Source organism: Mauremys mutica, chromosome 2 (genome assembly GCF_020497125.1).
Source record: "Mauremys mutica isolate MM-2020 ecotype Southern chromosome 2, ASM2049712v1, whole genome shotgun sequence".
Lineage (NCBI taxonomy): Eukaryota > Metazoa > Chordata > Testudines > Geoemydidae > Mauremys > Mauremys mutica.
This window is the reverse complement of record NC_059073.1, coordinates 6790102-6843908: the sequence shown is the minus strand read 5'-3', so window position 1 is coordinate 6843908 and position 53807 is coordinate 6790102. Positions and strand designations below refer to the sequence as shown.

The window sequence follows — 53807 nt, the reverse complement described above, 5'->3', positions numbered from 1 at the left end:
GCAGAAGCCGCCCCCCACCCCCATCCCTTTGCTGGGCCATTCAAAAAGGTGAGCAGCAGGACGAGCTTCCAGAGCTCAGCTGAGCTGCCCAGGCTGGTGCTGTGCAGCTGGCCATGCTGCAGCTGGGGGGGGAAGCGTGTGAAGGTGCTGGAGGAGCCTCAGCTTCCCCAGCTGGGAAATCCTGGGAGCAGCATGATGGTCCCGGCGGGCCCACCAGACCATGAGTTCTTTTTGCCCACCGGCCCTATCCCCCTGTGCCCTTTAAAACAACCGGGTTTCTTGCCATGGAGGTCCCTAATTTTAACAACCCGGATTTTCTTGAGAACCTGTGGGAACCTTGCTCCAGCTCACCACTGCCTAGGATGGGGGCTAGTCAGTTTAGTTTTCACAAGTACTAGTCGTAGAGGAAGGAACTCATAACTCTCCATGCTAATGTTTGCAATCATGATCTTTATTGACCAGAGAGTTGTTTAGCTTTCAAATGGTACCTCCAGGGATTTCCCTACACCCACCCTGAAATTCCTCAACACTCCCTCGCCCAGTTTTGTGAACTAGTTTACATGTCACACCTGGCGGCTGAACTTTTACGACTTTGTCCTCACCCACAACTATCTCACATTTGTGGACAATATATACCTTCAAGTCAGTGGCCCTGCTGTGGGGAGCCGCAATGGCACCATAGTATGCAAAACATATTAATGGCTGATTTTGAACAACGCTTCCTTAGCTCATCATCCCCTAGCACCCCTACTCTCCTTGCGCTACATTGATGACATCTTCATCATCTGGACCTATGGAAAAGAAGCCCTTGAGGAATTCCCACCATGATTTCAACCATTTCCATCCCACCATCAACCTCAGCCTAGAATCAATCCACACAAGCGGTCCATTTCCTTGGCACTACTATGCTAATAAACTATGGTCACATAAACACCAGCCTATAACGGAAACCTACTGACCGCTATACTTACCTACATGCCTCCAGCTTCCATCCAGGACGCACCACACGATCCATTGAGCTATCTTGATTATCACTACAAAAGTTTGTTTTTTTTCTCCTGCTGATAATAGCTCATCTTAATTAATTAACCTCTTTGAGTTGCTTGGGCATCTCCCACCTTTTCATGTTCTCTGTATGTATATATCTCTCCACACTATAAGTTCCATTCTATGCATCCGATGAAGTGGGCCCACGAAAGCTTATGCTCAAATATATTTGTTAGTCTCTATGGTGTCACAAATACTCCTGTTCTTTTTTGCGGATACAGACTAACATGGCTCCTAATCTGAAACATGCCAATTTAGTGACTGTTTGGAAATTTGAATTGAAATTGAAACATTAATACATGCTTTAAAAGCATATACAGTGTATGATAAAATTCGTGTTTCTGAAAGTATAATAGATGTGAAAAGCATGAACCTAGACTAGCTTCCTTATACAGCTGTTGTTTTTTATGATAATGCCAGGGCATTCATTTCCATGATGTTGGCCAACCTAATAATTTCAAATCATGATTTGTAAGCAAAGTCTCAATGAGCTCTCCCTGACAACTAATGATGAGCTGGAGGCTGCAGGGAAAGGCTTCAGGACCAGAATGTTCCCCCACCGAGAGTTCAGCTGAAATCACTGAGAGCGGCAGGGCCACCCAGAGAATTCAGGGGGCCTGGGGCAAAGAAATTTTGGGGGCCCCTTCTATAAAAAAATTGCAATGCTATACTCTCCTGGGGGCCCTTGCGGGGCCCACGGCAATTTGCCCAACTCGCTCCCCCCCCTAGGGGCGCCCCTGGGAAAAATAAACCTTCCGCATTTCGGCACAAACCCAGTTTTGAGAAAACTTCTTTACAAGTATCACTGGTTCTCAGCATCAGCTAGTGCTAAAGGCACTAAAGCTCATTAAAAGGGTTGGACAAATATTTTCCATCAAAACTTTTTCTGGATCGAAAACTAAGGGTTTTTAAAAAGCAGAAAAAAATCACGGACAATGTCTGCTTTCCTTCAAAAAATTTTAATTGAAAAGCTGAAATTAGTCTGCCAAAACCTGAACATGGTTTGCGGTTTCAGAAGTGTGTGGCCAAATATTTGCTGCTTGCTGTGTTTGATTGTTTAAAGAAACAATAAAAAAATTCTGCTTAAAAAAAAATCCAAAACTTTTGAACCACCTCAGCTTGTAACCAAACACCTGAGCAGAGATTTTTCCAGGTTTCTGATACTCTGCTGGCTTCCTTGACTCATATCTGTCTCCATAACTTTGGGTTCATTTAGGTTAGGACATAAGAACAGCCATACTGGGTCAAACCAAAAGCCATCCTGCCCAGTATCTGTCTACTGACAATGGCCAATGCCAAGTGCCCCAGAGGGAGTGAACCTATCAGGTAATGATCAAGTGATCTCGCTCCTGCCATCCATCTCCACTCTCTGAGAAACAGAGGCTAGGGACACCATTCCTTACCCATCCTGGCTAATAGCCATTGATGGACTAAATCTCCATGCATTTATCTGTTTCCTAGAGACTGACTCCATGTGGTCCCTCACAAACTGGAGACGGTTACTGTGGGTTTGTCTTTAGTATAGCTTATGTACATATGCCACGAACTGAGCATTTGAGCTTGTTCCAGAATCTGGGATGAGCCTATGTTATCAAAATTGAAATGCTCAAAATAGCACATGCATGTGAATGGACACCGGCTGCTAAAATTAAATTAATCCAGGGGTTCTCAAAATGGAGGTCAGGACCCCTCAGGGGATCACGAGGTTATTACTGGGGTCGTGAGCTGTCAGCCTCCACCTCAAACCCCGCTTTGCCTCCAGCACTTATAATAGTGTTAAATATATAAAAAAGTGTTTTCAATTTATAAAGGGGGGAGGGTCACACTCAGAGGTTTGCTATGTGAAAGGGTCACCAGGACAAAAGTTTGAGAACCACTGAATTAACCCCTCTGAAGCCTCAGGGAATGCAGGGGAGGGGGGTCTCCCTTGGTACGGTCGGGAAGGATATTGCTTTTCTCATGTGATCCCTCTCCCAGCGGCTAATTTTAAATGAAGCTACCCTCCCCTGACATGAATCTCCCTATGGCACTGAAATTACATATAGACTATAACTTGGCATTTGAGAAGTGAAAGGGATGGTAGCCCTAAAGGAAAAGCTAACAGCTTGGCTCTTCTGCAAGCCTCAAACTGCTGAATGAGCTTTAGGGTAGGGAAGGCTCTGCCTCCCAAACAGCCTGGCTCTGCCCCCTATCCGACCTTTACCCACTTCCTGCCCCCGACTGCCCCCCTCAGAATCCCTGACACATCCTGCTCCTTGTCCCCTCACCGTCCCCCAGAGACCCCACCACCACCACCACCCTGGGACCCCACCCCTGCTCCCTGTCTGCCCCAACCCCTATCCACCCCCCCCCAGAACGCCCAACAGTCCAACCCCCCCATTCCCTGCCCCCTGACCGGCCCCCCAACCTCCGCCCCCTCCCTGTGCCCTGACTGTCCCCAGGACTCCCTGCCCCTTAGCAACCCCCCCCGGCCCCAGCCTCTTACCCCCGGCTCCCTCCTCACCCGAAGCCTCAGCGCCTCACTGAACAGCCGCAGCGTGTCTCCGACGGGGCCTGAGCTCCGCCCCGCTCAGAGCCGCGTGGGGAGGGGGGGGGGCTGTGAGCTCACGCCGCGCGGAGGCAGCTGAGGTCCTCCTGGAGCTCGCAGGCCCCGCCCCCCCCCCACGCGGCTTGGAGTGGGGCGGGGCTCAGGGGCCCCGCCGGAGACACGCTGCGGCGCTGTCTGAGGACGCCGCTCGATGCGCTAAGGCTCCAGGAGAGGGGAGGAGGCGGGAGCCTCAGCTGTTCTCTTGGGGCCCCTGCAGAGCCCGGGGCCCGGGGCAAATTGCCCCACTTGCCGCCCCCTCTGGGTGGCCCTGGAGAGCGGGTGGAACCTCAAGAGACCAACTCGCAGAGGTCACAGTGGCAGGTGGCAGCAGAAGGTGACTGCGCAGGGCCATTGGCAACAGAGTGGTGGAGTGAATGAAGAGCCGTGGCCAGAGCGAACAGTGAGCAGCTGGAGGAACGAGCAAGGTGCCTTCTTGCCCCCCACCTGGGAGGTGGACTCACGTGAAAGCACCTCCGACGGCTTAAATAAGGGGCACCTTAAATAAACATTTGTTTGTTGGACTATATTTTAGTGACTTTGCTCCAGAATGCTAGATTTGTGACTGGGAATGGAAACGTATATAAATATGTTTCCTAGTAGGTCAAGATTTTTAAAATGCAGTATTTGCCAAGGTTGTTATCTCACATTGTTGCTATCTTGAGAGGTCATTATGTTGGGGAGTTTCTGTACTAAACATTTGTATTATTATAAAATTATTATAATTAATTTTTACATAAGAATGGTCATACTGGGTCAGACCAATGGTCCATATAGCCCAGTCTCCTGTCTTCCGACAGCGGTCAAGGCCAGGTGCCTCAGAGGGAATGAACAGAACAGGGAATCATCAAGTGATCCATCCCCTGTTGCCCATTCCCAGCTTCTGGCAAACAGGCTAGGGACACTCAGAGCATGGTGTTGCATCCCTCCCCATCCTGGCTAATAGCCACTGATGGACCTATTCTCCAGGAATGGATCTAGTTCTTTTTTTAATCCTGTTATAGTTTTGGTCTTCACAGCATCCCTTGGCAAAGAGTTCCACGCGTTAAACTTTATGTTGTGTGAAGAAGTACTTCCTTTTGTTTTTTTAAAACCTGCTGCCTATTAATTTCATTGGGTGACGGCTAGTTCTTGTTGAATGTGAAGGATTAAATAACATTTCCTTATTCACTTCCTTCACACCAGCCAAGATTTTATAGACCGCTATCATATCCACCCTTAGTCCTCTCTTTTCTAAGATGACAATTTCCAGTCATTTTAATTTCTCCACCTGTTTCATATCCCTAATCATTTTAGTTGCCCATCTCTGTACCTTTTCCATTTCCAATATATCTTTTTTGGGATGGGGTGACCAGATCTCCTCACTGTATTCAAGGTGTACAAGTACCATGAATTTTATATTTTCTGTCTTATTATCTATCCCTTTCTTAAAAAAGCAATGGTTTCAGAGCAGCAGCCGTGTTAGTCTGTATCCGCAAAAAGACCAGGAGTACTTGTAGCACCTTAGAGACTAACAAATTGATTTGAGCATAAGCTTTTGTGGGCTACATCCGATGAAGTGGGCTTGAGCCCACAAAATCTTATGCTCAAATCAATGTGTTAGTCTCAAAGGTGCCACGAGTACTCCTGCTCTTTTTAAAAAGGCAAACACAATGTTGGGAATCATTGACTGCCGCTGCCCATTGAGTGCATGTTTTCAGAGAACTATCCTCAATGACTCCAAGATCTAATTTAGACACCACCATTTTGTATGTATAGTTGAGATTGTTTTCCAATGTGCATCACTTTGCATTGATCAACATTGAATTTCATCTGCCACTTTTGTTGCCCAGTCACCCAGTTTTCTGAGATCCCTTTGTGACGCTTCCCAGTCTGCCTGGGACTTAACTACCTTGAATAGTTTTGTATCATCTACAAATTTTACCACCTTACTGTTTACGCATTTTTCCAGATCATTTATGAGTATGTTGAGCAGTAATGGTCCCAGTACCGACCCCTCAGGGATACCACTATTTATCTCTCTACATTCTGAAAACCAATAATTTATTCCTACCCTTTGTTTTCCATCTTTTAACCAGTTCCTGATCCTTGAGAGGACTTCCCTCTTATCCCATGATGGCTTATTTTTCAAAAGTCTATTTAAATTAAATACATTTAAAAAAATGTATATGTTTTTAGAAATCTAGACGTGTTATATGTTTTGGTGTAACTTGCATTATCCTTATGTTAAATTTGCATCATCGTAACAAAACATTTACTTTATTCGTATCTCTTTTATATATCTCATCGGTCCTGACACCCCCGCCCCCCTGTAAATTCGAACACCTCCCCTAATTTCAATTCCTGGGGAAAATATTGGGTACCTCACAAGGCATATTTTGTACAAAGATTATTACCATCGCATGTAGGGTGTGACTAGAGGGCTGCTTTGGGTCACACATGCTCAGTAGGGCATCTCCAAGAGTGGAGGGCCAATTCCACTCCCAAATTTAAAAAAAAGGGGGTGCCAACCTGTTCTGCCAGTTCAGCCAGCCCCAGAGAGAGACAGCCATATCGGAAGGGCGCTGAAGATCTCTGCCCTGAGGGCTGATGTTCGCAGGCCTGCTTTGGCTACCTGCAGCAAGCAGATAACTGCCAGGAGAAAGATCCCAGCCTATTCAAAGAACAGGGTGCTTGCTGCTTGGTCAGCTCAGGAGGACGTGAGAACATAAATGCCAAATGAGCAGCGCATGCTTTCAATGCGTAGGATTAGTGGCCCATGTACCTTTCAGTACTGAAGAAATCTGTATGTTAGATTCTGTTATTTTTCTTTGACCGGTATGTGCTGTATTTCTGTAATGATAAGAGCATGTTTCGATTTATGAGGCGACTTAGTTAATGCACAGATTGTCGTCTTATCAACAGAAGAATGTTTTTGTTTAGTCTGAGCAGCTTTACTACACTGTGGTGTCTTTTCTCCAAATCAGAGCTACTCAGGGTACTGGCATCCGCACCTGTCCCAATTTGCATATTTGTGGTGTTCTCCACAGGTGGGAGTTCCGCTGTCAGAACAGACTGAACCTGCTCACTGTCCCTGCAATACAATGGAATTATTACGGGTACGGGTGTAATCAAAGTTTGGTGGGTTACACTCAGGCCGGGCCCTTGTCTCTGGCTCTTTAACGGAGCCCTGACTCTGCTCTCCCAGGAGCCCCTCTCTGCCTCAACACCGGTTGCTCTTACAGGCCCTGCTCACTAGGTGACATCTACCCTGTCTTTCCATCCATACTCCAAAGAATACTGGAGAACTGAGCGGGATTATGACATCACAGGTATCAAGGAGACTGAACAGTTGTAACATAAACACGGCCACACTGGGTCAGACCAAAGGTCCATCTAGCCCAGTATCCGGTCTTCCGACAATGGCCAATGACAGGTGTTTCAGAGGGAATGAACAGACCTCTTTTTAAAGTGCTTTGAGAGCTACTGATTGAAGATGTTAATAAGAGGTAGGGCTCTTTATTAACTTATGATATAGGGTGCTTTTCTTAAAGCACCCACTGCTGGAGTCAAGTGATTTATTTGAGAATCTCTGCTCTTTATTGTATTTTATTTGTTAACCAATTTTATTCCTTCATGGTTGCAAAGAGAACCTGAAGAACGTGAATTGAGTGCACCCTAGCAGCTCAGACACCAGAAGGCAAATGAAGTGTTCCCCAGATGAATGTTTTTTGAAGATTTCATTATTTGGAAGCCAATCTCATGATTTAGTTGGGGCCCAGATCAAGGGTTTGGAATGCTTGGGCTGGTGATACCGTGAACGTTTTTGTGCCCTCGTAGCACTGAATAATCACTTCAGGGCTGCTTCTCACTTCAGGCTGGGAGATTCTGCCTCAGGGGTTTTAGGAGTTCCCACAAGTAGGGAAAAATGTCCTATGCCTAGGGGCTTGAGAGTCATAGAGGTCGGAAAAGACCCAGGGTTTTCCTGGGAAACCTGATGCCCTCTCTCCTGCCTTATTCTGAGCTCAGCAGCTCAGCCCCCTTGGGCGATTGCCACATCCTATCTCCTGATCTAAGTACAGCATTGACACCTCACAGGCTAGAGGGAGATTGCAGGAGAGCAGCCTCATTGTGACCTAGGGATGACATCAGCGCCTGCCTGATGCCAGAGCAGCAACCTGCCCTCAGGTGTAGCCTGGGTACTTGGTGCTGCTTTGAGTGTATCTCTGATTCTTAGTGCCTGAGCCCGGCGAAATGAGATCACTCCTCCTCTTTCTCAATTCTGCCTCCTGCCTAAGGATCCTGCTGCTCTTTCTTCTGTATTATGCTGTGATCAGGCTTGCCAGATCTGAGGTAAGTGAGGCTCCTTGAGAGATGGAAAGGCTGGATTGATGCCAGCTGAATGCAGGAACCAAACAGAAGTAGTTTTCAATCAGCAGGATCGGATCATCTCTACCCAAAAGTCCTCAAAGAGCTGGCTCAGGAGGTTATTGGCCCACGGACATTAATTTTTTAACCAATGTAGGATTCCTGAGGGAATTCCAGAAGGCTGGAAGTGTGCTAATGTTTTGTCAATATTCAAAAAGTTACGGGGGGTTGGCCTGGCTTCTTATAGGCCATTTAGCCTGAAATAATGGACAAACTGATATAGGATTCAATCAATAAAGAATTAAAGGACGGGAATATATTCAAAGCAGGTTAACAATGTTTTATGGAAAATGGGCCATGTCAAACATAGATGTGACAAACTTAGACTTTTGGAAGGTGCTGTGCTTCACACATTCCAAGGCAAGATGGGCCCATTGTGATCTTCTAGTCTGACCCTCCTGTCTAGCACAGGCCAAAGAACTTCCCCACAATCATGCCTAGTGCATACCTTGAATTAAAATGTCCAATCTTGATTTAAAAAATTGCCAGTGATGGAGAATCAGTCCACCGTGAACTTGGTAAATTGTTCCACTGGTTAATTCCTCTCACTGTTAAAAATGGACGCTTTCTGTCTAGTCTGAATGTGTCTAGTTTCAACTTCCAGCCATTGGACCATGTGAGACCTTTCTCTGCTAGATTGAAAAGCCCATTTGTAATGATTTCTTCCCCATGTAGGTATTTATAGACTTTTCCTCAAACCACCCTTAACCTCTTTAAGCGACATTGACTGAGCTCCTAAACTCTATCACTATAAGGCAGGTTTTCTCATCCTTTAAAGATTCTTATGGCTCTTCTCTGAACCCTCTGCAATTTATCAACATCCTTCCTGAATGTTAGACACCAGAACTGGACACAGGATTGCAGCAGTGGTTGCACCAGTGCCAAATACAGAGGTAAAATAACCTCTCTCCTCCAACTTGAGATTCCCCTGTTTAGGTATCCAAGAACCGCAGGACATTTGGATTAAAAATTAGCACTATACAATATCAATGGAGCACAGGTTAAAGGGATTGAGAACAGGCTAATGGCTAACTGACAGATCTCAAAAAGTAATTGTCAAAGGGCTCATCAAATGTGGGTGTTTCTAATGGGGCTCTGCAGGGATCAGTACTAGGTCTGATGCTATTCAATATTTTTCAATGACTTGGAAGTAAATACAAAATTGCTGCTGATAAAAATGTGCTGATGACACGAAGATTGGCAGAATGGCAAATAATGATCAGGACAGGGCAGTCATGCAGAGAGTTCTGGAGAGTTTGTTTGGCAAATGGGGCCCATTCAAACAACATGCATTTTCACACAGCCCAACACAGAGTTATACATCTGGGAACAAGGAGGGCCTACTCAGCTTTGGATCTAACGATCTTTAGCTTTGTATCATCTGCAAATCTGGCCACTTCACTGTTTCCCCCCTTTTCTAGATCATTTATGAAGATGTTAAACAACTCTGGTCCCAGTACAGATCCTTGGGGGACCTTGCTATTTATCTCTCTTCATAAACTAACCATTTATTCCTACCTTTGGTTTCCTATCTTTAAACCAGTTAGTGATCCAATTGAAGACCTTCCCTCTTATCCCATGACAACTTACTTTGCTTAAGAACCTTTGATGAGGGATCTTGTTAAAGGCTTTCTGAAAGTTCAGGTACACTCTATCCACCGGATCGCCCTTGTCCACATGCTTCTTCACCCCTGTGACATTATGCCCCATATTCTTCATAGAGATATTGTTCTAGGGATATGGCATAACTAAGGTATGTTTTATGCAAGATGGGTCATGTGAGATATCCTTGGAAAGGTTCTGATTTACTGAATGGGATTATCCTATTTGGATGGATGTATCATTTCTGTATCTGAAGTTAGGAATATGGGCTCTGTATCAATTACAAAAGTGCTTGCACCAGGGGAATGCCCCCAAATAGTAGGCAATCAGCCTGGATGGGCCATTAGGAAGGACAATAGGACATGGAAGATGCTAATCTTCCTCCTTCCTGAGAAGTTTCCTGGGATGCTGCTTTGACACTGCAGGGTGATGTGATCATGTCACCTCATAGAATTATAGAATCCATAGAATCTCAGGGTTGGAAGGGACCTCAGGAGGTATCTAGTCCGAGCCCCTGCTCAAAGCAGGACCAAACCCAACTAAATGATCCCAGCCAGGGCTTTGTCAAGCCTGCCCTTAAAAACCTCTAAGGAAGGAGATTCCACCACCTCCCTAGGGAACCCATTCCAGTGCCTCACCACCCTCCTAGTGAAAAAGTTGCTCCTAATATCCAACCTAAACCTTCCCCACTGCAACTTGAGACCATTGCTCCTTCTTCTGTCCTCTGCTACCACTCAGAACAGTCTAGATCCATCCTCTTGGGAACCCCCTTTCAGGGACTTGAAAGCAGCTATCAAATCCCCCCTCATTCTTCTCTTCTGCAGACTAAACAATCCCAGTTCCCTCAGATGGACATCATTTTGGACTGGTGGTATTTTTCCACTAGGATGGAGGGGCGGGGGCGGGTGTCAAACTGGGAGACAAAGGATTCCTGTCATAGCCAAATCCTATTGAAGGCTTGGAAGTGAGTTAATCTAGGTTCTTCTCCACCACCTCCTTGCCCCAAAAGGAAGCCTGCTGAAAACATCTGGAGAACTAAAGGAACTAAACTGTGGGGGAGGAGGGAAGGGGCCGAGCCCAGGCGAGAAAGATCTAGCCTGGGAAGGGAATACCTGGCTAGTTAAGCTGCAAGCAGTGCAGTTTACCTTCAAGAAACTTTGCATCTCTCAGGCAAGTGGACTGAGCTCATGCCAAACTGTTGTTGTTGTTTTTTGGTGTAAAACAGCTGCCGTTTAAGGATGATCTAGGGGTTATATCAGCACTTGTTTGGGAGGACTTGCATAAGCCATTCATGGCTTCATCACTCAGGAGTAGCATGGCCATCCCAAATAGCTGCAGAGAAAACCCCGATATCATGCATTCCCTAAATATGTATCTAGGAAACACTGTTGTGCAGATGTCAGATTTCTCCCCCATGGTCTGAATTCCATGCATGGTATCTGGGGTTAGTTGCATACTCTGCAATCCTAAAACCTGCTGAGTTTGATCATCTCTGCGGTAGAGAGAACTTTGCAGGCTCTCTCCTTCAATGCTTATAAAATCTGCAGGCTCCTGGTACCAACAATCCCTGTTTCTCCAACCCCTGGAGTGTTCCAGTGACCCCTGTTATGGTTTGTGCTTTGTGCCCTATATTGGCTGCATCATAGGAAAGCACAACGCCTACCCATGATGCCTCAGAGTGCAATATTCTCCCAGAAGGAAAAAATTCCCTCTGGCCCCACATGGCAATCACCTCTGGCTCATTGTTCTCCCAGGTTTATTGAGGAGTTCTCTTCTAACCTTGCTGCTTTCTCTGTGTGTGGCAGGCTTCTCCGAGGAAGAGGAGGCCCAGAAAGACAAAAAAGAAAGCGAAAGGTAAGCAGCCCCTCACCCCACAGCTGCAGTGGCAGACTCAGGCCCCATGCAAAGCAGAGAAATAGGGTCTATTTCCCCACCTGCCTCCCCTCTTCCTACGAAGGCACAGTCGTGCCCAGAGCCGTGCAGAGGCACTGGCTGGGGCTCCGTTCACAGGCTGCCTCTGAAATCTGGGGCAATAGGCTGCTAAGAAGCAGAGGGTGCCCAAGCAGCTCAATGTCTCCTTTATGTCTCTCTTCTGGCAGCTTTTGGACGCTGTGAGGAAGAGGTGGAGGAGGCTGGTGCATCCCCAGAGACGTGGTAAGCAATGCCCCCCTCCATAAATCTGCAGTGGGTCAGTCCCCTCCTTTAGCGCCATGCAATTCATCCCCACCCAGGGGCAGTAGCCCGAGTAATCCCTCCCCTGCCCCGACCTATGTACCACGCAGGCAACTCTTCTCCTTTAGACTCCTGCAATTCATTCCCACCCTGCAGAAGTTGCCATCTCTAACCCACCCCCACGCCTCGTACAGTGGGTCATTCCCTTCTTCAAGCGTCATACGGCTCCTTTAACCTGGGGCAGTGGGGGGGAGGGGTAGATTGTGTCAACTGGACTGGACCATCCTCCCCTCCCAAGAGGGGGAGAAAATGTTTTCTGGGACCAGCCCCGTGCACCCCGGGGAGGTGAGGTGGAGAGGTCAGGAGGAAGGCTGGCCTTTCTGGTACGGTGAGTAGGGGATCCAGCAGCACTTCGGTAATGGCCCCTCCTCCAGTCCCCCAGCATAGGTTCCAAGTAGGATTTGAACTCTGGACCTTCAGCTCTGCAGCATAAAGCACCCCTTAGAGCTAAAGAAGTAGCTGCATAGTTGGTAGCTAGAGTAGGCTGTTATCCTATATGTTGATTAGCTTCTGTGGAAGGGACATGACACATGCAGCCAGCAGGATAGACACTCACCTCCTCAGCACTAGACAGGATCACCTAACAATCCAGCTAACCCCAACCCAGAACATCCAAGGCCCGGGTATTGCAGGGGAGGAGGCTGCCTCAGTGGAGAATGGGACAGGGAGCCTTTCGGTGCCGCCCCTCTAGGTAAAAGAGGGCCTGAGGGCAGGGCCTGCACTCAGCTATCTGCTCTCTCTCTTCCACAGCTGCCCTGTGCACCTGGAGAAGCTCCCCTTGGCTCACAGCCTCTGGCTTCTTGAGAGGAGGCAACAGGACATGGCCAGATACCTGGATGCAGTTCTGATACCGTAAGGCAACTGAGCAGGCGGCACCAGACTGGGGGCTGGGTGGGAGGGGATAATGAATGTAGAGAGGAGGGAGCAGGGAAAAGCAGACACGCCAGCATCCTAAAATAACAGGTGAGATACCAGTGAAAGTGAGGTGAGGGATTATCAGAAATTAAATGCAGAGACTACAAGTTGGGGTTGTGAGTAGGATCAAATCCTTCTGTACGGCAATATCTGCCAGCAGGCGACTGTCTCGAACCTGCCCGTGCTGTGTCTGAAAGAAAAAGCAATCCAATGACACGCTGTGAGGGGGTGTCCTCCCCACCTAGGACTGGAAGGGGCTCAGGTGGCCAGGCAGGCCCATGAACTCCACAGGGTGCACCTGGAGGAAGAGCCAGGGAGCAGGGAATTGATTCCAAGCAGGCTCAGCTGGGCAGGGCCTATAAAGCCAGGAAGCTGGCAAGAGACAGGGGCTGCGGCTGGGAAAGGGCAGCCCCTCCCTGGGAGGAGGGGGGAGTGTTTGGAGCTGGTGCACCCAGAGCAAGGAGGGGAACCAGGAGTAGTAGGAAGCAGTCCAGGCTGGGAGAGGAAAGCCCAGAACTGCTGGGTTGAGGGTCCCTGGCCTGGAGCCCGGTGTGAAGTGTGGGCCCAGGTTTCCCTACCAGCCACCGAGGGCACGGCCCAGACCGGCGGGGCAGTGAACAGGAGGTCTGTCTGGGTCACTGTGGGAGTGACAGGCAATTAAAGGACTGTACCCTGGAAGAGGGGGAAACGCTGAGTGGCCTAGCCAAGAAGGGGACACTGCAGTTCCCGGAATGACAGAGAGATGATGTGACCACATGCGACAATTGGAAGGGGCATTGGCCTCCAGAGCTAATCCCCAGAGTAGGCTCCAGACAAGCAGTGAGTGGGACACCACGTGATACACCCCAATCATGAGTCATCAGCTGGGTTCAAACCCAGGACTTTTCGGGCCATAGCACAGTCCCCCACCACCGGAGAAACTCCATTAACTGGGAGCAATAGTAGGTTGTTAGCCTCTAGTGTATCAGCCATTAGAAGAGGACAGTTTTCCAGTGGGTTAGAATGTAAGAACATAAGAACAGCCAGACTGGGTCAGACCAAAGGTTCATCTAGCCCAGTATCCTGTCTTCCAAAACTGGCCAATGCCAGTGCAGCAGAGGGAATGACCAGAAGAGGGAATCATCAAATGATCCGTCCCCTGTCGCCCATTCCCAGCTTCAGACAAACAGAGACTAGGGACACCATCCCTGCCCATCCTAGCTAATAGCCATTGATGAATTTATCTAGTTCCTTTTATAGTTTATAATCTTGGCCTTCACAACCTCCCTGGTGAGGGTTACACACACATGCTCACATCTTCCTCACCCAAAGCAATTGTTGTTAGCTAATCTTTCTGTTAAAATAGCACTGGGTCCCCAATCATGCTCAATGCCCCATTGTGCTAGGTGCTGCACATGTGCGTGTGACGAAGGGGTTATCGTTCTAGATAAAATGAGTGCCGGCTCCCCCTCTCAGTCCTTCGTTACCCAGTTGATGTCCTTGTGTCAGACTGTGGTGTGCAATGCATGCCTAGGCACTGCCCCATTGCACTACTGTTGGAAGGCTGTGCCCAAGCCCTGCCTTTGCTCAGCAGGGCCTTGTCCCATCTGTCCCTGTCTGCTCTCTCCCACAGGCCGAGTGTGTCGACATCTGCCACGAGCCAGTTCTCCTACTCCTCTAGGGAATCCACCACCTCTGCCCTCTGGAGTCAAAGCTCCTTTTCCCTGAGAGAAGCCTCCATCATTAAGTCGGAGCCCCTCTGCCACACAGGGGAGATCATGCCCTTCGCGAGCTGGGAAGGATCCACTCATCCCATCCAAGACCAGCCTCTCCCCAGGCCTCCTGCCCACGGCAGACGAGACCGGGGAGAGCAGACCACGGGTCTGGACCAGACTTCAGTCCATAGCTCAGACTTCAACATCCGGCAGAAGCATCTGCAGAGGCGACTGGGGGCTCCACAAACCCCCATCCCGGGGGAGTCATTGCTGGGTAAGCGGGACGCCAATCATCAATTGGAAGTAGACACAGATCCGCCCAAATGTGGATTTCCAGCAAAGGTCCCGGAGCCCCTCAGATTCAACACCAGCCCTCAGCGTGCACAGGAGATCCAGGAGCCATGTGTCTGCCCCTGGGGACCCCTTCCCCAAAAGGCCCATAGGATCATGGCATCCCCTGATGCCAACCTGGCCAGGCTTGTGCCCACGGCGGGGGTCAAGCTGCAGGATCACGTGGCTCAGAAATGCTGGCAGATCCAAACGAAGGCCTTTCCTAAGATGGTGCGCGAGTCGCACAGGGATGCTCCCCTCCGGAGAGAGACTGCCCTGCCTGGGCCACTCCACCCCCCTAAGGAGCCAGACAAGCACAGAACAGCGGTATTCCCAACGATGGGACAACATCCTCCCCACCCCGTCGAACTCCACATAAGGCATCAGCATCCGGTCATGCAGAGGGGGCTGCTCACCCTGGACCCAGAGCCCCCGGCAAAGCTGCCTCACGCCGTCCCAGCCAGGGGAGCCCGTGTGGAGTTTAGTGAGATGGAGACCGATTTCCTGCAGATGGGGAGGCGAAGCAAAAGCTCCTCTTCTTCCACACGTCCTCCAACGCCAGTGGAAGATATCACCATGGAGACGGGCAGGAATGATGGCGCGGCAGGAAACCAGACTAACCCACAGCGCTGCACTCTGCCAGCAGGGGTGGGTCTGACATCGCCACCTCCAGGAACCGCAGTAGCAGAGAAGACACTCGCAGAGACAGTCCAAATTTATAGGAGCGAGTTGAGAAAGCACCTTAGCAATGTGAGCGGCACCAAAGGGACTGAAGAGAAGCTGGAGCTGCACATGGAGAGGAAGGTTCTCTTGGGAGAAGGCTCCTGCCTGCGGCCAGGGGCACAAGCAGGTGAGGGCAGGGCAGATCTTCCCAGGACCCAATGGCACCAGGTTGCCCCAGAGGCACCAGGCTCTGAGCAGCTTACAAGATCCACCCTTGACTCTCTCATTGCTGGGCAGGCTGCACACGACCTGCAGATCAAGCAGCTGACGGAAATGTTGAGCAGCTCCCGCCCCTTGGTGGGCCAGGTCTCAGTTTGCCAGCAGTGCCGCAAGGCATATCTAGGAAAGAGGAAGGGTGAGAAAACTCCAAAGGAGACATCTGCTGAGCTGCATGGTGTTCGAGACATCATGCATTCACGTGGGTTCAATGGAACTGTGAATTCAAAGTTCTCCAGGGACCAGCCACCAATCAGAGTTTGCGAGAAGTGTCGTAAGCATCGACGGAAGAGACCAGCTGGCTCGGCAGGTGCTGACTTGCCGGGAAGATCCCATGGAATTCCACAGCGATGGACTCCAGGAGACGCCTCAGCATCATCCAACCACAATAAGATGCCAGTGCTGTGGCTCCTTCCAGTAGACAAGAGCAAGAGGCGGGATGGAAAGGGGAAAAGGGCTCCCCGCAAGCAACCAAAGATGGTGTCCGTTGCAACGAGTACAACAGGGCTTTCGCAAGCTGGGGAGAAAGCAAGTGAGAGTCCTGACGGTTCTCCCTCAAAGTCACCAAAGGCCTCCAGAGCTAGGACAACATCCCCTTCAAGGAGCAAAGTTCTCCAAAAGATGTTAATGTGCCTGAAGCAAACCTTCAGCAAGCTGCAACACAAAGTGAAGTCCCCAATGTCCAAGGACCCTCGTTCCAGAACACCTGACACTAAATTTACAAAGCCACCCTTTTGGAAGGCAAGGGCCTCCAAGGGTGTCCGGTTTCCATACTACTGAATCCCACCCTGCCAGCATGCCCACTAACAGCAGGGGCCCACAAATTCCAACCTCTCCCTATCATCCAGTGGGCCCGGTAAGCATGGGCTAAAGTGGCTGAGAAGAATGGCTTGTTGTCCGGGGACACAGAGACTGATGTATAAGTGACTCTCCTTGGGGTATGACATTTAAACCAAGATTCCAAGATGAAGGGGGGCCTGGGAGCTTTGATGAGACTGAGGGTGTGGCTAGCTCACTGGATTTATTACTTTCCTTCATGCGGTTCAAGAATCAATCCTTCCTTCAAGAAGAGCTGATACTAAATTTACAAAGCCACCCTTTTGGAAGGCAAGGGCCTCTAAGTGTGTCCAGTAGTACTATTAGGGCCGTACCGTCAATCAAACCCAAACCGGCCCTTTGACCCCTAAAACCTCGCCCCTTGACCACTTAAGCCCCGCCCACCTATCACCAGAAGTCCCACCCACAGGGTATTACTTCCAGGGTCAAGGAGGACACATGACCGGAAGCAAAGTATGTCATGTGACCCCTCTAAGAACTCCTCCCACTGCCCTCTACCAATCAGGAGAGGTTTCGCCCTCATAGGCCGACCCGGAGAGGGGATTTGACCAATCAGGGGTGTTCCAGGGTGGGGTGATCCATCCAGATGTGGTTCGTGTGACCCCTCTAAGAACTCCTCCCACTGCACTCTACCAATCGCGATGGGTTTCGGCTACATAGGACCACCCTGAGAGCAGATTTGACCAATCGGTGGTGTTCCGGGACGGGGTGACCTGTCCAGATGAGGGTCGTGTGACCCTTCTAAGAACTCCTCCCAGCGCCCTCTGCCAATCAGAGCGCAACACTATCACCCCATAAGTCCCAGCACCAGGGCAGAAGAGGCCATCTTTTACCAAGGACGCGTGCTTTAGAAATCGTGGAAGCATGGACTCCTTCACCACCCCTGGTGAGAACTTCAGACTTTGTGTTAGCACCGAGGGCCTTTGGACTTGTGTGGAGAAAGCGCTACATGAGCGACAGTTCCCGCGAGGGCCCTTTGACTCAGCCCTTGATGGATACGCTGGAACCCAAAACCCAAACTCTCGTGAGGCACACCGATGAGTGTGATGGCCTCTCATTGTCAGCCCCCCTAGAGGTGGAAGGTGAACGCAGCTCAGGGGAGTCATCGGAGGACAAGGTGAACGGAAAAGACATTGCTCAGGTAAATGAATGATTAAGAAGTGACTGTTGATGATGGGGTGTAATGGGGTTAGGAACCGGGGGGTGGGGTGGGTTGTGTATATTTAAAAACAAGGAGTGGGAGCTTACACTGTTTCTTTTCTGAAAATCTCTCCACAGCTTGACGATGCCTTTCTAGAGGACCCAGAGGCCCTGGACAGCATTGCATCAAGCAGCGAAGATGAACCGGGCTCTCCTTGTTTTTGCTCAATGCCGGTACAAATTGTTGAAGAGGACTCCAAGGATGACGGCTATGAGGAGTTTAGGCGGCTTGGCATGGAACTAACTGAGCCAATGCCACGTCGTGAGCGTAAAAAAGTCATGCTGACTATTGTACGTGTTGCTGTTTATGCTGTCCTTCATCAGTGCCTTAGGGAAAAGCTTTTTGAAGATTGTGAGGGCTGTGTCATAGATGCGCCAGCACAACAGCACCATGACTGTGTGACTTGGACTTCAGTAGATCTAAACTTCAAGCTCCGGCGCCTGTGTGCTGAGTTCTGTTTGGAAAGCTTATTAAACACTGTTCTTGCCATAGGTTATGCTACGCAATGTCTGTGCCTACCCAAGAACATTTAGCGTAAGGGGTGACCTTGATAAATGCTGTGCAATTTAGTGCAGACCCTGGCCGTGTTTTAAAGAAAATGACCAAACCGGAAGATGCCTGTGTCACATTCTTGACTTGAACTGGGACCGTATAGAATATGATTGCAACCAAGGTCCTGTAGTGGCACCAAATCTTTTGTAAAGGGGGTCATATAAGGGGTCTAAGACCAGGTTATGGGTTGCTGGTTATGATTATGCTGTCTGTATGAATGTGTCATTTTGTAGTTGAAGTTATGAATATTGGCTTTATCATGTCTGTATCTCAAACTTATGCTATGCTTCTGGGTGACATCCCAGACGAGTTGGTGTTAGCTCTGCCTAGCCTGCTTGATGGCCCATTAAGGACCATCAGCTACACAATTGACCCATTGAGAGAAGGCAGATGCACCTTGTAAGTCAGCAAAGTATGCAGGAACTTGCCCATGTGACTCCAGACTCCATTTTGCTTGTAATTTTCCACAGTAAGGACAAAGAGGTGTTCTTACACCTGGAAAAGACTATAAAAGGCTGATGCCTCATCTCCAGCTTGTCTTCAATCCTGCTTCTTACCTCTGAAGGGACTTTACTAGAATCTGAAGCTCTGAACAAAGAACTGATGACCCGTCCCAGCTGGGGATGTACTCCAGAGACTTAATTTAAACCTGCAGTTTATTCTATCACTGCTACAAGCCTGAACCAAAAACTTTGCCATTATTGTATGTAATTGATTCCGTTTAACCAATTCTAGCTCTCATCTGTATCTTTTTCCTTTTATGATTTTATAGATGTATAGATTCATAGATTCTAGGATTGGAAGGGACCTCGAGAGGTCATCGAGTCCAGTCCCCTGCCCTCATGGCAGGACCAAATACTGTCTAGACCAGCCCTGATAGACATTTATCTAACCTGCTCTTAAATATCTCCAGAGATGGAGATTCCACAACCTCCCTCGGCAATCTATTCCAGTGTTTAACCACCCTGACAGTTAGGAACTTTTTCCTAATGTCCAGTCTAAACCTCCCTTGCTGCCGTTTATGCTCATTGCTTCTTGTTCTATCCTTAGAGGTGAAGATGAACAAGTTTTCTCCCTCCTCCTTATGACACCCTTTTAGATACCTGAAAACTGCTATCATGTCCCCTCTCGGTCTTCTCTTTTCCAAACTAAACAAACCCAATTCTTTCAGCCTTCCTTCATAGGTCATGTTCTCAAGACCTTTAATCATTCTTGTTGCTCTTCTTTGGACCCTCTCCAATTTCTCCACTCTTTCAGTACCTGTTTTCCCCCAATTACAAGGTTTCATCCTGTGAGTTTATTGACGCTGAAACCGTGTGTGTGTCTTGGAAGCACGCAAAAGACCGGTACTCTGTCTCTGGCAATACCAACGTCTTCATAGCCTGTTTCACCACCGCTTCTGCCCGCTTAGAACTATACAACCTCCTTGAGAGGTTGCAAGAGTGGTTCCTGTACCACGACACTGACTTGGTGATATTTGTGAAAAGGGAGGGTGAGTGGAATCCCCCTCGGGGGGATTATTTAGGGGACCTCACGAGCGATTATTTCAATTAAAAAATAATAATCTGTGTACTTTTTTCTGAATTGGTCTTTTTTAAAAAAAAACAAACAAACACCAAACATCAATTGTCTTTAAACCCCTTACCTGGGGTGCTTTATTGGGTAACATGGCTGTGAAAATTATCACAAAATCCATGTCTGTGCTTGTTGAAACCTGTTTTGAGCAAGGCTAGGCATGCCCAAGGAATATCTCATCGGTAAATGTCTTTTCATAACCTTTTTCAAAAGCTCCTTTGGTTTTAGATAGTCTCACGTGGTCGCATTTCTCAAAGGAAGAGGCACGTGACCTTTGCTGAAAATAGCTTGAAAGGCCTTGGATACCTCACCAGTCGTCTTGTGTTTTTGACCTAAGGCCCAGGCATATTTGGATAGAATGTCTATCACTGTTAAGATGTACTTAAAACCGCTGTTGCATTTGGAGAACTGGTGCATATCCACCAAATTTGCCTGCCATTGCACATCCACATATGAACCAATGGTCTTGTTTCTTTTAAAATGCATTTGAGCCGGTTTGTGTAAAGTGAAAAAAGAACAGGAGTACTTGTGGCACCTTAGAGACTAACAAATTTATTTGAGCATAAGCTTTCATGGGCTACAGCCCACTTCATCGGATGCATGCAGTGGAAAATACAGTAGGAAGATATAGATATACACAGAGAACAAGAAACAATGGGTGTTACCATACAACCTCTAAGGAGAGTGATCAGTTAAGGTGAGCTATTATCAGCAGGGGAGAAAAAGAACTGTTTGTAGTGGTAATGAAAATGGCCCATTTCCAGGGCCATTGACAAGAAGATGTGAGGAACTGTAGTGGGGGAAAAAATAAGCCCAGGGAAAGAGTTTTACTTTGTGTAATGGCCCATCCACTCCCAGTGTTTATTCAAGCCTAATTTAATGGTGTCCAATTTGCAAATTAATTCCAATTCAGCAGTCTCTTGTTGGAATCTGTTTTTGAAGTTTTGTTGTTGTAATATTGTGACTTTTAGGTCTGTAATCAAGTGGCCAGGGAGATTGAATTGTTCTCCGACTGGTTTTTGAATGTTATAATTCTTGATGTCTGATTAGTGTCCATTTATTCTTTTACATAGAGACTGTCCGCTTTGGCCAAAGTACATGGCAGAGGGGCATTGCTGGCACATGATGGCATCTATCACATTGGTAGATGTGCCTGGTGGCGTGGCTGATGTGATTAGGTCCTATGATGGTATCCCCTAAATAGATACGTGAACAGAGTTTGCAACAGGCTTTGTTGCAAGGATAGGTTCCTGGGTTAGTGTTTTGTTGTGTGGTGTGTGGTTGCTGTAGGATTGGGGGCTGTCTGTAAGCAAGGACAGACCTGTCTCCCAAGATCTGTGAAAGTGATGAATCGTCCTTCAGGATAGGTTGTAGATCCTTGATGATGCACTGGAGAGGTTTTAGTTGGAGGCAGTGGCAGATTAACAAATTTGCCACCCCTAGGCCCTCAAAAAATTGCCGTGCCCCCTCCCCACCCCGTGCACCAGCTCACCTCTGCTCCCCCGCGGCAAGACTGGGAGGGGGTGGGGAGAAGGGGACTTGTGGCACGCTCGGGGGATGGTTGCGGTGGAGCGGAGATGAGCTGGGACGGGGAGCGGTTTCCGGGCCCCCCCAGGTTACTCCCCGCACCCGTGGGTCCAGCTCACCTCTGCTCCGCCTCCTCTGAGTGTGCCGCTACTCACTTCTCCCTCTCTCCCATCACTTTAGCGTGGCAAGCCTGGGAGGGAGGTGGAAGGAGGGAAGCGTGGTGCGCCTGGGAGAGGAGGCAGGCCAGGGATTTGAGGAAGGGGCAGAGTTGGGGAGGGGGCATGAGCAAATTTGCCGCCCTAGGCCTAAGCCTTGTTGGCCTAGGCGATAATATGCCACTGGTTGGGGGCTGAAGGTGATGGCTAGTGGCGTTCTGTTACTTTCTTTGTTGGGCCTGTCCTGTATTAGGTGACTCCTGTGTACTCTTCTGGCTCTGTCAGTCTGTTTCTTCACTTCAGCAGGTGGGTACTGTAGTTGTAAGAATGGTTGATGGAGATCTTTTAGGTGTTTGTCTCTATCTGAGGGCTTGGAGCAAATGGGATTGTTTCATAGACCTGGGCTGTAGACAATGGATCGAGTGGTGTGGTCTGGATGAAAGCTGGAGGCATGTAGGTAAGTATAGCGATCAGTAGGGTGGTGTTTATGTGGCCAACGTTTATGAGTGCGGTGGTGTCTAGGAAGTGGATCTCTTGTGTGGAATGGTCCAGGCTGAGATTGATGGTGGGGTGGAAATGTGTAAAGTGTAAGTGTCCCTGTCTGAAAGCCTGTCTTCTATGTAAAGTTTTGCTATGCTTTCTGGCCACTTGAGAAAGAGGGTTCACCCCGCCGAAGCTCCCAACTTCCCCGGGGGTGTAATATATTTTCTTTAACAGAGCTGCCTGTGTAGAAATGACTGTTACTGGTACCGTCTTATGAAGGGGGACACATTCATATTGACACATTTAAATAAATAAATGTTATTAATCGCCTGGTTTCACATGCCGTTTTACAAACGCCTGTAAAAATGGACACCACGACCCCTACCATAAGGGAGTCTGAGCTGGTCCATTCTTCCATTTTGTCCTTTTCCGGATTTTCCTCTTCAGATCTGTGTCTCAGACATGAGCAAAAACAGCTGATGCTACCGCTGTCAGCTCTCAAAGGCCTCTAGTGGGCCGGACAATGAGAGGCCTTCATGCTCATGGGGGTGCCTCACGAGGGTTTGGGTTTCGGGTTCTGGCGTATCCATCAACGGCTGAGTCAAAGGGCCCTCGTCGGAACTGTCGCTCATGTAGCGCTTTCTCCACACAAGTCCAAAGGCCCTCGGGGCTAACACAAAGTCTGAAGTTCTCACCAGGGTGGTGAAGGAGTCCATGTTTCCACGATTTCTAAAGCACGCGTCCTTGGTAAAAGATGGCCTCTTCTGCTCCGATTGCTGGGTCTTATGGGGTGATGGTGATGCGCTCTGGTTGGCAGAGAGCGCTGGGAGGAGTTCTTAGAGGGGTCACACGACTCTCTTCTGGGCAAGTCACCCCGCTCTGGAACACCACTGATTGGTCAAATCTGCTCTCAGGGCGGTGCTGTGTGGCTGAAACCCATCGTGATTCGCAGAGTGCAGTGGAGGAGTTCTTAGAGGGGTCACACGAACCACTTCCGGATGGGTCACCATGCCCCGGAACACCCCTGATTGGTCAAATCCCCTCTCCAGGTAGGCCTATGGGGGCGAAACCCCTCCTGATTGGTAGAGGGCAGTGGGAGGAGTTCTTAGAGGGGTCACATGACACCCTTTGCTTCCAGTTATGTGTCCTCCTTGACCCCAGAAGTAATATTCCCCATGGGTGGGACTTCCAGTGACAGGTGGTCGTGGCTTAAGGGGTCAAGGGGCAGGGTTTAAGTGGCCAAGGAGAAGGGTTAGGGTTTGATTGATGGTAGGTCCCTTATACCATTTCCGATTTCCATACTACTGAATCCCACCCTGCCAGCATGCCCATTAACAGAAGGGGCCCACTAATTCCACCATCTCCCTAGCAACCAGTGGGCCTTGTAAGCATGGGCCAAAGTGGCTGAGAACAAGTGCTTGTTGTCCTGGGACACAGAGACTGATGATAAGAGACTCTCCTTGGGATATGACTGATGTTCTCAAGTGCTTGTTGTCCTGGGACACAGAGACTGATGATAAGAGACTCTCCTTGGGGTATGACTGAGGGCTGATGTTCGCAGGCCTGCTTTGGCTACCTGCAGCAAGCAGATAACTGCCAGGAGAAGGATCCCAGCCTATGCAAAGAACAGGGTGCTTGCTGCTTGGACAGCTCAAGAAGGCGTGAGGACATAAATGCCAAATGAGCAGCGCATGCTTTCAATGCATAGGATTAGTGGCCCGTGTACCTTTCAGTACTGAAGACATCTGTATGTTAGATTCTGTTAGTTTTGTCATTATTCTGTTTAACCCCAGATTCCAAGATGAAAGCGGGGCCTGGGGCTTCAATGAGACTGATGGTGTGACTAGCCGGGAGTGTGAGGAACAGTCTATGATCTGCCCTCACATCCCAGAGATGCTGGTTGTGGTGCCCCCAAGCCCACAGGGCGGGACCCTTGTTCCCCTTAACCCTCTTCCATTTTTCCTTGTTTTCCTTACAGTTGCTGTTCAATAAATTGTATTTGATTTGAACTTAATGTGCTGATCAGGGGTAGGGAAGCGGCCGGTGCAGAGAGAGTACCCCGGAGTGGGGCCATCCCCGAGCACGCAAGAATCTCCACTTTCATTTAAAAAATAGTACATGTCTAGCCCGTCATGCTTCAAAATGGGACCCCCCTAATGGTTCAAAAAGTATAAGGCAAATCAAAAGAATCCCCCAGATAATTTTAAAATCTCAGGATTCGGGACGCCTGCCTTGTTTGAATGTATTGGGTCGGCAGTACTTGCCGATATGTGCGGGGTATGGAAGCACTTATCTTTACAGCCAAGCAACTAATTCATGGGGAATAATTTAAGCTGTGAACCCATCCCATTGCATCTTCACAAATTCTCCCTAAAAAGCTTCCAGGGCACTCAAATTTATCCCTATTTCAAAAATAATCGCGGGGGGAGTTCAATGAATAATTCTGCTTCAGGAATCAGTTTGCTAGTTAAAACTCACAGTGTGTGGATTGGACACTCGGGTCATATGACTTCATTCTGTTCCCTGATTGGATGAGCAGAACTCCAAGAAATCTGATTGCTAGCGTGAATGCTCTCCTTTCCTTCTTCAGAATTTATTTGCAGGAATGTAATGTACTATCGAGGAGACAGTGTGTTCCAATGGGCAGAGCACTGGCTAGGCAGTCAGGAAACTTCAGTGCAGTCGCAGTTCTGCTACTAACCTGTTGCATGAGCCTGGATGAGTTGCCTCTCTGTACCTCAGTTTCCTCACGTGTTTAATAGTCTACTAACCCGTACTGCCCTTTGGAAGGTGCTGTCATAGATTCCAAGGCCGGAATGCTGCTGTATCACACAGGCCAGAAAACTTCCCCAAAATAATTCCTAGAGCAGCTCTTTTAGACAAACATCCAGTCTTGATTTAAAAGTTGTCAGTGATGGAGAATCCACTACAATCATTGGTAAATTGTTCCAATGATTAATTACTCTCTCCAATATCAATGTATGCCTTATTTCACACGGGCTTTCTTCAAGATGGTTTCTCTCAACCACAGTCTCCCAGCAAAGTGGTGCCTGGCTCCCCCTTGCTCAAGCTCTCTTCCAGGGGCCCAAAGGTGCTGGTGGTTTTGTTTTGTTAGGTGAAAGAATGTGGGGTTGTCTGCCCCTTTCTTTTCTAGCCCCTTGAGTCTTGGAAGCTGATTCTTCTAAAGCAGTGGTTGTCAACCAGGGGCACGGGGTCCACAACTCCTGTCAATATTTGCCTAGTTTTACAGCAGGCTACATAACAAGCACTAGCGAAATAAGTACAGGTTAAAATTTCATACAGGCAAAAGGAGAAAGTCAGCAATTTGTCAGTAAGAGTGTGCTGTGACACATCTGTATTTTAGAGCTGATTTTGTAAACTAGTAGTTTCTGAGTGAGGTGAAACTTGGGGGTACACAAGACAAATCAGACTCCTGAAAGGGGCACAGTAGACTGAAAAGGTTGAGAGCCACTGTTCTAAAGGATCCCCTCAAAGCAAAGTTTATCCAAGCTGTGAGGAAGGAGACCTGAAGTCTGTTGGTGAAGGCTCCGTGTGTAACCCACACACCTTCTGGGTGTGGTATCCTGTCTCTTCTAGTGGCACCAAGACCACTTAATGAGAGAGAGCTAAAATGCATCTGTGCTGCAGCCTTTTAGCTCATGCGGTAGAGACTCATGCAGTAAGTTCCAGAGGCCCTAGGTTCAAACCCACTCGCCACCAACAGGGGTCTGTCAATGTTACAAGTGGGGGCTCGTCTGGGATTTTAACCGGGAAGTCTCTGAGCTCAGGACGTGCTTTCTCAGCGAGGGGAAGTATGTAACCCACACACCTCCTGGGTGTAGGGTTCTGTGCTATCTAGTGGCTCGAGACCATTTAGAGACAGTTAAATGAGTCTGCTCTACAATTCTAGCAACCAGCCAGTTGGCTCTTAGATCATGCACTAAACTCCAGAAGTCCCAGGTTTGATCCTGCCTGCCAGCTACCAGGGTCTGTCAACATTACATATGCTCTACCCTCCCCTCACTTGTCTTTGCTGAAATGTAAATTGCTTGGTTCACTACCATCTCCTTCCCCTGCTGTCTTGATGACCCTGTTTGCTGCTTATATAAACCCCCATTCCTTTGTTTAGGACAGATCTCTTTAACAGCATTTGCCTAGGAGCAGTGATGAGCTGCCAAAATCTTAACAACTGGTTCCCTATAAAAAGTTCTGATTTAAGGGGGGGGAGCGGGGGAGGGGCCAGGGGAGAGATCCTCGTGGGGCTGGGGGCCCCTGCAGGGGCTGGGCCAATTACCCAACTTGCCCCTTCCCCTCTCCTCTGGCCAGCCCTGGAGCTTGCAGAAGCCCCCCCCCCACCCCCATCCCTTGCTGGGCCATTCAAAAAGTGGCAGCAGGACGACTCCAGAGCTCAGCTGAGCTGCCCAGCTGGTGCTGGCAGCTGGCCACGCTGCAGCTGGGGGGGAAGCGGGGGAAGGGCTGGAGGAGCCTCAGCCTCCCCAGCTGGGAATCCTGGGAGCAGCAGGATGGTCCGGCCCACAGACCAGAGTTCTTTGCCCACCCCCTGGCCCTTTAACAACCGGTTCTCCATGGAGGTCTAATTTTAACAACCGGTTCTTGAGAACCTGTGGGAACCTGCTCCAGCTCACCACTGCCTAGGAGGGGCTGTCAGGTTTTCACAAGTACTGTCATAGAGGGTGTGGAGGCCAAGAATTAATTAATAAAGGTTTGAAGGGATCTTAATGTATGTTAGCTAATTAGCAGAGGTTAAGCTGTTACCCTGTATCTGGTGCAGAGTGAATTGTGTGAAAAGTCGTTACGACCTTGTGAATTGCAGTCTTGTTTTCTGTTCTGGTATTGCAGACAAATAAGATAACGAATAGGCTTATGTATAAACAAATGCAAATGTTTACTTCTACTGTCTGCAAGTATGCTAACCATGGTCTGCTAGAAAGGTATAAAGATTGTTATGATTGTTTACTAATGGAGAGAGATCTGTCCAGGACAAGGGGCAACCCAGTTCCTGACACTCTCTCCCTCTTGTGTTCACTAGAGTATTATAATAAAGTATTTGTTTTTGCTGCACCCAAACATAAAAGCGAGAACTGAGTTTTTCTTCGACAATTTGGGGGCTCGTCCGGGATGGCAACGCCCACGGACACACAGACGGCTGCTACGGATCGTTCCCCTTCGAACCCCATGGCGCCACAATAGAGGTAAGAGACCTTTTGAAATCTCTATTGGGGTATCGGAGGAGGACTGTCTGTGGGGGACGTCTGTTTCTGTTGGGCTCACGCCATCTGAACTTTTTGACTGTGCAGCAGGATCAAATGCAGAGTGGTATTGGGGAGAGGCCCCAATAAGGTTAGTTTATAGCAGTACTGGGAACTGCTGAGTTGGCCAACAGGTAATGCATAAGGTAATGCATTAGAATGCACCGGTGCTGAGGGGTTTTTACCGCCTCAAGAGGGGTTGTCATACCGCCTCATGGTATTGGTCCGGACCAGGTAACGATGCATCTTGGTTAAAAAAAAAAAAATAAAAAAAAAAAAGAGAAATTTTTTTTAAAAAGGTTAAAAAAGGGTTAAATAGAGGAAAAGAGGCCTTGGTGTGTGTGTGTGTGTGTATATCTGTGTGAGTGTTTGTTGCTGGAAGACGCCCAGATTGCCCTGTGAAGCGATTGCTAATGATCAGGAGTAGTCTAACGCAAGCCCAGTAACTAGTGGATCTTTAGGAGATCCGACCCACGGTGGGCTGACTCAGCTTGGCATAGTCCGGCGAGGAAGCTGCCTGGGTCTAGGAGTGTGTGAACCCATCTTCCCTCCCTTTCCCTTCTGTGTGGGCTACTGACAATCTGATCATCTCCCTGGAAGCAATTAGAGTATGCGGCTTTATCTCCCAGAGATTAGCCGACGCTCTTTGCTGAAAGGGGGTGTAAGAGGGTCGTAGTCTTTCTTGTGAGTCTCTCCTGTACGTGAATGCCCTGTAGGGAGGGATTCTTAGATTCTGGTCCGCTAGCGCGGACAGGGACCCCCTCGGTTGGTGTGACTGGAAAATGGGGGGGGAACAGTCTAAACTTTCCACTTTACCCCCTAAGGGTACCCCAGCATATTACATGTACGTACATTATGGTCCTAACACCTGCAGGTATTTAAATGATTGGAATCTGTACACGCGTGAAAATTCATTTAAACAATGCCCATTAGAAGGTACCTTTGAGTTAGATAAACTTACATGCCTCAGAGAAGCCCTTAAATCACATGCCTCTGCTGCACAGTGCGAGCAGTTTCTGTCTTGGTGGGAGGAAGCAACAAAGAGACTCCATGAGTCTCGGGTGCGGAGTCTGAAGGACTCCCAGGAGAAATTAAGAACTGAAGTACAGGATTTAAAACATAAATGTCAGACATCCAAATGTCTTCCTGCTTCAGTGCAGCCCTCTGCTTCTCTTTATCCTCAATTAGTTAAACCTGAAAGTGAGGAGGAGACTACAGAAGATATAGTGGATTTTTTTAGCAGCATTCCACAGCCTCTGCCAGTTTCCCCCACGGCCCCCCCTTCTCGGGCTGTGCAGGCAGTGATTGTCTCGTCGCCGCAATTATCAACTGCACAAGTTGTTCATTCTCCTTCTTCGGAAGAATTATCTTCTTCCCTACTGACTGACACCAGTAGTCCGGTTAACCCTGCTTCTGCTGATAACCATGCCGGCTACTTTCTTAGAAGCACGACACAGGCACTCCAGGCTCCTTTAAGGGACTTGCCTGGAGCTGGAGCGATAGGGGGGTTAGTTAAGGTACATGCCCCTTGGACACCTGGAGATCTTAGAAACTTGGTGAAAGAATTTCCTAAAATCAGGGAGGAGCCAGTAAAGTTTAGAGAGGAGCTCCAGACAGTGATTCAGTGTTATAATCCATCTTGGGCAGATATTAATCAACTTTTACGAGCTGTACTGCCCGCCGAAGTTCAGCAACGACTTAACAGACAGGCAGCTTGGCCTGATACCGACCCTGGTATTGGGGATGCTTTGACAGAGGCTAGTAATCGTCTCTTGACCTCTATTTCAGAAGTTTGTCCTAAGAAAACAGATTGGACCAAGATTGCAAATTGTAAACAAAATAAGGGAGAATCCCCTGCTGATTATCTTGATCGACTGACAAAGGTCTTTGAACAGCATTCGGGGATTACTGATCCAGCTGATAATGCCAGGGAAGCGGTAGGAGCTGCTTTTGTTCAGGGACTCTTGCCAAAAGTTCAGCATCCATTGAGAACTATTTGTATTGGCTGGCAAACTAAACCCCTTTCAGAATTGGTGACAGTTGCAAATCATTGTACGGCTTGCATAGACCAGAAGAAAGAAACTAGTGAAACAAAACTTATGGCTTTACAGTTACAAACTTATCAGAACAGGGGTCGTGGGGGAATGAGAAGAGGACGGGGACGAGGTCGTGGGAGAGGTATGGGACGGGGTTCCTCATATCCTGCCCAGAATCCTGCCCCGACTGGGAGCACTGCATGCCACTTGTGTGGTCAGGAGGGACACTGGAGAAATGAGTGTCCAAATCGATTTGCTCAAAATCCTACTCAGTTCCCCAATCCTGAAGCGCCTGTATTCTCCCCACAAGGAACCCCTTACTAGGACAGCCTGAGGGAACGTAACTGCATCATGAATCCTTTAATTTCTATTAATCAAGAAGGCCCATTTGTTGATTGTAATATTGCTGGTAAATCTGTTACTTGTCTTGTAGACACTGGGGCTAGTAGATCTGCTCTGAGATCCTCAGAGTTTCCCTCTGTTCCTTTGTCCACTTTGTCTGTTAATGCTGTGGGCATTTCGAACTGTCCTGTTTCGCATCCTGTCTCAGTACCCCTCGAAATTTGTCTTGGCCCTCTAGAAGATAAACATTCCTTTCTACTCAGTTCTACTTCTCCTGTGAATTTGCTGGGAAGAGATCTGTTGTGTAAATTAGGTTGTACCATCTACTGTACACCAGATGGCGTATTCTTACAGGTTCCTGATGAGAATACTAACCTGGTGTTGGCCACACTCCATATATCCGAGCCAGCTGCGTCGAAGTCTCCACTCAGCCCTGACCTTGTGCATTTGTTGTCACAAGTGCCCCCCCATCTCTGGTCTCGTCATGCAAATGAAGTGGGACAGATTAGAACAGCCGAGCTGGTTAAGATTTTTGTGGACCCTGCTAAGCTTTTGCCAAGGATTCCACAGTACCCACTGCGTCCTGAAGCAGTGGCAGGCATAGCTCCGGTTATAGAATCTTTATTGCAACAGGGTATTATTGTTCCCACTATTAGTTCTTGTAATACTCCTATCTTTCCTGTAAAGAAGCCAGGAAGGAATACCTATCGGTTTGTTCAAGACCTTCGCGCTATTAATGCTGTGGTTTTGCCTTCTTTTCCAGTGGTTCCAAATCCAGCTACAATTCTTTCTTGTATTCCACCGTCAGCCACTTATTTTTCTGTTGTAGATTTGTGTTCAGCATTTTTTTCTATTCCAATTCACCCAGATAGTCAGTATTTGTTTGCCTTTACTTATAAAGGATGTCAGTATACCTGGACCAGGTTACCCCAAGGGTATACTGAATCTCCCTCCCTGTTTTCTCAGATCCTGAAGAAGGATCTGGATGATGTGGTTTTCCCTGGAAAATCAGTACTTATACAATATGTGGATGACCTTTTACTGGCGTCTTTCTCTTTTGACTCTTCTAAAACTGATACTCTGACTCTTTTAACTGCTTTAGCTGCCAAAGGTCACAAAGCATCCCAGGAGAAACTCCAACTGTGTCAACCCAAGGTTCATTATCTTGGTCATGATATTTCTCATGGCAAGCGTCATTTATCAGACTCTCGTATTTCAGGTATTTTAAATATGCCTAGGCCTAGTACTGTTTCTCAAATGCGTACTTTTCTGGGCATGACTGGATATTGCAGGCAGTGGATTTTAGGTTATGCAACAGTAATTAAACCCTTACAGGATCTGACTAAGTCTGGTACCCCTGAACCTCTTCCTTGGCCCCCAGAGGCTGAGAGCGCTTTTGTTGCTATTAAACAGAGACTATCTACTGCTCCGGCCCTGGGACTTCCTGATTATACTAAACCATTTACTCTTTTCTGTCATGAGCGTAATGGGTTTGCTTTGGCTGTACTAACGCAAAAGCACGGGGACAAACACCGTCCAATTGCCTACTACAGTACTGCCCTAGACGCTGTGGCGGTAGGATTTTCCCCTTGTTTACGGGCTGTAGCGGCCACGGCCCTTTCTGTTCAGTTATCTGAATCTATTGTATTGGGTTCTCCTTTGAGTGTGTGTGTTCCGCATGCTGTGGCTGCACTCTTGTTGAAATCTAGGACGCAGCATTTATCCGCTTCTCGTCTTATCAAATATGAACTGGTTTTGCTATCTTCCTCTCATATTACTTTGGCTCGTTGCCCTGTTCTTAATCCAGCCTCTTTGTTGCCTGGGCCTGAAGATGGAACCCCACATGATTGTGTGTTTGTAACGTCTGTTTTTACTCGTCCTAGGGATGATTTACTGGATGTGCCTTTGCAGAATCCTGATCTCCTTTATTTTGTGGATGGCTCGTGTTTGCGAGATTCTAAGGGTAACTTAGTTGCTGGTTATGCTGTCTGCACTACCTGTGCTGTTGTTGAAAGTGCTTTCCTTTCTTCAGTGTTTTCCTCTCAAGTAGCTGAACTTGTGGCTTTGACTCGAGCTTGTGTTTTGGCTCGAGATCAAACGGTCACTATCTATACGGATTCTCGTTATGCTTTTGGAGTGGTTCATGATTTTGGATTGCTTTGGAAATATAGAGGCTTCCTTACATCCACTGGTTCTCCTATTAAGAATGGTTTTTATGTTTCTGCTCTTTTGGATGCTCTTTTGTTGCCTAAAGCTATAGCTGTTGTTAAATGTACTGCTCACAAGACCCCTCATGATGAAGTTACCCGTGGGAATGCTCTAGCTGACTCTGCAGCTAGGACAGCGGCTCTTTCTGCACCTCAGGCTGTACATTCCTGTGTACTGATAGAGCAGCCTTCACTGGCCTCCCTTGACGATCTGGCTAAGATCCAGGAGGCAGCATCAAGAACTGAGAAGCACTCTTGGAGTGCTGCTGGCTGCATTTTACATTCTGATAATCTTTGGCGTGCCCCGGATGGTCGCCTGGTGGCACCAAAGATGTTATTGCCCTATCTTGCTCGCATATACCATGGGATGGCACACGTGAGCAAAGGGGGGATGGTTGCTGCAGTTGCCCGAGATTGGTTTGCACCCATTTTCCCTTCTGTTGCCCATTCCTACTGTCAACACTGTGTGATTTGTCAACAACACAACATTGGTAAAGCTGTTAAAGCTATGCGAGCAGCCCACCCTCCTCCTTGGGGACCTTTTGTAAATATTCAGATTGATTTTATTCAAATGTCTAAATGTTGTGGTTATGAATATGTATTGGTTTTAGTTGATGTATTTACCAATTGGGTTGAAGCTTTTCCCTGCAGGAAGGCAGATGCCAGGACTGTTGTGAAACTTCTGCTTAAGGATTTTGTCCCTCGTTTTGGCATTCCTGTGAGTATCAACAGTGATCGTGGAACTCACTTTACTGGACAGATTGTAAAGGAGTTATGTACAGCTTTGCAGATCCAACACAACCTTCACTGCCCTCATCACCCACAATCTGCTGGGACAGTGGAACGCCAGAACGGGATTTTAAAGAATAAACTGGCCAAGATTTGTGCTGAAACGAACTTAAAGTGGCCAGATGCCCTTCCATTGGCACTGATGAGTATGAGAGCCATTCCCAATCGAAAGACTGGACTCAGCCCTCATGAGATTTTGACGGGGCGCCCAATGCGACTACCAACTGCACCCCCACTGACCTTAGCTCAGATGGACATTCATTTGATGGATGATATAATGCTTAAGTATTGTCAGGCACTAATGAAATGTGTTAAGTCTTTTTATACACAGGTGAAGGAAGCCTTACCGAAGGATCCTGTGCAACCTTGCCACTCGTTGGAACCGGGAGACTGGGTCTACATAAAGGTCCATCAACGAAAGACTGCCCTGGCTCCACGCTGGAAAGGCCCTTTCCAAGTCCTGTTGACTACCAACACTGCTGTGAAGTGTCAGGGACTACCTGCCTGGACCCATGCATCGCACTGCAAAAAGACCCCTCCACCTCGGGAGGCCACACCTACTGATGATCAACGTGCTCCTTCTTCTAGCCCTGCTGTTCCTGCTGGACAGCGGAAGAAGAGGACAAGGTGACGTACTGGTGACCTCTCCCTTGTCCTCTGACGGACCTACTGTGCCTTTGGATTTTTCTAAAGGAATTCCAACATTACAACCCTCTTCCCTTTATCATGCTAGACCACGATTGTTTTTGGGGAAGAGGAGAAGATACATTCGTTCTGCAAACTCCTCCAGAGTCCAGGGATTCCTGACTAAAAGAGACATTATGAACTGGCCCTGGTGGAAGAAACGAAGCATCGTTTATTGGCAAGGAGGGAACTGTGGGGAGCGTGCTTGGGTGTGTGGGGTTGAATGGTGGCTTGGATTTCTTCCAGGGGCAGGGCTCTGTGCTTATGGACAAGTACCCTGGGGATGTACTGCCCTCCCTAATTGGCTTTCAGATAATGACTACCAAAAGCACCTTGCTACCACAAAGGTTACCCCCACTAGCCCCTCAACCCTGGCCATCACTTCTGTAGTTTATCCAGATGTAAACGAAATTGTATATTCTAATGAGATTCGTTGGCCCAGACCTTCCCATCTTAGTGATTTATTAGAATATTGCTCAGAAAGCCTATTTTTTAAAGTTCAACAGACTTCATATGAGAGGACCATTGAGTGGAAAACAAATGGATCAGTGGCAATAGAGATCCATAATATTACTGCAAATCAGCCCCTAGACTTTAAATATGAAATTGATGGATTCCATAGTGAAGTAGATATGATGGTTATTCCTGGAATTTGTGCTATGTTACCTGAAAGAGGCCCTTATTGTTATTTGGTTACCCAATTAGTGAATACTCAAACGACTACCCAAAGAGTTTGTTCTACTACTGGAAATTTTACCTGTCTTGAGACCATTCCAGTGACTGATAATGTGACTTGTACTTTATTGCAATACACTCCCTCTTATGCTATTGATATTAATGCCTCTCAGAAATATATGCAGGTCTACAACCAACAGATGTGGTATAGACCTACGCTGAGGGGAAATGTGCCAGAATATCGGTGGACTGTACTTAACACTACACTAGGGACTGTGAAGTTTACATTGCCTTTATCTAGTTTTCAGATCACCTCTACATATCCAAATTGTTCCCAAGGGGCTGCCATTAGGTTAGCACAACTGAGGGCCTGGGTTATTTCCTCTAGAAAGACGAGGGATCTAGCCGGATCCTTGTGGGATGGGGCCAATTCTGCAGCTGCTGTTTGGAATATTTTTAAGACCCAGGAGCATGATGAGAAATTGGGCCAATTAGAGAAGGCCACTGGCCTGATTTCTGGGGCACAGCTGACACAAGTGCGAACCGGAGTGGGTGAGTTACATGTCATTTCCGCCCTTAGTTCTCTGACCCAGAATTTATTGAGAGAGATGGTACTGAATATCACTGAAGCTGGGAAGGCATTGCAGTGGGATCTAGCATGTTCGGAAATTCAGGATTTCCTGAATGACCAACTGATGGCCATTCGGAATGATCTAGTGCACCAAGCTTGGCCCACTGCCCTTACAGACACGTCAGGAGTACCATCTGATCTGTGGCCATGGAGACATACTTGGAGACTTTCTGGATGGAAATGTGGACGTTCACAGTGCTCCTTCCAAGCATATGGACCGGTTAAGGGGTGTGGGCTCCCACATACCGAATCCTGCCGGGTCCATGGGGAGGATGCATGTGGGATTGGGTGATTCACCGGGATATCTGGGAAGTCAGGCCACCTGATTCTCCAAATCGATTTTTGGTTAGTGCTCCTGGGATTACAGCTGATATTTGGATGGGGTTAGGGAATTTATGGACATTTTGGCCGTTAGAACCACCACAACTTCAGTGTATACGGAAACTGAAGCCAGGGGAAGTTGTCACTGTTTATGACAATATTTGCTGGGAGGGTAAAGGTCAAGGGACTACCCTTACAGGACACCCACTTTTTCAGGCTAATGATAGCTGTGTGTACGTTAATACCACCACATTACGAGATATACATTTTAATCTTACCACTGCTGCAGGCAATCATATTATTTACTGGCCTGCAGATAGAATGTTACATGTAGCTCTTAGATTTCAGGTATATTTTAATTGGACTAGGATAGTACCTGATCGGTTTCAGAATTTGCTTTCATTGTTGCCAGAGGTTCGCAGAATCTCTGAGTTGCAAGGGCAAATTCACATGCTTCAGAATATATATCATGCTGAGCAGAATGCCTTTCATACAGCTTATAGAGTGTCTACTTTATGTACTAAGTTTGATGTATTGTGCTTTGTTACCAAAACTGTACGACAACCCCATTATTTTATTCCTATGGGGATGTTATTGTTTGTAGTGTTGTTGGTTGGTGTGGGATTATGTTATTGTTGTTGTTGTTGTTAAGGACGTAATGATAGTAATACTACTTTTCATGTTCATGCTAATCATGCATTGTCATTACATACCATGAAAACCCCTACGGTTGAGATGTCTCCTGTAGACTCTGAAATCCATGGTTTAATGCAAATTGAGATTTGAGGTATTTGTTGTACTAGAAGTACAAAAGGGGGGAGTGTGGAGGCCAAGAATTAATTAATAAAGGTTTGAAGGGATCTTAATGTATGTTAGCTAATTAGCAGAGGTTAAGCTGTTACCCTGTATCTGGTGCAGAGTGAATTGTGTGAAAAGTCGTTACGACCTTGTGAATTGCAGTCTTGTTTTCTGTTCTGGTATTGCAGACAAATAAGATAACGAATAGGCTTATGTATAAACAAATGCAAATGTTTACTTTTACTGTCTGCAAGTATGCTAACCATGGTCTGCTAGAAAGGTATAAAGATTGTTATGATTGTTTACTAATGGAGAGAGATCTGTCCAGGACAAGGGGCAACCCAGTTCCTGACACTCTCTCCCTCTTGTGTTCACTAGAGTATTATAATAAAGTATTTGTTTTTGCTGCACCCAAACATAAAAGCGAGAACTGAGTTTTTCTTCGACAAGGGGGAACTCATAACTCTCCATGTAATGTTGCATCATGATCTTATTGACCAGAGAGTTGTTAGCTTTCAAATGGTACCTCCAGGGATTTCCCTACACCCACCCTGAAATTCCTCAACACTCCCCTCGCCCAGTTTTGTGAACTAGTTACATGCCACACCTGGCGGCTGAACTTTACGACTTTGTCCTCACCCACAACTATCTCACATTTGTGGACAATATATACCTTCAAGTCAGTGGCCCTGCTGTGGGGAGCCGCATGGCACCATAGTATGCAAAACATATTAATGGCTGATTTTGAACAACGCTTCCTTAGCTCTCATCCCCTAACACCCCTACTCTCCTTGCGCTACATTGATGACATCTTCATCATCTGGACCTATGGAAAAGAAGCCCTTGAGGAATTCCACCATGATTTCAACCATTTCCATCCCACCATCAACCTCAGCCTAGATCAATCCACACAAGCGGTCCATTTCCTTGGCACTACTATGCTAATAAACTATGGTCACATAAACACCAGCCTATATCGGAAACCTACTGACCGCTATACTTACCTACATGCCTCCAGCTTCCATCCAGGACACACCACACGATCCATTGAGCTATCTTGATTATCACTACAAAAGTTTGGTTTTTTTCTCCTGCTGATAATAGCTCATCTTAATTAATTAACTTCTTTGAGTTGCTTGGGCATCTCCCACCTTTTCATGTTCTCTGTTTGTGTATATCTCTCCGCACTATAAGTTCCATTCTATGCATCCGATGAAGTGGGCCCACGAAAGCTTATGCTCAAATATATTTGTTAGTCTCTAAGGTGTCACAAGTACTCCTGTTCTTTTTGCGGATACAGACTAACATGGCTCCTACTCTGAAACATGCCAATTTAGTGACTGTTCGGAAATTTGAATTGAAATTGAAACATTAATACACACTTTAAAAGCATATACAGTGTATGATAAAATTCGTGTTTCTGAAAGTATAATAGATGTGAAAAGCATGAACCTAGACTAGCTTCCTTATACAGCTGTTGTTTTTTGTGATAATGCCAGTGCATTCATTTCCATGATGTTGGCCAACCTAATAATTTCAAATGATGATTTGTAAGCAAAGTCTCAATGAGCTCTCCCTGACAACTAATGATGAGCTGGAGGCTGCAGGGAAAGGCTTCAGGACCAGAATGTATTTACATTCACACCTAATCTACCTAGGTATCCAGCAAACAGAGCTGTGTTGCCCAAGTGATAGATTTTGGCTGGGGTTGGGTTACAAATCACTTGAATGCGGGGGGTGGGGTTGGGAATGAAATGTTGTTGTTCTTATTGTATGAGTAAAAGGCAGTAGAACTGTATTAGCCTGTGCTGATTGAGGGCATGAAAAGAGAGGGTGGGGACCAGTCCCTCTCCACTGTTTAAAGACAGAGCTGACTAGGCTCCACAGATAGTTTTTTATTCTGTTAAGTGACCACTGCAGCTGAAATCACTGATAATCAGGTCTACGTGCTTAGTCCTGCTGTGGGGACAGTGTTTTTGTGTAAAAGACAGCCCAGACTGCACTAGCAGCGAGGTTCCCCCACCGAGAGTTCAGCTGAAATCACTGAGAGCGGCAGGGCCACCCAGAGAATTCAGGGGGCCTGGGGCAAAGAAATTTTGGGGGCCCCTTCTATAAAAAAATTGCAATGCTATACTCTCCTGGGGGCCCTTGCGGGGCCCACGGCAAATTGCCCCACTCGCTCCCCCCTTAGGGGCGCCCCTGGGAAAAATAAACCTTCCGCATTTCGGCACAAACCCAGTTTTGAGAAAACTTCTTTACAAGGTATCACTGGTTCTCAGCATCAGCTAGTGCTAAAGGCACTAAAGCTCATTAAAAGGGTTGGACAAATATTTTCCATCAAAACTTTTTCTGGATCGAAAACTAAGGGTTTTTAAAAAGCAGAAAAAAATCACGGACAATGTCTGCTTTCCTTCAAAAAATTTTAATTGAAAAGCTGAAATTAGTCTGCCAAAACCTGAACATGGTTTGCGGTTTCAGAAGTGTGTGGCCAAATATTTGCTGCTTGCTGTGTTTGATTGTTTAAAGAAACAATAAAAAAATTCTGCTTAAAAAAAAATCCAAAACTTTTGAACCACCTCAGCTTGTAACCAAACACCTGAGCAGAGATTTTTCCAGGTTTCTGATACTCTGCTGGCTTCCTTGACTCATATCTGTCTCCATAATTTTGGGTTCATTTAGGTTAGGACATAAGAACAGCCATACTGGGTCAAACCAAAAGTCCATCCTGCCCAGTATCTGTCTACTGACAATGGCCAATGCCAAGTGCCCCAGAGGGAGTGAACCTATCAGGTAATGATCAAGTGATCTCGCTCCTGCCATCCATCTCCACTCTCTGAGAAACAGAGGCTAGGGACACCATTCCTTACCCATCCTGGCTAATAGCCATTGATGGACTAAATCTCCATGCATTTATCTGTTTCCTAGAGACTGACTCCATGTGGTCCCTCACAAACTGGAGACGGTTACTGTGGGTTTGTCTTTAGTATAGCTTATGTACATACGCCACGAACTGAGCATTTGAGCTTGTTCCAGAATCTGGGATGAGCCTATGTTATCAAAATTGAAATGCTCAAAATAGCACATGCATGTGAATGGACACCGGCTGCTAAAATTAAATTAATCCAGGGGTTCTCAAAATGGAGGTCAGGACCCCTCAGGGGGTCACGAGGTTATTACTGGGGGTCGTGAGCTGTCAGCCTCCACCTCAAACCCCGCTTTGCCTCCAGCACTTATAATAGTGTTAAATATATAAAAAAGTGTTTTCAATTTATAAAGGGGGGAGGGTCACACTCAGAGGTTTGCTATGTGAAAGGGTCACCAGGACAAAAGTTTGAGAACCACTGAATTAACCCTTCTGAAGCCTCAGGGAATGCAGGGGAGGGGGGTCTCCCTTGGTACGGTCGGGAAGGATATTGCTCTTCTCATGTGATCCCTCTCCCAGCGGCTAATTTTAAATGAAGCTACCCTCCCCTGACATGAATCTCCCTATGGCACTGAAATTACATATAGACTATAACTTGGCATTTGAGAAGTGAAAGGGATGGTAGCCCTAAAGGAAAAGCTAACAGCTTGGCTCTTCTGCAAGCCTCAAACTGCTGAATGAGCTTTAGGGTAGGGAAGGCTCTGCCTCCCAAACAGCCTGGCTCTGCCCCCTATCCGACCTCCACCCACTTCCTGCCCCCGACTGCCCCCCTCAGAATCCCTGACCCATCCTGCTCCTTGTCCCCTCACCGTCCCCCAGAGACCCCACCACCACCACCACCCTGGGACCCCACCCCTGCTCCCTGTCTGCCCCAACCCCTATCCACCCCCCCAGAACGCCCACAGTCCAACCCCCCCATTCCCTGCCCCCTGACCGCCCCCCCAACCTCCCCCTCCCTGTGCCCTGACTGTCCCCAGGACTCCCTGCCCCTTAGCAACCCCCCCCGGCCCCAGCCTCTTACCCCCGGCTCCCTACTCACCCGAAGCCTCAGCGCCTCGCTGAACAGCCGCAGCGTGTCTCCGGTGGGGCCTGAGCTCCGCCCCGCTCAGAGCCGCGTGGGGAGGGGGGGGGGCTGTGAGCTCACGCCGAGAGGAGGCAGCTGAGCTCCTCCTGGAGCTCGCAGCCCCGCCCCCTCCCCACGCGGCTCGGAGTGGGGCGGGGCTCAGGGGCCCGCCGGAGACACGCTGCGGCGCTGTCTGAGGACGCCGCTCGATGCGCTAAGGCTCCAGGAGAGGGGCGGAGGCGGGAGCCTCAGCTGTTCTCTTGGGGGCCCCTGCAGAGCCCGGGGCCCGGGGCAAATTGCCCCACTTGCCGCCCCCTCTGGGTGGCCCTGGAGAGCGGGTGGAACCTCAAGAGACCAACTCGCAGAGGTCACAGTGGCAGGTGGCAGCAGAAGGTGACTGCGCAGGGCCATTGGCAACAGAGTGGTGGAGTGAATGAAGAGCCACGGCCAGAGCGAACAGTGAGCAGCTGGAGGAACGAGCAAGGTGCCTTCTTGCCCCCCACCTGGGAGGTGGACTCACGTGAAAGCACCTCCGACGGCTTAAATAAGGGGCACCTTAAATAAACATTTGTTTGTTGGACTATATTTTAGTGACTTTGCTCCAGAATGCTAGATTTGTGACTGGGAATGGAAACGTATATAAATATGTTTCCTAGTAGGTCAAGATTTTTAAAATGCAGTATTTGCCAAGGTTGTTATCTCACATTGTTGCTATCTTGAGAGGTCATTATGTTGGGGAGTTTCTGTACTAAACATTTGTATTATTATAAAATTATTATAATTAATTTTTACATAAGAATGGTCATACTGGGTCAGACCAATGGTCCATATAGCCCAGTCTCCTGTCTTCCGACAGCGGTCAAGGCCAGGTGCCTCAGAGGGAATGAACAGAACAGGGAATCATCAAGTGATCCATCCCCTGTTGCCCATTCCCAGCTTCTGGCAAACAGGCTAGGGACACTCAGAGCATGGTGTTGCATCCCTCCCCATCCTGGCTAATAGCCACTGATGGACCTATTCTCCAGGAATGGATCTAGTTCTTTTTTTAATCCTGTTATAGTTTTGGTCTTCACAGCATCCCTTGGCAAAGAGTTCCACGCGTTAAACTTTATGTTGTGTGAAGAAGTACTTCCTTTTGTTTTTTTAAAACCTGCTGCCTATTAATTTCATTGGGTGACTGCTAGTTCTTGTTGAATGTGAAGGATTAAATAACATTTCCTTATTCACTTCCTTCACACCAGCCAAGATTTTATAGACCGCTATCATATCCACCCTTAGTCCTCTCTTTTCTAAGATGACAATTCCCAGTCATTTTAATTTCTCCACCTGTTTCATATCCCTAATCATTTTAGTTGCCCATCTCTGTACCTTTTCCATTTCCAATATATCTTTTTTGGGATGGGGTGACCAGATCTCCTCACTGTATTCAAGGTGTACAAGTACCATGAATTTTATATTTTCTGTCTTATTATCTATCCCTTTCTTAAAAAAGCAACGGTTTCAGAGCAGCAGCCGTGTTAGTCTGTATCCGCAAAAAGACCAGGAGTACTTGTAGCACCTTAGAGACTAACAAATTGATTTGAGCATAAGCTTTTGTGGGCTACATCCGATGAAGTGGGCTTGAGCCCACAAAATCTTATGCTCAAATCAATGTGTTAGTCTCAAAGGTGCCACGAGTACTCCTGCTCTTTTTAAAAAGGCAAACACAATGTTGGGAATCATTGACTGCCGCTGCCCATTGAGTGGATGTTTTCAGAGAACTATCCTCAATGACTCCAAGATCTAATTTAGACACCACCATTTTGTATGTATAGTTGAGATTGTTTTCCAATGTGCATCACTTTGCATTGATCAACATTGAATTTCATCTGCCACTTTTGTTGCCCAGTCACCCAGTTTTGTGAGATCCCTTTGTGACGCTTCCCAGTCTGCCTGGGACTTAACTACCTTGAATAGTTTTGTATCATCTACAAATTTTACCACCTTACTGTTTACGCATTTTTCCAGATCATTTATGAGTATGTTGAGCAGTAATGGTCCCAGTACCGACCCCTCAGGGATACCACTATTTATCTCTCTACATTCTGAAAACCGATAATTTATTCCTACCCTTTGTTTTCCATCTTTTAACCAGTTCCTGATCCTTGAGAGGACTTCCCTCTTATCCCATGATGGCTTATTTTTCAAAAGTCTATTTAAATTAAATACATTTAAAAAATGTATATGTTTTTAGAAATCTAGACGTGTTATATGTTTTGGTGTAACTTGCATTATCCTTATGTTAAATTTGCATCATCGTAACAAAACATTTACTTTATTCGTATCTCTTTTATATATCTCATCGGTCCTGACACCCCGCCCCCCTGTAAATTCGAACACCTCCCCTAATTTCAATTCCTGGGGAAAATATTGGGTACCTCACAAGGCATATTTTGTACAAAGATTATTACCATCGCATGTAGGGTGTGACTAGAGGGCTGCTTTGGGTCACACATGCTCAGTAGGGCATCTCCAAGAGTGGAGGGCCAATTCCACTCCCAAATTTAAAAAAAAGGGGGTGCCAACCTGTTCTGCCAGTTCAGCCAGCCCCAGAGAGAGACAGCCATATCGGAAGGGCGCTGAAGATCTCTGCCCTGAGGGCTGATGTTCGCAGGCCTGCTTTGGCTACCTGCAGCAAGCAGATAACTGCCAGGAGAAAGATCCCAGCCTATTCAAAGAACAGGGTGCTTGCTGCTTGGTCAGCTCAAGAGGACGTGAGGACATAAATGCCAAATGAGCAGCGCATGCTTTCAATGCATAGGATTAGTGGCCCATGTACCTTTCAGTACTGAAGAAATCTGTATGTTAGATTCTGTTATTTTTCTTTGACCGGTATGTGCTGTATTGCTGTAATGATAAGAGCATGTTTCGATTTATGAGGCGACTTAGTTAATGCACAGATTGTCGTCTTATCAACAGAAGAATGTTTTTGTTTAGTCTGAGCAGCTTTACAACACTGTGGTGTCTTTTCTCCAAATCAGAGCTACTCAGGGTACTGGCATCCGCACCTGTCCCAATTTGCATATTTGTGGTGTTCTCCACAGGTGGGAGTTCCGCTGTCAGAACAGACTGAACCTGCTCACTGTCCCTGCAATACAATGGAATTATTACGGGTACGGGTGTAATCAAAGTTTGGTGGGTTACACTCAGGCCGGGCCCTTGTCTCTGGCTCTTTAACGGAGCCCTGACTCTGCTCTCCCAGGAGCCCCTCTCTGCCTCAACACCGGTTGCTCTTACAGGCCCTGCTCACTAGGTGACATCTACCCTGTCTTTCCATCCATACTCCAAAGAATACTGGAGAACTGAGCGGGATTATGACATCACAGGTATCAAGGAGACTGAACAGCTGTAACATAAACACGGCCACACTGGGTCAGACCAAAGGTCCATCTAGCCCAGTATCCGGTCTTCCGACAATGGCCAATGACAGGTGTTTCAGAGGGAATGAACAGACCTCTTTTGAAAGTGCTTTGAGAGCTACTGATTGAAGATGTTAATAAGAGGTAGGGCTCTTTATTAACTTATGATATAGGGTGCTTTTCTTAAAGCACCCACTGCTGGAGTCAAGTGATTTATTTGAGAATCTCTGCTCTTTATTGTATTTTATTTGTTAACCAATTTTATTCCTTCATGGTTGCAAAGAGAACCTGAAGAACGTGAATTGAGTGCACCCTAGCAGCTCAGACACCAGAAGGCAAATGAAGTGTTCCCCAGATGAATGTTTTTTGAAGATTTCATTATTTGGAAGCCAATCTCATGATTTAGTTGGGGCCCAGATCAAGGGTTTGGAATGCTTGGGCTGGTGATACCGTGAACGTTTTTGTGCCCTCGTAGCACTGGATAATCACTTCAGGGCTGCTTCTCACTTCAGGCTGGGAGATTCTGCCTCAGGGGTTTTAGGAGTTCCCACAAGTAGGGAAAAATGTCCTATGCCTAGGGGCTTGAGAGTCATAGAGCTCGGAAAAGACCCAGGGTTTTCCTGGGAAACCTGATGCCCTCTCTCCTGCCTTATTCTGAGCTCAGCAGCTCAGCCCCCTTGGGCGATTGCCACATCCTATCTCCTGATCTAAGTACAGCATTGACACCTCACAGGCTAGAGGGAGATTGCAGGAGAGCAGCCTCATTGTGACCTAGGGATGACATCAGCGCCTGCCTGATGCCAGAGCAGCAACCTGCCCTCAGGTGTAGCCTGGGTACTTGGTGCTGCTTTGAGTGTATCTGTGATTCTTAGTGCCTGAGCCCGGCGAAATGAGATCACTCCTCCTGTTTCTCAACTCTGCCTTCTGCCTAAGGATCCTGCTGCTCTTTCTTCTGTATTATGCTGTGATCAGGCTTGCCAGATCTGAGGTAAGTGAGGCTCCTTGAGAGATGGAAAGGCTGGATTGATGCCAGCTGAATGCAGGAACCAAACAGAAGTAGTTTTCAATCAGCAGGATCGGATCATCTCTACCCAAAAGTCCTCAAAGAGCTGGCTCAGGAGGTTATTGGCCCACGGACATTAATTTTTTAACCAATGTAGGATTCCTGAGGGAATTCCAGAAGGCTGGAAGTGTGCTAATGTTTTGTCAATATTCAAAAAGTTACGGGGGGTTGGCCTGGCTTCTTATAGGCCATTTAGCCTGAAATAATGGACAAACTGATATAGGATTCAATCAATAAAGAATTAAAGGACGGGAATATATTCAAAGCAGGTTAACAATGTTTTATGGAAAATGGGCCATGTCAAACATAGATGTGACAAACTTAGACTTTTGGAAGGTGCTGTGCTTCACACATTCCAAGGCAAGATGGGCCCATTGTGATCTTCTAGTCTGACCCTCCTGTCTAGCACAGGCCAAAGAACTTCCCCACAATCATGCCTAGTGCATACCTTGAATTAAAATGTCCAATCTTGATTTAAAAAATTGCCAGTGATGGAGAATCAGTCCACCATGACCTTGGTAAATTGTTCCACTGGTTAATTCCTCTCACTGTTAAAAATGGACACCTTCTGTCTAGTCTGAATGTGTCTAGTTTCAACTTCCAGCCATTGGACCATGTGAGACCTTTCTCTGCTAGATTGAAAAGCCCATTTGTAATTATTTCTTCCCCATGTAGGTGTTTATAGACCTTTCCTCAAATCACCCTTAACCTCTTTAAGCGACATTGACTGAGCTCCTAAACTCTATCAGTATAAGGCAGGTTTTCTCATCCTTTAAAGATTCTTATGGCTCTTCTCTGAACCCTCTGCAATTTATCAACATCCTTCCTGAATGTTAGACACCAGAACTGGACACAGGATAGCAGCAGTGGTTGCACCAGTGCCAAATACAGAGGTAAAATAACCTCTCTCCTCCAACTTGAGATTCCCCTGTTTAGGTATCCAAGAACTGCAGGACATTTGGATTAAAAATTAGCACTGTACAATATCAATGGAGCACAGGTTAAAGGGATTGAGAACAGGCTAATGGCTAACTGATAGATCTCAAAAAGTAATTGTCAAAGGGCTCATCAAATGTGGGTGTTTCTAATGGGGCTCTGCAGGGATCAGTACTAGGTCTGATGCTACTCAATATTTTTCAATGACTTGGAAGTAAATACAAAATTGCTGCTGATAAAAATGTGCTGATGACACGAAGATTGGCAGAATGGCAAATAATGATCAGGACAGGGCAGTCAGACAAAGAGTTCTGGAGAGTTTGTTTGGCAAATGGGGCCCTTTCAAACAAAATGCATTTTCACACAGCCCAACACAGAGTTATACATCTGGGAACAAGGAGGGCCTATTCAGCTTTGGATTTAACGATCTTTAGCTTTGTATCATCTGCAAATCTGGCCACTTCACTGTTTCCCCCCTTTTCTAGATCATTTATGAAGATGTTAAACAACTCTGGTCCCAGTACAGATCCTTGGGGGACCTTGCTATTTATCTCTCTTCATAAACTAACCATTTATTCCTACCTTTGGTTTCCTATCTTTAAACCAGTTAATGGTCCAATTGAAGACCTTCCCTCTTATCCCATGACAACTTACTTTGCTTAAGAACCTTTGATGAGGGATCTTGTTAAAGGCTTTCTGAAAGTTCAGGTACACTCTATCCACCGGATCACCCTTGTCCACATGCTTCTTCACCCCTGTGACATTATGCCCCATATTCTTCATAGAGATATTGTTCTAGGGATATGGCATAACTAAGGTATGTTTTATGCAAGATGGGTCATGTGAGATATCCTTGGAAAGGTTCTGATTTACTGAATGGGATTATCCTATTTGGATGGATGTATCATTTCTGTATCTGAAGTTAGGAATATGGGCTCTGTATCAATTACAAAAGTGCTTGCACCAGGGGAATGCCCCCAAACAGTAGGCAATCAGCCTGGATGGGCCATTAGGAAGGACAATAGGACATGGAAGATGCTACTCTTCCTCCTTCCTGAGAAGTTTCCTGGGATGCTGCTTTGACACTGCAGGGTGATGTGATGATGTCACCTCATAGAATTATAGAATCCATAGAATCTCAGGGTTGGAAGGGACCTCAGGAGGTATCTAGTCCAAGCCCCTGCTCAAAGCAGGACCAATCCCCAACTAAATCATCCCAGCCAGGGCTTTGTCAAGCCTGCCCTTAAAAACCTCTAAGGAAGGAGATTCCACCACTTCCCTAGGGAACCCATTCCAGTGCCTCACCACCCTCCTAGTGAAAAAGTTGCTCCTAATATCCAACCTAAACCTTCCCCACTGCAACTTGAGACCATTGCTCCTTCTTCTGTCCTCTGCTACCACTCAGAACAGTCTAGATCCATCCTCTTGGGAACCCCCTTTCAGGGACTTGAAAGCAGCTATCAAATCCCCCCTCATTCTTCTCTTCTGCAGACTAAACAATCCCAGTTCCCTCAGATGGACATAATTTTGGACTGGTGGTATTTTTCCACTAGGATGGAGGGGCAGGGGGGGGCGGGTGTCAAACTGGGAGACAAAGGATTCCTGTCATAGCCAAATCCTATTGAAGGCTTGGAAGTGAGTTAATCTAGGTTCTTCTCCACCACCTCCCTGCCCCATAAGGAAGCCTGCTGAAAACATCTGGAGAACTAAAGGAACTAAACTGTGGGGGAGGAGGGAAGGGGCCGAGCCCAGGCGAGAAAGATCTAGCCTGGGAAGGGAATACCTGGCTAGTTAAGCTGCAAGCAGTGAAGTTTACCTTCAAGAAACTTTGCATCTCTCAGGCAAGTGGACTGAGCTCATGCCAAACTGTTGTTGTTTTTTGGTGTAAAACAGCTGCCGTTTAAGGATGATCTAGGGGTTATATCAGCACTTGTTTGGGAGGATTTGCATAAGCCATTCATGGCTTCATCACTCAGGAGTAGCATGGCCATCCCAAATGGCTGCAGATAAAACCCCGATATCATGCATTCCCTAAATATGTATCCAGGAAACACTGTTGTCCAGATGTGGGATTTCTCCCCCAGGGTCTGAATTCCGTGCATGGTATCTGGGATTAGTTGTATACTGTGCAATCCTAAAACCTGCAGAGTTTGATCATTTCTGCAGGAGAGAGAACTTTGCAGGCTCTCTCCTTCAATGCTTATAAACTCTGCAGGCTCCTGGTACCAGCAATCCCTGTTTCTCCAACCCCTGGAGTGTTCCAGTGACCCCTGTTATGGTTGTGCTTTGTGCCCTATATTGGCTGCATCATAGGAAAGCACAATGCCTACCCATGATGCCTCAGAGCGCAATATTCTCCCAGAAGGAAAAACTTCCCTCTGGCCCCACATGGCAATCACCTCTGGCTCATTGTTCTCCCAGGTTTATTGAGGAGTTCTCTTCTAACCCTGCTGCTTTCTCTGTGTGTGGCAGGCTTCTCCGAGGAAGAGGAGGCCCAGAAAGACAAAAAAGAAAGCGAAAGGTAAGCAGCCCCTGACCCACAGCTGCGGTGGCAGACTCAGGCCCCATGCAAAGCAAAGAAATAGGGTCTGTTCCCCCACCTGCCTCCCCTCTTCCTGCGAAGGCACAGTCGTGCCCAGAGTCGTGCAGAGGCACTGGCTGGGGCTCCGTTCACAGGCTGCCTCTGAAATCTGGGGCAATAGGCTGCTAGGAAGCAGAGGGTGCCCAAGCAGCTCAATGTCTCCTTTATGTCTCACTTCTGGCAGCTTTTGGACACTGTGAGGAAGAGGTGGAGGAGGCTGGTGCATCCCTAGAGACGTGGTAAGCAATGCCCCCCTCCATAAATCTGCAGTGGGTCAGTCCCCTCCTTTAGCGTCATGCAATTCATCCCCACCCAGGGGCAGTAGCCCGAGTAATCCCTCCCCTGCCCCGACCTATGTACCACGCAGGCAACTCTTCTCCTTTAGACTCCTGCAATTCATTCCCACCCTGCAGAAGTTGCCATCTCTAACCCACCCCCACGCCTCGTACAGTGGGTCATTCCCTTCTTCCAGCATCATACGGCTCCTTTAACCCGGGGCAGTGGGGGGGAGGGGTAGATTGTGTCAACTGGACTGGACCCTCCTCCCCTCCTAAGAGCGGGAGAAAATGTTTTCTGGGAGCAGCCCCGTGCACCCCGGGGAGGTGAGGTGGAGAGGTCAGGAGGAAGGCTGGCCTTTCTGGTACGGTGAGTAGGGGATCCAGCAGCACTTGGGTAATGGCCCCTCCTCCAGTCCCCCAGCATAGGTTCCAAGGAGGATTTGAACCCTGGACCTTCAGCTCTGCAGCATAAAGCACCCCTTAGAGCTAAAGTAGTAGTTGCATAGTTGGTAGCTAGAGTAGGCTGTTATCCTATATGTTGATTAGCTTCTGTGGAAGGGACATGACACATGCAGCCAGCAGGATAGACACTCACCTCCACAGCACTAGACAGGATCACCTAACAATCCAGCTAACCCCAACCCAGAACATCCAAGGCCCGGGTATTGCAGGGGAGGAGGCTGCCTCAGTGGAGAATGGGACAGGGAGCCTTTCGGTGCCGCCCCTCTGGGTAAAAGAGGGCCTGAGGGCAGGGCCTGCACTCAGCTATCTGCTCTCTCTGTTCCACAGCTGCCCTGTGCCCCTGGAGAAGCTCCCCTTGGCTCAGAGCCTCTGGCTTCTTGAGAGGAGGCAACAGGACATGGCCAGATTCCTGGATGCAGTTCTGATACCGTAAGGCAACTGAGCGGGGGGCACCAGACTGGGGGCTGGGTGGGAGGGGATAATGAATGTAGAGAGGAGGCAGCAGGGAAAACCAGACACGCCAGCATCCTAAAATAACAGGTGAGATACCAGTGAAAGGGAGGTGAGGGATTATCAGAAATTAAATGCAGAGACTACAAGTTGGGGTTGTGAGTAGGATCAAATCCTTCTGTACGGCAATATCTGCCAGCAGGCGACTGTCTCGAACCTGCCCGTGCTGTGTCTGAAAGAAAAAGCAATCCAATGACACGCTGTGAGGGGGTGTCCTCCCCACATAGGACTGGAAGGGGCTCAGGTGGCCAGGGAGGCCCATGAACTCCACAGGGTGCACCTGGAGGAAGAGCCAGGGAGCAGGGAATTGATTCCAAGCAGGCTCAGCTGGGCAGGGCCGATAAAGCCAGGAAGCTGGCAAGAGACAGGGGCCGCGGCTGGGAAAGGGCAGCCCCTCCCTGGGAAGAGGGGGGAGTGTGTGGAGCAGGTGCACCCAGAGCAAGGAGGGGAACCAGGAGTAGTAGGAAGCAGTCCAGGCTGGGAGAGGAAAGCCCAGAACTGCTGGGTTGAGGGTCCCTGGCCTGGAGCCCGGTGTGAAGTGTGGGCCCAGGTTTCCCTACCAGCCACCGAGGGCACGGCCCAGACCGGCGGGGCAGTGAACAGGACTGTCTGGGTCACTGTGGGAGTGACAGGCAATTAAAGGACTGTACCCTGGAAGAGGGGGAAACGCTGAGTGGCCTAGCCAAGAAGAGGACACTGCAGTTCCTGGAATGAGAGAGAGATGATGTGACCACATGCGACAATTGGAAGGGGCATTGGCCTCCAGAGCTAATCCCCAGAGTAGGCTCCAGACAAGCAGTGAGTGGGGCACCCTGTGATACACCCCAAACATGAGTCATCAGCTGGGTTCAAACCCAGGACTTTCAGGACCATAGCACAGTCCCCCACCACCGGAGAAACTCCATTAACTGGGAGCAATAGTAGGTTGTTAGCCTCTAGTGTATCAGCCATTAGAAGAGGACAGTTTTCCAGTGGGTTACAATGTAAGAACATAAGAACAGCCAACTGGGTCAGACCAAAGGTTCATCTAGCCCAGTATCCTGTCTTCCAAAACTGGCCAATGCCAGTGCAGCAGAGGGAATGACCAGAAGAGGGAATCATCAAATGATCCGTCCCCTGTCGCCCATTCCCAGCTTCAGACAAACAGAGACTAGGGACACCATCCCTGCCCATAGCTAATAGCCATTGATGAATTTATCTAGTTCCTTTTATAGTTTATAATCTTGGTCTTCACAACCTCCCTGGTGAGGGTTACACACACATGCTCACATCTTCCTCACCCAAAGCAATTGTTGTTAGCTAATCTTTCTGTTAAAATAGCACTGGGTCCCCAATCATGCTCAATGCCCCATTGTGCTAGGAGCTGCACATGTGCGTGTGACAAAGGGGTTATCGTTCTAGATAAAATGAGTGCCGGCTCCCCCTCTCAGTCCTTCGTTACCCAGTTGATGTCCTTGTGTCAGACTGTGGTGTGCAATGCATGCCTAGGCACTGCCCCATTGCACTACTGTTGGAAGGCTGTGCCCAAGCCCTGCCTTTGCTCAGCAGGGCCATGTCCCATCTGTCCCTGTCTGCTCTCTCCCACAGGCTGAGTGTGTCGACATCTGCCACGAGCCAGTTCTCCTACTCCTCTAGGGAATCCACCACCTCTGCCCTCTGGAGTCAAAGCTCCTTTTCCCTGAGAGAAGCCTCCATCATTCAGTCGGAGCCCCTCTGCCACACAGGGGAGATCATGCCCTTCGCGAGCTGGGAAGGATCCACTCATCCCATCCAAGCCCAGCCTCTCCCCAGGCCTCCTGCCCACAGCAGACGAGACCGGGGAGAGCAGACCACGGGTCTGGACCAGACTTCAGTCCATAGCTCAGACTTCAACATCCGGCAGAAGCATCTGCAGAGGCGACTGGGGGCTCCACAAACCCCCATCCCGGGGGAGTCATTGCTGGGTAAGCGGGACGCCAATCATCAATTGGAAGTAGACACAGATCCGCCCAAATGTGGATTTCCAGCAAAGGTCCCGGAGCCCCTCAGATCCAACACCAGCCCTCAGCGTGCACAGGAGATCCAGGAGCCATGTGTCTGCCCTTGGGGACTCCTTCCCCAAAAGGCCCATAGGATCATGGCATCCCCTGATGCCATCCTGGCCAGGCTTGTGCCCACGGCGGGGGTCAAGCTGCAGGATCACGTGGCTCAGAAATGCTGGCAGATCCAAACGAAGGCCTTTCCTAAGATGGTGCGAGAGTCGCACAGAGATGTTCCCCTCCGGAGAGAGACTGCCCTGCCTGGGCCACTCCACCCCCCTAGGGAGCCAGGCAAGCACAGGACAGCGGCATTCCCAACGATGGGACAACAGCCTGCCCACCCCGTCGAACTCCACATAAGGCATCAGCATCTGGTCATGCAGAGGGGGCTGCTCACCCTGGACCCAGAGCCCCTGGCAAAGCTGCCTCACGCCGTCCCAGCCAGGGGAGCCCGTGTGGAGTTTAGTGAGATGGAGACCGATTTCCTGCAGACGGGGAGGCGAAGCACAAGCTCCTCTTCTTCCACACGTCCTCCAACGCCAGTGGAAGATACCACCATGGAGACGGGCAGGAATGATGGCGCGGCAGGAAACCAGACTAACCCACAGCGCTGCACTCTGCCAGCAGGGGTGGGTCTGACATCGCCACCTCCAGGAACCGCAATAGCAGAGAAGACACTCGCAGCGACACTCCAGATTTATGGGAGCGAGTTGAGAAAGCCCCTTACCTGTGTGAGCGGCACCAAAGGGACTGAAGAGAAGCTGGAGCTGCACATGGAGAGGAAGGTTCTCTTGGGAGAAGGCTCCTGCCTGCGGCCAGGGGCACAAGCAGGTGAGAGCAGGGCAGATCTTCCCAGGACCCAATGGCACCAGGTTGCCCCAGAGGCACCAGGCTCTGAGCAGCTAACAAGATCCACCCTTGACTCTCTCATTGCTGGGCAGGCTGCACACGACCTGCAGATCAAGCAGCTGACGGAAATGCTGAGCAGCTCCCGCCCCTTGGCGGGCCAGGTCTCAGTTTGCCAGCAGTGCCGCAAGGCATATCCAGGAAAGAGGAAGGGTGAGAAAACTCCAAAGGAGACATCTGCTGAGCTGCATGGTGTTCGAGACATCATGCATTCACATGGGTTCAATGGAACTGTGAATTCAAAGCTCTCCAGGGACCAGCCACCAATCAGAGTCTGCGAGAAGTGTCGTAAGCATCGACGGAAGAGACCAGCTGGCTCTGCAGGTGCTGACTTGCCGGGAAGATCCCATGGAATTCCACAGCGATGGACTCCAGGAGACTCCTCAGCATCATCCTACCACAATAAGATGCCAGTGCTGTGGCTCCTTCCAGCAGACAAGAGCAAGAGGCGGGATGGAAAGGGGAAAAGGGCTCCCCGCAAGCAACCAAAGATGGTGTCCATTGCAACGAGTACAACAGGGCTTTCGCAAGCTGGGGAGAAAGCAAGTTGGAGTCCTGACGGTTCTCCCTCAAAGTCACCAAAGGCCTCCAGAGCTAGGACACCATCCCCTTCAAGGAGCATAGTTCTCCAAAAGATGTTAATGTGCCTGAAGCAAACCTTCAGCAAGCTGCAACACAAAGTGAAGTCCCGAATGTCCAAGGACCCTCGATCCAGAACACCTGACACTAAATTTACAAAGCCACCCTTTTGGAAGGCAAGGGCCTCCAAGGGTTTCCGGTTTCCATCCTACTGAATCTCACCCTGCCAGCATGCCCACTAACAGCAGGGGCCCACAAATTCCAACCTCTCCCTATCATCCAGTGGGCCCGGTAAGCATGGGCTAAAGTGGCTGAGAAGAATGGCTTGTTGTCCTGGGACACAGAGATTGATGTATAAGTGACTCTCCTTGGGGTATGACATTTAAACCGAGATTACAAGATGAAGGGGGGCCTGGGAGCTTGGATGAGATTGAGCGTGTGGCTAGCTCACTGGATTTATTACTTTACTTCATGCGGTTCAAGAATCAATCCTTCCTTCAAGAAGAGCTGACACTAAATTTACAAAGCCACCCTTTTGGTAGGCAAGGGCCTCTAAGTGTGTCCAGTAGTACTATTAGGGCCCTACCATCAATCAAACACAAACCGGCCCTTTGACTCCTAAAACCCCGCCCCTTGAACCCTTAAACCCCGCCCACCTATCACCAGAAGTCCCACCCACAGGGTATTACTTCCAGGGTCAAGGAGGACACATGACCAGAAGCAAAGTATGTCATGTGACCCCTCTAAGAACTCCTCCCACTGCCCTCTACCAATCAGGAAAGGTTTCGCCCTCATAGGCCTACCCGGAGAGGGGACTTGACCAATCAGGGGTGTTCCAGGGTGGGGTGACCCATCCGGATGTGGCTCGTGTGACCCCTCTAAGAACTCCTCCCACTGCACTCTACCAATCGCGGTGGGTTTCGGCTACATAGGACCACCCTGAGAGCAGATTTGATCAATCGGTGCTGTTCCGGGACGGGGTGACCTGTCCAGATGAGGGTCATGTGACCCTTCTAAGAACTCCTCCCAGCGCCCTCTGCCAATCAGAGCGCAACACTATCACCCCATAAGTCCCAGCACCAGGGCAGAAGAGGCCATCTTTTACCAAGGACTCGTGCTTTAGAAATCGTGGAAGCATGGACTCCTTCACCACCCCGGTGAGAACTTCAGACTTTGTGTTAGCCCCGAGGGCCTTTGGACTTGTGTGGAGAAAGCGCTACATGAGCGACAGTTCCCACGAGGGCCCTTTGACTCAGC

The 53807-nt window shown here is 48.2% G+C and overlaps 2 protein-coding genes across 2 annotated transcripts; both read left to right on the top strand.

Moving 5' to 3' along the window:
* Positions 1-7793: 7793 nt before the first annotated feature.
* On the top strand, positions 7794-53177 carry LOC123362518. The gene is made up of 5 exons (XM_045002870.1): positions 7794-7963; positions 11446-11494; positions 11740-11794; positions 48865-48966; positions 50635-53177. The coding sequence occupies exons 1-5, from the start codon at positions 7865-7867 to the stop codon at positions 52763-52765; spliced, it is 2436 nt and encodes an 811-aa protein (XP_044858805.1). The 5' UTR covers positions 7794-7864; the 3' UTR covers positions 52766-53177.
* LOC123362520 lies at positions 17567-18540 on the top strand. Its single transcript, XM_045002871.1, has 2 exons — positions 17567-17728; positions 17866-18540. The coding sequence occupies exons 1-2, from the start codon at positions 17579-17581 to the stop codon at positions 18319-18321; spliced, it is 606 nt and encodes a 201-aa protein (XP_044858806.1). The 5' UTR covers positions 17567-17578; the 3' UTR covers positions 18322-18540.
* Positions 53178-53807: the final 630 nt, after the last annotated feature.

Excerpts from the sequence above, each read along its gene's own strand:
- LOC123362518 (XM_045002870.1), top strand. The coding sequence starts at position 7,865 with ATGAGATCACTCCTCCTCTTTCTCAATTCTGCCTCCTGCCTAAGGATC. Across the intron at positions 7,964-11,445 it reads TCAGGCTTGCCAGATCTGAG|GCTTCTCCGAGGAAGAGGAG; the intron begins GTAAGTGAGGCT and ends TGTGTGTGGCAG. Across the intron at positions 48,967-50,634 it reads CTGGATGCAGTTCTGATACC|GCTGAGTGTGTCGACATCTG; the intron begins GTAAGGCAACTG and ends TCTCTCCCACAG.
- LOC123362520 (XM_045002871.1), top strand. The coding sequence starts at position 17,579 with ATGGATACGCTGGAACCCAAAACCCAAACTCTCGTGAGGCACACCGAT. Across the intron at positions 17,729-17,865 it reads ACGGAAAAGACATTGCTCAG|CTTGACGATGCCTTTCTAGA; the intron begins GTAAATGAATGA and ends ATCTCTCCACAG.